This window comes from Oreochromis niloticus, linkage group LG6, assembly GCF_001858045.2.
Source record: "Oreochromis niloticus isolate F11D_XX linkage group LG6, O_niloticus_UMD_NMBU, whole genome shotgun sequence".
Lineage (NCBI taxonomy): Eukaryota > Metazoa > Chordata > Actinopteri > Cichliformes > Cichlidae > Oreochromis > Oreochromis niloticus.
The window spans coordinates 6,834,881-6,906,969 of NC_031971.2; the positions used below are offsets into that span (position 1 = coordinate 6,834,881).

Sequence of the window (72,089 nt, forward strand, 5' to 3'; positions counted from 1 at the left end):
AGCCCATTTTGAGAAACTCACGCCTCGTCCCATCGTTTCAATCCCAGCAGGCAGCCTTGTGGGGGTTTGAACAGCCGGTTCTGCTTCCTTAGTTCTCCGGTAAGTCAGGGCCAAGCCAGCTCCGATCAGCCAGAACCCTGTTATCATGGTTCCGAATAGGTAGATATCTTCAGCACTCAGGCTCACCCAGGCCCAGACTTCTCGTTGAGAAAAGGGTGTCAATTGCATTCAGAGACCAGTTGATCAAATCCATAATTCTCTTTTAGGTTTTAGAGAACAGACTGTGAGAGAGTGTTCCAGGGAAAAGTAATACAAAAAACATGAGACTAGACAAGGACACAAGAGGATAAGCAGGGAAGCTAAGGGAGAGGAGGAGGAGGAGAGGAGAAAAGTGCGACCATCTTCGTCAAGAGCAAGAGCACTGGTAAAACTGATTTCAGTGTTTTTAACTACAGTAGCTGGTCTAGAAGATCTCCAGTATAAAGCTGTCTTTATTATGTTTAGTTTGTGCATTTGTGTTCTTCTCATTTGTTGTTTACATAAGCCAACCAAACCCTGATGTATGCCTAGAAATGCAAACTAAAAGAGAAATATGTCACAAAGCCACACATGCTGTTAAGCATATTGGTTTTTCCAATAAGAAGTAAATTATTGAAGCTTCTGTAAAACACATTTGTCTGTGGTTTCTAGACGATCTGCAAATCTTTCCTTGACTGACACAGTGATGGTGGAAAGTTTGAACTGGCCTTCATGTTCCCAGAAATGAAATGTAATTTGATCCAATCATTCAGTCACAATGTGTCTGAGGATGACGGCATTCCTGTTAACAACATCCAGAACCCTTCACTCCTGTTTTTGTACACTTACACAGTTAGTTGATTCGGTCAGAAATTCAAACTACAGTTACTTCCCTGTGTTTTCTCCTCCAGATGCTCCAAAGCTTCCCTCTGTGTCAGTGAGTCCCTCTGCTGAGATAGTGGAGGGCAGTTCAGTGACTCTGACCTGTAGCAGTGATGCTAACCCAGCAGCTAGTTACACCTGGTACAAAGAGGATGAAGACTCACTTAAAACATCAGGACACAACTTCACCATCAGCAACATCAGGCCTGAGCACAGTGGGAGTTATTACTGTGTGGCCCACAACAACAGAGGGACTCATAACTCCACCTTACAGCTGACTGTTGCAGCAGGTAATCATTGACATTCAGCTCATGTGGATTTAATGATGATGGCAGTGAGGAGGATATCTCATCCAACAGCTGGAAGCTGCTCGGTCACCTCAAAGATCACACTCTCCACATTTTTACATCCTAGACTTTTGTCCTCTTCATTGTTGGTGATATTAATCTGCTGTGTTGCTTTTCTGTATATAAAACATCTGTTGCTCTGAGGAGGAGCTTTGGCTGCATTGTTGGGTTCTTCTGGCAGTGTTTGACTTTAACTTCCACTTGACTGATGGCCTTTCTTCACAAAGTATCCTCCTCACTGCATGAGCTCAGAGGTTAATAGTTAATAGTAGAAGTTAAACATGTAGACAAAGTTACAATTGAAAGCTGCTGAAACTGCAGCAGTACTGTTCTGTACTGGGAATGAGTTTTGTAGCAGTTGTTGACATATGATATATGACTCTACAGACTTAGTGTTACTTTCTGTACTCAGGAAGTGATGCTGGTTTAACTTCACATTTAATTGTAATGTTTCTGTTTTTCTCACATGAACTTCTGACACCAGCAGTGGTGTAGCAGGAGTCTGGAGGAGGATATGTCTTCCTAAAACTTTGTTCATTAAGTGCTCAAATTTTCAATGCTGGGATGGCACCAGTTAACTCATTGTGCTGAAGGACTAATCTAAGTTGTCTAACTCTGTCTATATGCCAGTACATCAGTGATCAGAGCACCGCTTTAACTGTTCTAACCTGCAGTAACTCTACTTTATGTTACAATCAGGTAACTGAGGTCATAAAATAAGGAAAGCATTACTTGAGTTTCAGTGAACTCAAGTCTTACAGTAGCTTATTTTACTGACTATTCATGCATGAACAAGTTTTTGTGCAGTTTTACAAAGAGTACAATTATCTAAAATTCCAGGCACAGTAACATTTATTCTACAATGTTGTGGCTTAACTTGATGTCGTGCCTGAATCGACTCTGTGCTCAGTTGTTGTAATGCTAACTTAACTGTCAGTGTTTTATTTGGATCTTTGTTTCCACAGGAGCAGGAACATTAGAAGCTGCTGGAGTAACTGCTGCTGTTCTCCTGCCTGTCATATTCTTCTCTGTCTTCCTGTGGATTCAGTGAGCAGATCTGTTACATTATTGTTTACAAGATAAAGTTTGATTTTAACAGTTTATGAATGTCATTATTTTGTTCATCATTAATTGTCCCAACCAGAAAAAAGAGGATGTCCAAGGAACCTGTTAAATCTGAAGACAGAGCCAACAACAGAGAACAGGTGAAAACAGTCACATCAGTGTTGTACAAATAACCAACATTGTGGTTTTAAACTTCCTGTTGGACTCACAAAACCTTCTTTGCTGTTGTTCTTTAACTCAAATACATTTGATCACATTTGTAGCTGAGATCTTTTTTCCTATACAGTGTTTACCTGATCAGAGACAGCCAGAGGAGCAGGATGATCTTCAGTACACCAGCATCCACTTCTCCAATAACCAGGCAGATCCTCTCTACTCCAACATCAGAGCAGCTCAGCCTCACAGACACATGCAAGAACAGGAAGTTACTGAGTACACTGCTGTTAGATTTAACAGAGGCAGTGCAGCCAAGAGGTGAGAGAGACTGTCCTCTCATGTCTAAGAAACAAACTCACTGCTTTTACTGCTCTTTTTCACCATTAATGGAAATTATTTCAGTTGATGCTATATCCTCCAAATCATGAAATGTTCTTCTCTGTTTTCAGAGACAGAAGTCAGGAAACAGGAGAGTCTTCATGTGCACTGTACTCCACAGTCAACAAAACCAGATGAAGGGACGGGTTGATGATGATGATGTGATATTTATGTAGACTCAGTGTAGTTAAGCTCAATTGTAGTTAAGTGGTTTTTAAAATAGGTGAAAATTTCTTATATTGTTATGTTTAGTCGAAAAATGTTACTGTGTTTTCCTCTTTTTTTGTATAGTTGTTGTTTTTAAATATCACACTTTTAATAATAGACCAAGATCTGAGTGTATACAAAATGCAGGTTTTAAATGAAGAATTGTTTTTTAAGGGACAAGCAGCTATCCAGACGTCTTGATGCATTCTCAATCATCCAGGAAAGTAAATCTCCAAAAGTTGAATCTGTTCATCTGGACGTAGCGTTTTGCTAAAACCAGCCCACTTCAGTGGGCTGGTTTTAGTCATTATGCAAATGTACTGTTTATAAGATTGCGGAAACCTGCAGTCAGCTGAGACTGAAGAAGTCACTTGGATGAGTGACGAAACGTTTCTCCCACAAAACGCTACGTCCAGATGAACAGATTCAACTTTTGGAGACAGCTATCCAGACCTACCTGGATGTAGGAATCCAATAAAGTCTTTTCACAACAGACATGTCAAAGTGGATCAGCTTCCTCACTTTGTTCAGTGATTTCACTCATCTAAATCAGACCATGGATCACACTTTGCTAACTGTACAAGTCTCAGATTTAATTATTCTGAAACTAAGTTTAAGCTTCCCAGAACTTTTTGTTGAAAGTTACATTACTGATATAATAAAGATAAAATGTTTGTATTGTTCATCCACAAGTGCAGTCTCTGGCTCAAACACAGAAGCTTGGTATGTTTGGTTGTCAGTCCAGACATTACTGCTTGAATGCCTGTCATGAATTTAGCTAATCCAAGTGCAATTGCTTGAAGAAAGTCTTTAACATTGTCCCAACTTCCATTAAGTACAGTTGCTGCAGATGTGGGCTGGATATGCTCATCTCTCCTGGTGTCCTGCAAGGAAACAACCACATTCTTTAGAATAAAAAGTTATATTTAGTCTACTTATTTCATTTATCTGCGGCCAGGTTGTGGGAGAAGCAGCCTAAGCAGAGAACTCAGACCTCCCTCTCCACAGCCACCTCCTCCAGCTTATCCAGGGGAACTCCATCAGGTCCTGGATCTGATCCAGGGCCTCCTCCTGGTTGGACACGGCCAGTACACCTCACCTAGGAGACGCCCAGGAGGAATCCTTGTCACATGCCAGAACTACTTTCACTGGATCCTTTCGATGTGGAAGAGAGAAAAATACAGAGAAACAAACAACAGTCATATGACCTCCGATGAGCACGTGCTTTGGCAACAGTGGGAAGGAAAAACTCCCTTTTAAAAGGAAGAACCCTCCAGTAGAACCAGGCTGAGGGAGCACCAGCCATCTGCCAGATCCACTGATAGTGGTCTTCTTACTATTCCACAGACCTGTTTGAAAACAAAGGGGGATTGCGCTTTTCAAACTCTAGCTCCAATATTGTGGAACAGTTTAGCTCCCTCACTACCCACCATCACCTCTGTGGCTTCTTTTAACCTCCTAAGACCCGAACTCTTTCCTGGCATGCTTTTTAATTTTTTCTTTGCTCTTATGGCTGATTAGGACCTGATGAATGTAAAAACAATTACATTATAATTACAGAATTAATTAATTACAGAATTAGCAGATTTTTTTTTTTACCTGATTTTTGTTTCTGAGAAAAATGAGATCCACATATGAGGACATTTGTTTTAATGTTGATAGAACAGTGGCAGTATAATGTCCTCGTAAGTGGATATCAGGCCCTTGTAGAGCAAAATTTTGTGTTTTAGTCTAGACAACCAAAAATGTGATGTCCACATACGTGGATGCCAGGTCCTAGGAGGTTAAAAACAGCTTAAAACACATCTGTTTAGACAGGCATTTGGGTAATGTTCATGTGTAATATGTTGTTTTATTTCATATGCGTTTATATTCTCATGCGAAGCACTTTGTAATACTCAAAAAGTGCTATATAAATAAATTTTACTTACTGATAAGTAATGATTCAATGCAGAGAGGTGTGTAAACACATAGTGAGTGAGAAAGGTGACTGAAGAAGAAATACTCAGTGCATCATGGGAATCCCCCAGCAACATATACCTATTGCAGCATAACTAAGGGAGGATTCAGGGTCACCTGGTCCAGCCCTAACTATATGCTTTAGCAAAAAGGAAAGTTTTAAGCCTAATCTTAAAAGTAGAGATAGTGTCTGTCTCCCGAATCCAAACTGGAAGCTGGTTCCACAGAGGAGGGGCCTGAAAAGATTCAATATTCAAGGTCTTTATTGTCAATACAACAATATACACAGTATACAACATATTGAAATGCCGCTTCACCCCAAGCCCCCCATAGTGGATTTATATGAATATAAAAAACATATCTCCAAGAGATATAAAACTAGAAATTACAAAATAAATAATAACTCACTGAATCTAAATAAGATTAAAAAGATAAAAAGGTTCTACTAACTACATCTATGTACAATAAACAAAGACAGGACAAGAGACAATACAAAGTGATGATGTGCAATTACAGCAAAGTGAGATGTTGTGCAGCTGGTATTGAATACCAGGTTCAAGTTATGGTCAGGATATTGTAGACAACACAAAACCAAGACATGTGCAAGATGTAAAATGTGCAAATATAGCAGAATGTAGATGTGTTCAGTAACCATGTGACTGAGGTGTGTAAATAAGCAGATTGTTCCAAGGTCCAGTTTGTAGTGCATTTGTGGAAGTTTGCGTTGTTATTGAGTCTTTTGGTGAGTATTGTAAGAGTGTTTGTAAAAGTGTTTATGTTCATCAGTCCTGTGGTGGTAGTGAGTTGAGGGCTCTGACTGATTGGGGGGAAAGCTGGGGGGGAAACTGAAAGCTCTCCCTCCCATTCTACTTTTAAATACTCTAGGAACAACAAGTAAGCCTGCAGTGCGAGAGGGAAGTGCTCTAGTGGGGTGATATTGTACTATAAGGTCATTAAGATAAGATGGGGCCTGATTATTTAAGACCTTGTATGTGAGGAGCAAGATTTTGAATTCAATTCTGGATTTAACAGGAAGCCAATGAAGGGAAGCCAAAACAGGAGAAATCTGCTCTCTCTTTCTAGTCCCTGTCAGGACTCTTGCTGCAGCATTTTGGATTAACTGAAGGCTTTTCAGCGAGTTTTTAGGACATCCTGATAATAATGAATTACAGTAGTCCAGCCTGGAAGTAACACATGCATGAACTAGTTTTCCAGCGTCACTCTGAGACAGGATATTTCTAATATACACCAAAGAACACAAGAGGGCAGGAAAAACAAACTCAGTGAAGGAACTATAATTACAAAAGGAGACAGAATCAAGACAAAACTCAAAGTGGACTAAACTAACAACAAACTAAGCAGAAAGAAACAACAGTGCAAACCTAAACCATGAGCAACTTCAGAAACAAACTGAGGATATTTAACAAAAACAGAACTTGTAAGGCCAAAAGAAAAACACAAAACACTGGACAAAAGACCCGGGACCTTTACAGCAGCCTAATTTCCTTTGGACTGTCTGAGGATACTCCAGGTACCAGATAAATGTGGAGAGAACATGTAAACTCTACACAAAAAGGCTCCAGCTGGCTGGTGGATTTAAAGCCTGGTATTGAATTCACAGGATGTTTTAAACAGTTGGACAAATTTTTAATTTGAGCTTTTTATTTTTTGTGTTTATTTTTCAGTTTGTACTTTCTGGTAATAAAGACTGAGACAGTTTCAGTGTTTTTTTTTTTAACTCCTTCACAATAACTGAACAACTGCTTTTTGTGTGACACTGAAGACTGAACAAAGTCAAAAAGTCTAATATAAATTTACTTTTAATGTTGGACACTAACTACAAAAGAGTGTAAATACCAAATTTGCAAATATTTCTCTATGCTGTCCTCCATGTGTGCGCCAGTAAGAACGACCAAAATGAGTGGCCCAAAATTTCACACTTCTAAACAAACTTAAATGTGTGATAAACAAACAGGAAGTTGACGAGCACTAAAAGTTCCTCAAACAAAGTACAAACAAGGCAGAAATAAATACACTTTTTAAAAAGGCACAAACAAGAAAACCTGTCAGAACAGATAACAGAGATACAGTTAATGCAAATTCATAAACAGGCAAAGACTGAATGTGGTGTATATACAGAGGAACTAATGAGGTGAGTGTGAACAGGTAAGCAGGAAAGAAAAGAGGATGGAGTACTCTGATTGGTGGGAAAGCAGGACAAGGTGGATGAGAGTGAAATGACCAGAGAGTCAGTGACATCATGACATAAAGCAGAAACATCCAGAAATGATAAGAAAGTATTCAAAAGAAAATAAGAAAAAAACTCACCTGATATTATACGTGTGATCAACGATACACATATTAACTTAATTTACTAACATGTGGAACCTGAACATGTGATCCTGCATGTTAACTTCATGTAACTCTGGGCTTCTTGTTGATTCAAAGTGCTGCTGTTTTAAAAAGAGGAAATTTTATTGATGATTGAATTCCTGGATATCTCAGAGCCAATTCAATTCAATTTTATTTATATAGCGCCAGATCACAACAGAAGTCGCCTCAGGGCGCTTTATATTGTACAGTAGATCGCACAATAATACATACAGAGAAAAACCCAACAATCATATGACCCCCTATGAGCAAACACTTTGGCGACAGTGGGAATGTTCACAGGATTCAAACCATCAATAATCCAGATTTCTCCACACAGAAATATATCTTACCTCGAGTGTGGCCATAAGTTTGTGTCTCATCACAATCAGAATTTTCTCAAACACATTTAAAAGAAATGAGTTTGCTGCATGAATTTCTTTGCATAGAGATACTGTATACATTTGAAACAACAGTTTTAGGTCCCACACTATTACTGTAGAGCAGGGGTGCCCAATCCTAGTCCTCGAGAGCTACTTTCCTGCAGCTTTTAGATTCATCCTTGTTCCAACACACCTGAATCAAATGAATGTCTTGTTATCAGGCCTTTGCCAAACTTGATGGCATGCTGAAGAGGTCATCAAACCATTTGATTCAGCTGTGTTGGCGTAGGGATGCATCTAAAAGCTGCAGGACAGTAGGTCTCGAGGACTAGGATTGGGCACCCCTGCTGTAGAGTATCAACAACATCAATGAGAACAATAATTTGCTGAAAAGTACAATGTGGAGGACTTACCCTCAACAGATCCTCTCTCACAAACCTCTCTCACAAACCTCTCTCACAAACCTCTCCCAGAAACGCCTCAAGTTATCCTGCACAGAAGGAAACAGGAAACCTGCAGTCACAAAGCAAAAGCAGGTCATATGTAGAGAAACAAGGAGTCGGCTACACTAACAGTGTGAGCCCAACGATCGGGTGCTGACTAATGGTTTTCCATTTTAAGTAGAAGCAGCAGGATGATGACCCATGAGTGTGCTCATCAGCTCCAGGTGCACAGGAACGAGGGGTGGGACACGCAGAGGAATCCCACACCTGTAAGCAGAGGTGTGCTGAATCACAAACACTCATGCAGACAGGAGGAGAGAGAAAACTGAGTCGTACCAGGAGGACTTGAGGACCATGCCATGCTGTTTAAGGAATAAATGGCTTGCCTGTCAAGAAGATTTGAAGAAAAATGAACAGTATTTGCTTTGGTGGGTAATGGAACTGAGGCTCCACTACCCACTGTGGGTTTCTATAAAGTCTTGTACATTTAAAATATGGCATATTGTAAAAACCCAACCAAGAAGAATGATAACTCTAAAGCCTGAGCACAGAATTCCATCATCACCAACATCAGACCTGAACTCACTGGGCGTTTTTACTGTGAGGCCCAGAACAACGGAGGACGTCACAATGCCACCTTACAGCTGACTGTCAGGGAAAGTACAGTTTTCATTTCACTTACTCATTTGTTCACCAGTAAAGGAAGTCATGACTCCACCTTACAGATGACTGTTGTGGGGCTGATCGCTGGAAGAGGAGATATTTTATCTAGCTTCTATTTTCGGCAACATCTGAAAGCTGCTTGATCAACTTAAATGTTTCTTTTATGTGTATGAAAAACATCTGTTGCTATGTGGACGAGCTCTGGCTGTGTTGGGTTTGTGCACATCCAGAAGTGGGAAATAACAAAGTATAAATACTTTGCGACTGTCCTTAGGTAAAACTTTCACACATCTGTACAGGGAGTGCAGAATTATTAGGCAAATGAGTATTTTGTCCACATCATCCTCTTCATGCATGTTGTCTTACTCCAAGCTGTATAGGCTCGAAAGCCCACTACCAATTAAGCATATTAGGTGATGTGCATCTCTGTAATGAGAAGGGGTGTGGTCTAATGACATCAACACCCTATATCAGGTGTGCATAATTATTAGGCAACTTCCTTTCCTTTGGCAAAATGGGTCAAAAGAAGGACTTGACAGGCTCAGAAAAGTCAAAAATAGTGAGATATCTTGCAGAGGGATGCAGCAGTCTTAAAATTGCAAAGCTTCTGAAGCGTGATCATCGAACAATCAAGCGGTTCATTCAAAATAGTCAACAGGGTCGCATCGCAAGAAGCGTGTGGAAAAACCAAGGCGCAAAATAACTGCCCATGAACTGAGAAAAGTCAAGCGTGCAGCTGCCAAGATGCCACTTGCCACCAGTTTGGCCATATTTCAGAGCTGCAACATCACTGGAGTGCCCAAAAGCACAAGGTGTGCAATACTCAGAGACATGGCCAAGGTAAGAAAGGCTGAAAGACGACCACCACTGAACAAGACACACAAGCTGAAACGTCAAGACTGGGCCAAGAAATATCTCAAGACTGATTTTTCTAAGGTTTTATGGACTGATGAAATGAGAGTGAGTCTTGATGGGCCAGATGGATGGGCCCGTGGCTGGATTGGTAAAGGGCAGAGAGCTCCAGTCCGACTCAGACGCCAGCAAGGTGGAGGTGGAGTACTGGTTTGGGCTGGTATCATCAAAGATGAGCTTGTGGGGCCTTTTCGGGTTGAGGATGGAGTCAAGCTCAACTCCCAGTCCTACTGCCAGTTTCTGGAAGACACCTTCTTCAAGCAGTGGTACAGGAAGAAGTCTGCATCCTTCAAGAAAACATGATTTTCATGCAGGACAATGCTCCATCACACGCGTCCAAGTACTCCACAGCGTGGCTGGCAAGAAAGGGTATAAAAGAAGAAAAACTAATGACATGGCCTCCTTGTTCACCTGATCTGAACCCCATTGAGAACCTGTGGTCCATCATCAAATGTGAGATTTACAAGGAGGGAAAACAGTACACCTCTCTGAACAGTGTCTGGGAGGCTGTGGTTGCTGCTGCACGCAATGTTGATGGTGAACAGATGAAAACACTGACAGAATCCATGGATGGCAGGCTTTTGAGTGTCCTTGCAAAGAAAGGTGGCTATATTGGTCGCTGATTTGTTTTTGTTTTGTTTTTGAATGTCAGAAATGTATATTTGTGAATGTGGAGATGTTATATTGGTTTCACCGGTAAAAATAAATAATTGAAATGGGTATATATTTGTTTTTTGTTAAGTTGCCTAATAATTATGCACAGTAATAGTCACCTGCACACACAGATATCCCCCTAAAATAGCTAAAACTAAAAACAAACTAAAAACTACTTCCAAAAACATTCAGCTTTGATATTAATGAGTTTTTTGGGTTCATTGAGAACATGGTTGTTGTTCAATAATAAAATTATTCCTCAAAAATACAACTTGCCTAATAATTCTGCACTGGTAAAATGTATTATTTCTGTTCATGCTTTCAAACAATATTTCATGCATTGATGTCTTTGCAGCACTGTGTCTATGGACCTCTAACATGCCAGTTTAATTAAACAGTTCATAAAAAGCTCAGGGTTTTAAGTGTTATATGTAACAAATCTCTTCTTTAAAACTCAGTTTATTTGTCATATTTTCTCTCTCAGGTCTGAATGTCCACAGCATGCTGAAACATGAAGCCATCGTCCTCACTTTGGAAACGCTTAAGTTTCTGGAGGATAAGCTGCTCTGGCACGATGAGCGTTACACGCCTCTCCACCCGTTTAAACTACCCTACTCTGACTTTCCTTAAACAGTGGCCTGTAACATATTAACTGAGTTAAGTGTGTCATTAATAAATAACTCAAATGATGACAAATTGAAAAGTTTTCTTAGTTACTGGTGTTTAGAGAAGCCACACTTGTTATGGTTCACAGGAGTTCAGGAGTGAGCGATGAAAGTGATGCTACATCAGAGTCTGTCTCTGGACTGGTTGTTTGAGTTCAGCAGGAGGTGGTGAACCCACAGCTGCCAGTAGCGCCGCCTGGTGGGTGGGAGGATCATACTTCAGGTTCAGTATTATAGTTACGTTCTTCCTGGTCTGAGCCTCAGGCAGGAACTGGTCAGAAGAACTGAGTCAGTTTTTTAAAGTTCTGGTACAGAAAGAGAACTAAGACAGCCACACCATCACCTGTGGCTGACCACACACCGCTAATGATTTGTCTTCTCAGTGTTGATGTAATATTTTCGGTGGCAACATAACTAGAAGCAAAAAGTTCACTTTTGAAAATTCAAGACTAAAGTTCCACATTATGAAAAGTTACTCCAAAAAGTCTACAAAGGTTTTCTTTTTGTCTACCAAAGTACATTTTTCTAACTTCACGTGTGGAAAAAGCAAATAAAGAGATTAAGGAATGATTTACTGAACGACAGTCAGAATTACCAGAGTTAGCAGAGCTACCGTAGATCGGTTTATGGACTTTAATAAGGAGAGATAAGAATAGTGAGAATTTACATGCTGTAACTTAATGATGCTTGAAAATAATCCAGGAACTGCACTGCTTCTGAGCCTGTTCAGTCAGCACACAGTCTGTGTAATATGTGAATATTAATACATTTGACTTCTCCTCCCTTTTCCAATTAAAAGTTGCCAGTAGGGTTGTTGAACTTTGGGACCATGGAGCTGTGGTTTTAAAAAAAAAATCTTACAGTGTAATTACTGTATTTGGACAAAATAACCATTAACTGTAGTGTAAAAGTATGCAGGCCAAGGTTCACGTCAGGGTCAGTGGGGTTAGGAGTAAATTGGATTTAGTCACTGTCTGTGGCAAATAAATTCAATTTACCACCAGAAAAAGCCACAAATGGCAGTAATACTTTTTAAAACGCCTGATGACCAAAATCAGGTAACTTAGCCTGCTTAACTGCTCATTAACACGTTAAGTGGGTCACTTGCCTGCGTGCAAGAAAGCAACAAGTTTTAATGGTGACCATCAGGAAAACCAACACACCCACACTGAAAATAGGGTACACAGATTTATTTTCCTCCAAGGCAGCAGCAGCAGACCAGTGGCAGAAGACAGTTCTGTCCTGCAATCCAAGGCCACGGCCAAAATCACTGGTCTCGTCAGCCTTGTGTTGTTAGGGAGTGGGTTTCTACACCAGATCCTACGACTAAAACTCTCAAGCTCTGCCTCTCCGAGTCTTGTACAATTTCCTCTCATTGGTTACCTCCTCCTCCTTTTCTGTGTTTTGGCAGTTGTCAAACAACGATGTGGGCATTACCGCCACCAACTGGCTCAGAGTGTGAACCAGAATCCACTCATACCAAATCATCAAAAAAATAAAAATACTATTGCAGTACTCCATAATAGCAACCACTGACCTGAGGCTGTTGCTGTATCTCTTGATTATCCACCACTAACTAAAACTTGTTGTTGCGTGAGCATTCATGTAGACACACAAGGGGCTGACAAAAATCATCTAACGTGTCTCTTCATGGGGGGATATGTGGAAGAGAAGATAACTGACAACTGCACAACACTGTTTCAGCAAAACATGACTTTATTTGATTCTGTTTCACTTCTGGCTGGACTCTGACTTGGATGTGGACGCCCTCATAGAATGAAGGCGGCGCCTCTTGGCGATCTGTTCCTGGCACTTCTCCTTGGCCTCCTGTCTACAAGAACAAATGCGTGTCAGTCAAACAGCTCCCACATGTCCAACTTTGTCTCCTTAACATTTCACCATCACGTGCTCCTTAAATGTTTTTCAGAGGCAACCCATAATCTGCCGAATGCCATTACAGCTGTATCATGCAAGGCAACTCAAAACTACACTGCTGAAAAACACAGTCTGGTACTTTAAATTTCAAGAGACTCACGATTAAATCATAACTTAAAGTATATTTAAGGTCAGGAAATTAATTACAATATCTTGTTAGACACAATGTAGTTGATGTAACACAGCCGCTCCAACACTAGTGGAAATATCACACCTGCCAGAAATGTCCTTGTCACATTATCTTCATTGATCTGAACCACTAGAAATAAATGTAGTGTTCAGCTACACGACAAAAGCAGACTAGTGTGATCTTTGATTCTCAGCAGCTGGTTAAGAATAAAGGCCTATGTTAACACATACCTTCATCCTCTTGGCCAGCAGCTTGGCGTACTCTGAGGCCTCCTCCTTGTTCTTCTGGGTGTGCTGTCTCTTGAGTGCTGCAGCGCACGAGGAGTCACCAGTCTCTGGATGTTGGCAGCCTTCGTTCTGGACTTCTTACCTACCAAAGCGAGAGGATTGAAAGAGTCAATACTGACAAGGTCAAGTGTGGTAATGAGGAAGAAGCTTAATGGTCTCACTTTCTATGTCTGTAACAGTAACTTTAATGCAGGATGCCGGCATGCAGACACATCAATCAAAGCCTGCTGATGATTCATTACTGAGCAGAACACAATTCACACAAACTGAACATTTTCAACTCAGCACACCTGGGAGTTACCTGCAGCCTCTGATTCTGCTGAATCAAGTTTATTATCATAAAATTCATGTTCCAGCTTGTTCCTAATCCCAGCTGCTTTAGTCCAAATATGAATAATCCTGGGAGCTCATCAACACGACCATATTTAACGGCTCTCTTTAGTGATGAGTTCAAATTGGCTTTGCTACAAACACAATCTTACAAGCACAGACATTATTACACACATTAGACAATATTAGACACAGACATTATTACGTCTTTACAAACACTGGTCAGAATTGATACAGAAACTTCCTCAACTGAGTTTTAGTTACATACAACACGTCGACCTTCTTCATCTCACCAAGGTTGTGTTTGCATAATGCAGTCCTAAAAAACGTCTACAAATGAGCAGACACTGGCAGACGAGCGTCAAAGACCTGTTTTTGTAACTGTTCCTGCTCTTACGCTTCAAAAAAAGGAAGGAATTAAAAAGGACGTCTGACTGCACCACTGTCGACTTTGTCCAGAGTTGAGATTTTGGTCCACCTGCCGTGTCTTTGTGCGATGCAGAAAAGGTGAATGGATGGTCTCTACATGCATGGTTCTCACTGCAGGGTTCATACGCCTTTTTCAGGGTGAAATTCAAGCACTTTTTGAGCATTTTCAATGTCCCTTTCCAAGCTTTTCTCCAGCTCCAGCATATCACCATTATTTCACCCAAAGGCACCGAGTTAATACTCAAAAAAGCTGCAGCAATACACACAAATATAAACAGTACTTGGTGACAACTTTGCTTTTAGCCTTTAACCCTCTGAGTCCAGACTATAATTGGCCATTTCTGACTACTTTTGATTTGGCCTCTATATTTCACCTTTAAAAACTGTTCATCTTGCCAATCTGTTATTTTCATTTTGACAAACTGTATCAGCACAATTTATCTAAATTCAGACAAAATTGAAAATACAAGTAGAAATATTTTTTAAAAATATGCACAAGTTTTGCAAACAACAAAGTTATATGGTACCATTTGCCTAAAAATGCAGCCAAGGCTCAGACGTTTTTTATATAACCATTTAAAAGTATTTACAGAACAATCAGGGGTTCCATCAAATAAGAAGGCACACAAATTATTTATACAACTCCAAAAAATAGAGAACAGCACAGGGATAAACCTGCAGGTCTGACAGCAGGTGTGTCACTCAGCGTTTACACTGCAATCTGCCTTTGGTGGCTTTAAGGCAGCAACTGTGACGTTCACTAGTAGAACTGACACACAAAACAAAACAATGACTACACCACACACTAACTACACAAGACAACACACTAACTTGAGACTCCAAACACGATAAACGTCACAAATCTCTCACGTATCAAAACTCCCTCTCTCTCTCTCTCTCTCACTCGCTCTCTCTCGCCGGTCACTGCTAAAACTTCTCCCTCTTCCCAAACAACCAAATACCACATGTTGCCATATCATTTTTTGATTGGTCGACATGGTAAATTTTTCCACCAATAGGGAAGGAGTGTTTTTCTTTTTCTTTTTTCACTCACAAGCAAAGCGTGTTTGCTAGCGCTCTCCTTAGAAAACGCCGTTTTAACCGTTTCTTCCCGGAGTAAACGCCACTGTTTTATTAAAAAACACACAAAAACAAACAAAAAAAACCAACAAACATTGGTTCTAGGTGGCCTATCAACACAATTTAAAAACTGGTATATAGTTTGAAGTCTGCACGTTCGACCCAAGTTGAAACGGAGACTCTGGGTCCGTCGACCCCAGAGGGTTAACCAGAAAGCCTTAAGTTGGCTAGTTATGTATCGGTCTAATGTTCAAAGCGTTCACTTGAGTAAATTAACTCATATGACTGCTAAGTAATGTTACCTAAGTTCACAGCATATTCCATAACAGCGCTGCCATACTGCATCACACTCAGTGCATTTCACTCATTTCTCCAGAGAGTTTGATAGCTAGCAAAATAATAATCATAATTTTAAAAAATAGCATGTGTAACGTACACGTAGGGTGGGCGATATAAACGATATAAGATAGAAACGATATAAATTTGGCCAACGATAGAGATTTTGACTATACCGCTCTGATGATGTCATCAAGCTGCGCCTGCTTTGGTCGCAGCGGCTACAACCATTACCATCTGCAAATTATGCCGGGCGACAGTCATAGCAAAGAGATGAAGCACTTTTAAGATATGGGGAAAGCCCAAAACTGCGCTTCCTCCACTTCTGTAACATTGATTCATTAGTGTTGAAATGTCTCTCAGCTGTTCTAGTCCCATGTTGTTGCAGTATATTAATAACTAACCTTGTATTGTGGATGGATAATCTCAGTTGTTCTCCTGACTGAAGTTTGGCCCGTGTATAGCATCCTGCTATGCGATTGCATTTGTCCCTAACCACCAGAATCCCTCACGTTAACTTTTATCGAGTGGAAAAAAGTTGGCGTTCATCCTCCAGCTTCACTGTGCTAAAGTTATGCTAACATAGCTGTGTCGCTAGCGATCACGTAGCACAACATTACATACCAGTAGTGGTGCAACGGATCAAAAATCTCACGGTTCGGATTGGATCACAGTTTTAAGTCACGGATCGGCTCTATTTTCGGATCAGCAAACATAGAAAAAAAAAGACAAAAATTCGACTCGCCATTTACTTATTTAAGTATTTTTTGCCTATTAAAAACATGCTCACATTCTGCAACTTCTGTGGGTGCTGTGCTACTGGAAACTGAATTTCCCGGAGGAACCCACCCGAGGGATAAATAAAGTTTTATCTAATGTAATCTATAGGGCAGTACAGGGCTTTGTATCTACCACTCCGCTGTGATATAACAAGCGGTCACGTGGCTTTCCGTTGCCCTGGAGCTCCACCCATTTGTAGTTAGAGCAACAGAAGATGCCTGGGACAGTTCAGCCATAACTTTAAACTTCTCCTGCTCATACATGCTTGGAACGATCTTGTCACTGAAGTGGACGCCCAACGAGATATCATAGCGTGGCTCAAGCACGTTCATCACAGTTTAAACCCCTTGTTTTGCACAACAGAATACGGCCTCCCATCTGCAGCTAAACACCCCATTAGCTTTTGTAATAGCTTTAGCCCGGTTGGATTGGGAAGCAAAGGGCTGCTTAAATGCCGCAAATTCCTCTGCTCCGCTACTTGGACCACTAGCATTGACCATGACTATCGCTTAACAGACTGACCATGTGCACCATACGCATACTTTTTTTCTTTTTCGAATCTTCAGATCACGTGCGTACCGAACCGTGGAGTAAGATCGGTTCGGATCAACCGTGATCCGTTGCACCACTATATACCAGGTAGTCCAACTTCAGTAACCCTGCAAACGTCACTGCTGTTTAGTTTTCTGTCTTCGTTTATGTTGGAAGTGGTAGCAGAGCTGTACGTTTTAATTAGTTTCAAAAATCTCCCAGTAAGAACATGGTATGTCATGTTTAGGTGGAAACTAGCGACTTAACTTCCTGTTAACTTCTAACTCTGTTAAATTTAATAAATTCTGTTTTCATGGATGCCTGGATGTTAAACTTAATTGTTACACCTGCTAAAGCAGCAACGCTGATCATTTTATTAAAGATGAAAGAATTTAGACCGTTTTTAACTCAGTGTTCGTTTGACTTTGGGACCTGAAGTAGACGGAGTTTTGGACCCAGATTACTCCGTGAAGCTCCTCACTACGGCAGCCGTAATGCTTTGACAAGCCATCAAGCAGTGCGGCTTACCAAAGTTGTACTAAAACATTTTTTAACAGATTTCTGCACGCCAAAAATCGGTTCGAGGTCAGCAAGCACAACCAGAATTCATACATAAAGCGCACTCTCGATTTTTGAGAAAATTAAAGGATTTTAAGTGTGTCTTATAGTGTGGAAAATACGTTATACAGAAGAAAAGAATATATCACGATATATATCGTTACCGCACGTGCTTCAAATTATATCGCGATATGGATTTTAGGCCATATCCCCCAGCCCTATGTACAGGAAAATTATGTACTAGGACTCAAAGGAGTTTGCAAAGAAAAGCGTCTGGACTTCTTTGAGTTGCTTGAAGACGTTTCACCTCTCATCCGAGAAGCTTCTTCAGTTCTAAGGTCAAATGGCCGAGAGTCCCAGATTTAAACCCAGTGGGAGTAATCCCCCCAAAGAGGGACAAAGGACCCCCTGGTGATCCTCTAATCACATGCGACAAGGTGTGAAAGCGGGTGTGGTACCTAATCAGCCAGGGTTTTGGGTGAGCTCATTGTGAAACCTGGCCCCACCCTATCATGTGATTTCCTGAGGTCAGATGGCCCAGGATGTGAGTGGGCGTTAAGGCGTCTGGGGAGGGAACTCAAAACTGGATTATAGATGGCAGACAGTTGGTGTCGTAAACCACCGCCTCTGTTCAAAGATGGTCGCTCACAGTGGACATAGATGGCCTCTTTCACTCCTCTTTCAAACCATCTGTCCTCTCTGTCCAATATGTGAACATTGGCATCCTCGAAAGAGTGACCTTTATCCTTAAGATGCAGGTGGCTCTTCTAGAAGAGGTGGCTCTTCTAGAAGAGCCACCTCCACAGGACAAGACTCAGCAGTCCATCTGCATCTTAAGGATAAAGGTCACTCTTTCGAGGATGCCAATGTTCACATATTGGACAGAGAGGACAGATGGTTTGAAAGAGGAGTGAAAGAGGCCATCTATGTCCACTGTGAGCGACCATCTTTGAACAGAGGCGGTGGTTTACGACACCAACTGTCTGCCATCTATAATCCAGTTTTGAGTTCCCTCCCCAGACGCCTTAACGCCCACTCACATCCTGGGCCATCTGACCTCAGGAAATCACATGATAGGGTGGGCCAGGTTTCACAATGAGCTCACCCGAAACCCTGGCTGATTAGGTACCACACCCGCTTTCACACCTTGTCGCATGTGATTAGAGGATCACCAGGGGTCCTTTGTCCCTCTTTGGGGGATACTCCCACTGGGTTTAAATCTGGGACTCTCGGCCATTTGACCTTAGAACTGAAGAAGCTTCTCGGATGAGAGGTGAAACGTCTTCAAGCAACTCAAAGAAGTCCAGACGCTTTTCTTTGCAAACTCCTTTGACTACGATGACCTGGATGACTGAGAACCTTCACAGACATGTACTAGGACTCACCTATCATGGACTGGAGAGCGCAAACTCAGCTCTTGTCGTTTTCCATCAAACACTCAATAAAACAGCAACCTACAGGTATGTTAGCGCACTCATCCCCGACTGTCCGAGGGAGGGGCGGGGTCACACGTTAAAACCGAGGCGCAAGACAGCCCAGACGGGGAAATTTTGCTTTTACATTTTGCGACTCATTTTATTTCTCTATCTGATAAGAAAACTACTCAATCAGATAGCTGATTTTGGTGAATGAAATACAGTTACACTTTCAAACACTTTTAAGCACCACATCTGAAATTCAAGCACTTTTCAAACCTTGAAAAGACAACATTAAAATTCAAGCATTTTCAAGGATTTCAAGCACCCGTATGAACCCTGATGATATATAAGTCACTCGGATAACTTAAAAATGTAATTGTATGGCTTTTTTTGTGTTTTATTTGTTCCGGAGTAAATCGGTTTGGCTGAGATCAAAGTTATTAGATTAAATAAACGTTATTAATCCATCGGGTGGGTTCCTCCGGGATTTTCACACAGCTGAATAAACGTCAAACAGAAAACTGATTAAACAAGTGTGAGACGGTCGAGAATTTACGCCAGTGTAGGGCTGGGCCATATCATACCGTTCACGGTAATACCGGTGTATGTTGGGCAACGATAAGAAAATGAAATATCGCGATAGAATATGGGTAAAACGCGCATGCGCAGTGCCTATGTTTACATACGCACATGGCGGCGACGCAGAATGAGAAGAGCGAAAGTGTATCGTTGAATGAAACGGATGAACCAGAATTGGTTTGTAAAAATGCTGCAACTTCAATGGTGTGGAACTGGTTTGGCTTTCGTCCGTCAGATATACAACAAAGCACTATTTGTCGTCGTTATTACCATGTTTTGGGGAAAATACGGCACACTTAAAATCAATCCTTTGATTTTTCTGAAAATCGACAGTGCCCCTTATAATCCCGTGTGCCTTATGTATGAATTCTGGTTGTGTTTACTGACCTGGAAACGATTTTATGTAGTACACGGCGCTCGAAAATCTGTCAAATGTTTCAGTATGACTTTACTAAGCTGCAAAGCCGCACCGCTCGATGGATTGTCGGAGCATTACGACTATCGTAGGCAGGCGCCTCGCGGAGTGATACATACTGTGCTTCGACATAATATTACCGTATTGTGTGTGTATAACCTCTTTTTAAGTTTTGTGGATATTCTACATGGTTATGCTGAGGATATGTCGGCCAATTTCCACTGGAAATGCCTTTTGGTTAAACTGTCAGCAAGGAATTTGCATTTGCACTGTTAAATTTTTTATATAACTTTAATGCACTTAAAACAGCTGCTTGTTTAAGTCAAAATACATTGATGGTTTGTTTTTTATTTGCACTAATAAAGTTGAGGAGTTGTAAAGTATTTTGTCTAGTGTCAATTATATCGTCATCACAAATATTTATGGTCATATCGCCCTGCTCTACGCCAGTGTCCTGTTATATTTTGCAGACGGCCGAGTTTATTAAACTCCACAGACACAGTGGTGACGCAAATCTGAAGGCTAGACCGTCCCATTTCACAGCCTCGCACTTCCGGCCTTCTCGGTCTTCGAAGGACCCGGCCCACGTAGACCGCGAAGGCCGGGTCCTCCGAAGGATGCAGCCGACGTTTTGGGACACAGCTATGGTGTGCTGCTTCAGATGGCCTGGCCTCCACAGTCACCTGACCTAAACCCAATTCAGACAATTTTGGAAGAAATGGACGCAGAGTGAAGGCAAAAGGGCCAACAAGTGCTCAGCATCTCTGGGAACTCCTTCAAGACTGCTGGAAAACCATTTCAGGTGACGACCTCATGAAGCTCATCGAGAGATGCCAAGAGTGTGCAAAGCAGTGATCAAAGCAAAAGGTGGCTATTTTGAAGACTATATAATAAACATTATTTGAGTTATTTCACACTTTCTTTGTTTACTACATAATACTATATGTGTTCATTCAAAGTTTTGATTCTTTCAGTTACAAACTACAATGTAAATCGTCATGAAGAAGAAAACCATTGAATGAGAAGGTGTGTCCAAACACACTCACTCTCTGATATATTAGATATAAGAACACACACACACACAAACTATGACTATTAGGAAATATTCTTTGGTACTGACACAAGATGAAATATGAGAGAAATATGTAAGATGTACAGGATCACCTGACAAAGCTGTTCTGCACAGTCCAGCAGCAGATTCTATCTGGACCTGCTGCCTTCCTTTCCTTCGTCCTCTTGGGCTGTCGATGTGGGGTTGGGCTGGGCCGGGTTGAGGGATGCCCCCCACTCCCCCCGCCAGGTGAGATGGTGGGGGGCAGAAATGAAAATCCATGTGAGAGATTATCTAAAGTTTGTTTGGACTGGGGTGGGGTGAGGGATTCCCCCACTCCCCCCGCCAGGTGGGATGGTGGGGGGCAGAAATGAAAATCCATGTGAGAGATTATCTAAAGTTTGTTTGGACTGGGGTGGGGTGAGGGATGGGGCTGGCTCTGTGCCCCCCCCCCCCCGGGGACAAGAGACAACACAACTGATCAGGTGAGAAGTCAGCTTACCTGATCAGTTGTGCTGTGGGTTGGGGCTGGGCTGGGGTGAGGGATGGGCTGGCTCTTTTGTGCTGGGGGGGGTTAAGAATTGCTTACAGGCGCAATGCCCTGCGCCAGCTGCTCCTGAAAAAAATACATTAAAAAAAAAAAAAAAAAAAAACATAAGTACTTCCAAGAAACATTCCTGCCCAGGTCAATGAAACTGACGGTTTAATAACTTCATACCTCATCCCACACATATCCGGATCTTCCACCGGAGAGGGCGCCGGTTGACGTCCCCAGGTGGCGGGTTTTCTTCCCAGCCCCGCTGGTACCCGGACCTGTCATCGCAGATTATACTGAAAATCTGGGTGCTACTACAGCATAGGAACTTACTTGGGTGGTTTTTTCTTTCCTGCTGTTTTCTGAACAAACAAACAAAACGGCAGGTTAAGAAATAAATACTCCAATTCGGACACCTTGGAAGGTTTTTATATATAATTGAAAAAAAAAAACCTGGAGAAATACTTACGGGCAGCAGCCCACAGGCCAATTGGTCCTGAAAAAAATACATTAAAAAAAAACACATAAGTACTTCAAACAAACATTGCTGCCCGGGGGTCCGTTCTTCGTACCTCGCTAAGTAAGTTAGCTGGATTTGATTGTTGACGATTTCGCGTGATCTTGGATCGTTCAGTTCTCCGAAGCTCATCCGGGACTTGCTGTCATAGCAACAGATCCGTAAGCGTAAACCTGCTCGGGAGCAGGCTTACTTTATGTAAACAGGATTAGATCGCGGCCACTCAGGTATGTCCGCTTCATTTATACGAAAGCAACAGCGATATTTCTCCACTGTTTTTCCATAAATAAATATTATCAATGTAACTAAAGATAATGCAGTATTTGATTCTTTTATTGATTTCATACAGATACATACAGGTCATTTCCTAAAAAAAGGGAAATGTACTATTAATCATTCTATTTCATGTATTTGATTATTTCAGATGTAATTCATATTTTAGAGTAGTAATAGTAAATTACTTGGTGTAATCAAGATGAGAGACCACTGCTATAAAAGCGATAAATAATTTAAAAAGAAGATATATATCTCCCAACTTACTGTGCATGCTTCAGTCACCCCTTGCATGGGAACAGGTAAAAGTGATGGAGTGTTATGTGAAACTACACACCAAAAAAACCCACAATGTCAATAAATGACACAGTACAAAAAGCATTTTAATTAAGGCAACAACCAAATATTTTACATTGTACAAATAGAATTATGAGCTCATTTACCAGTTATGAAGGTGCTGCTGCTACTGCACCCCGGCTGCTCGTCTAAGGAAGAGCTGCCCCCAGGGATGCCCTCAACAATGGGTCTGGTGGCAACCCTAGGGCCAGCTCCTCTGCCGGGGTGTGACGAGGGGGTGCAGGACCACCACCTGTCTTTATTTGCCCTGCCCTTTTCTTGGTTGCTGTTATAAACAAACAAACAGATTATTTCAGGGTCTCTTTTCAAGAGACTAAAAGCAATATAAGTGGTAAATATTACCATTCTGTAGAATATTCTTATATTTCACTTTTACTTGTCCCCATGTTCTAGTGGGTCCTGTTGTGGCTCTAATGTGAAAGAGGATATGATGTAATATAATATAATAAATTACTTATGAGTTTAATTTGTCAGCAACTTTCTGCCAGCCCTCTCTCCTTGCTTTTGCAGCCTTTGCAGTGTTCCCCTGCGTTTTAATTAGACTCTGAAACTCCTGATATCCCTCAATCAAGAGTTCTTGCTCTGCTGCCGTGAAATACTCAGCGCGCTCCTTCGACATCTTCGCCGACCAATCACAGGGTTGCCGATCAATGTTTCTGCTATCGATGCGTAGCCCCTTTTAAACCACCCAGTGATCTCAGATTACTTCATCCAGCTATACTAATCGTCAACAACAGGTGTGTTCGGAGAACCGGATTAGCGAGCTCAAAGTTGGCGCGATGATTTGATCTTGGATGTGTCATTTGATCTTGGATGTAGTAAGCGAGGTACGAAGAACGGACCCCAGGGCAATGAAACTGACGGTGTAATAACTTCATGCCTCATCCCACACATACCTTCAGCTGTTCCTCTTGTCTATTTTTCTGAGGGTGTCTGTCGGTGAGCTTTGGTGGCCTTTTCTTTTCTTCTGTTTTCTGAACAAACAAACAAAACAGCAGGTTAAGAAATAAATACTCCAATTCGGACACCTTGGAAGGTTTTTATATATGTATACATACACACATATACATACGTATACATACACACATATACATACGTATACATACACACATATATACATACGTATACATACACACATATATACATACACACATATATACACACACACACATATACACACATATATACATATATACACATATATACACATACACATATACATATATATATATACATACACATATACATATATACACATATACATATATACACATATACATATATACACATATACACATATACATATATACACATATACATATACATATATATATATACATATATATAATTGAAAAAAAAATTGAAAAAAAAAAACCCCTGGAGAAATACTTACGGGCAGCAGCCCATGGGCCAATTGCTCCTGAAAAACATACATTAAAAAAACACATAAGTACTTCCAACAAACATTGCTGCCCAGGACAATGAAACTGACGGTGTAATAACTTCATGCCTCATCCCACACATACCCGGACTTGCCACCGGAGGAGGCGGCGGTCCGCCTCCCCCGGTGGGGGCTGCCTGTCTCACCCCTTGCGGTAGTGGTGGTATCTGCAGACATGAGAAAAACCTGTGAGTAGGGCTGTGCGATATGACCAAAATCTCATATCCCGATATTAAGACATCTATCGTCCGATAACGATATAAATCACAAAAATGTAACATTTTCTGTAAATTCTGTGAATGTCGGGCAGCTCGACTTGCGTGAAGTGTTTCCAGCTGGGCGTCGCGTACCTGGAGTCCAGTGTTTTAACTGATGCATGAAACGATACATTTTTAGACATAGGTTGTAATGGCTGCCGTTTTCTTTGTGAGTATTTATTACACAGCGTGCTGCGGGGAAAAGCCTGTTCTAACGTTTGAGTCTGAGGTTTATTTTTTAGCACCTGGCGGCTCTTTTTTGCTTCTCATCCGTAAATACTCTGCATCTTTCACGTGATTCAGTTTATTTTGAAAAGTCTCAACAGGATCTTGAGCTTTATTGTGAAAGGTTTATGTGGAAAATAAACAAGCGGACACGAGGTGGTTTTACCGTCGTTGTTGCTAACGACAACGCATAAAAACAAGCGCTTGTCCGTCTGTAGTGTGGTTATATTAAATATAAGAGAAAGAGAGAACTTTAGGAAATTAATATAGCCACTACAGTGACCATCAAAATAATGAAAAAATATTGCCGTAAACAGTTTATTTTGCGACACCACGAAACAAACGATAGCGTAAAATGAAACGATAGACGTTTTTCTATCGTCATCCGATATATATCGTTATATCGAACAGCCCTACCTGTGAGCAAACATGTAACTATCACATCAATGTGAATCTGATGGGTGTGGTTCTATTTTTCCAGACTGCTGCTGTATTAAGGAAGTACAAACAGAATGTTACAGAACTGGTACAAACCTACCAGTGAGCAAATTCTCATACATTGAGACTAGCAGACAAATCAACAACACACCTCCTCCAATTAACCCTTTAAGACCTACCATAGAACCAAGTCCGCCAGAGCTTATATTATATTTTTACATGCTGTAGTGCCATTTTTGGGAGCATTTCAAGTTGCTATACATCAATACAACCATTATAGCCCAAATTTTAATAATATGTATGCATTAAGTGCATAGTAATTACATAAATTGCAAAAAAGTGCAATAAACTACAAAACAATTGAAAATCGTTTTTGTTTTTTTCTAGTTTTTCTAGTTAGAGAAATTTAAGAGGCTTATCCCTCAAAACTGTAAATATAAAAAAGTTGTACAAAATAGTTTCCCACCACAGGAAATTTATTTTAAGTGTCTTCTTAGTTTTATTTTTGAAATACACCAATTTTTATATACTGCAGGAAAAACGAAAATAAATATTATAATGCAAATTTGCAAAAAAACAGCATATGCATCAACATAAACTATTTCCAGCAGTGCAATATGAGTCCTAAGCATCCCAGAAACGACACAGAAAGTCATAAAGTCAAACATAACTTTTAAAAACACCAGTATAGGCTCATGAGGCCCTGATGGTAAAAAAAACTACATTTCCGCAAAATGACGCCACTTCCAGTTTCGGGCAGGTCATGGCGGACATGCGACAATTCGCGCTGATGGACGTAAGAAGTGTTACAAACAGCTGATCGGATCGGCAAAGCGTGTTTCTGGAATATTGTGTTTTTGTTGCTGCAAGTGCTTTTTATGCAGTTTTTTCAAAGCTATATGTAGAAGGAAATTGTGACCTAGGACAAGCTGATAGCATAAGATGTAAGTACAACTCCTCCGGTTTCATATGCCAAAAAAAGTTTTGCGCTAGCTTACGTGGTTGCAGTGCTACCGGGATTTAAAATAGTTACGCAAAATGGAGCGTGCCCGCTCTGACCGGCTTTAAAGGGTTAATGGCTAGTTAATATTGTGCTGAACACAGTCCAACACATTCAATAAGCCGCTCACTGTCTATCTACTGGTTACTATCATAGCCAAGTGGCTAACAAACGTAAACATAAGTTTTTCCAATCCCTACTATACATATATATTAGTGCTGTCAATAGGTTATAAAAAATTAACTAATTAATTGCACAATTTTCTGTAATTAATCGCAATTAGTTGATCAATAGCCAGCATGCAATTACATTTTTCAGCTTTATATTTGAGCTTTTAACTGACATTTATACATATAATGAAGTCCTTTTCATTTTTGATCCACTGCGTTTTGTAACTTGGCTATTCTTTGTAGATGGTATTGTGGTTTGTTGCTGGCTTACAGGACGGTCCTTTGGGCCTTTGATGACCTTGAGTATGCTTTCCCCACAAAGACAGAAAATCAGAAGAAAACAAGACATTACATCTTCAACTGTTATTAACAGAAAAAAATGTGAAGGCTAATTTCAATAAACTACTGAATTCAAATCAGTTTATTAATATACAGTAGTATAGTTATAATATACCACCAAATAATAACAACAGTCCTCTTAAGGCCCTTTATATTGTAAACTAAGACCCTACAACAGGGTAAACCCATAGAGAGAGAACAACAACAATCAGATGACCCCTTTATGAGCAAGCACTTGGTGACAGTGTTAATACTAGAGATGGCACGATACCACTTTTTTATGTCTGATACCGATATCATAAATTTGGATATCTGCCGATACCGATATGAATCCGATATAGTGTGTTTTTTAATCAATAAAAATATTTTTTTAATATCTTGCTGCTTTTTGTATAAGTTCATACTCAAGTTACAAAAACAAAAAACATAAACACTAAAGCTATTCTGTTATACCTGTATGCAAAAAGTATACCACCTACTCCATCCTCCCTATTCTAGTATTTTAAAGAGTACTTAGCAGAAATATTAAGCAACCTAACTAATGGGGTTCTAAAACTTCCAGCAAAAAAATAAAAGAAAAAAGGGAACCACCACCCACCCTCATGATGCTTAATCGACGTAATCAACTTTAATTTGATGCAGTGTGGGGAAAAAAAATGCACAGAGCACAATTATTTTTCAAGAATAATTAAATAGATTCGGCATCTTTCTTCAACAGAATTGCAGACTGCACAGATGGAAAAAGTACTACAGCTTACTAGGGTATATTAGACTTAATAGTTACTATATACAGTAATGGACTTCTATACATTTTACATCAGATTAAAACTTTGGGTGTAAGATTCAGATAATTATTTATTAAAAGCTACACATTTTAAATGAGAATAAGAAAGAAAACTATGTCTTTGTGCCCCCTTTTCCCTGTTAATGCCCTATCGGCCCCCCTGGCTAAACTTTGCTAGATCCGCCCCTGCAGAGTTACCAGCCGTCAGCTACGTAGAAAAGGATCCTGGTGTAGAAAGTAATATTAAATAATTTCTAACAACAGCTTATCAAGCTTAAATGTGCTGCTGTTGTTCAGCCGCTGGTTTCCTCTTTCTGGCGCGAAGTGGGCGATAAACAAACAAGAGGGACTCGCGACAGAAAAGCCGATCAGCTGATCATTGATCAGTTTCATGATTGAAGTAGCAGCAGGAGAGGGAGGGAGAGAGAGAGGCAGTCGCTCCATATATCGGTTGTTAAGCTTAACGTGGGAATGCTTTACAAACATTCAGAGATGGACTTACACACTTGCTTTACTTCTCTCTGGGATAACTTTGTTGGAGATGAAATGCCGGGTTGTTAGCGAGGCTCAAAATGCTCAACCAGACCACCGACAGGTCTCGCACGCCACAGCCGCTCTATCACGTGACGCATACTGCTCCGACGTGCTAAGGTTATGAGGCGAGTTACAGCGTGTCTCAAGTTTTGTGAGGTGCTTTTTTGATATTTAACGGATCGGATTACATTTTTTATTTCTCTCTGATATCCGATCCAGTAATTTAGGTCAGTATCGGACCGATACTGATATCGGATCGCTCCATCTATAGTTAATACATGTATAAATATTAAACTTTCCCTGCTAAAATTAGCAAATTTACAGCTCGATATTTTTGCCACAGTTCAAAATAACACTTTTTTGTTTGATAGTGAGCCTTGGTTCTGCTTCAAGGTTCATCTACTGTCTGACAGAATGACATTTTAGTTGACCCTCAAAGGTTTAAAAAACAGCCTTAAAATGAGAATTTAGATCAGTGAGAAGCTTCAGGCTCACACTGATTATTAACACACACCTCATTATTTAAATCAGTAGCCATGTTTAGTAGAAGTATTCATTTTGTAATAGTACATATGTTAGAAAATAAGGGAAAGCATAATGAGGCCGCGTTGTTGAACTTGAAAGCAGGATTTTTGATATCAAAACGAATTCAGAAGTTCATGTGATGTCGAAAAAGCTCCCCATCACTTTTAAAATCTCTTAACTATGAAATTACGATTAATATTTATAACCAATTAATTTATTGATTTTTAAATCATCCTTCAAGCGTTTGTAGATTGTGAGATAAAATACAACTAACTTATCAGTCTGTATCAGTAACTGAGCTACTGGATGTATGATTGAATAGAATTTACTGTAACCTTTTACACAGTACATCACCAAAATATACATCATTGTCAAAGTTAGTAAAACCACTTTCTAACACAAACGCATTTCGGTGAATTATCGTTAGCAAGATGCCAATTTTAGCAAGAGACTAGCATACTTCTTTAGCAAGCACGTGGTCTCAACTCACCAAGATAAGCTATCAGCGGGAACACAGCAAGGTGCTCCCGTTAACTTAACACATAAAAGTTTTCAAGTCAGCTTTCGGACAGTGCAAACACTTGTTTATAACCCTTTTTTCCTGCATTAAAACTCACCAAAACGACGATAATTCAGCACGGATCATCTGCAGCCTGTCTCGTTTGCTTTCAAAGCGTGAAAGACCTAGCTAATGCGTGCTGGTGGTCCAGTGCGTGGAAGGCGGGACTAATATTGCTTCTAAACAAATGAAATTATTAACACCAAATGTGATCCTCTCTCTAACTTTAGAGAGAGAATCATATTTCCTCTTTTCAAAATAAATATTTTTTTCAAAATAAAACTGTGAAAATGCATTTATACAAATAAAAAGCAGAAAGAAATTAGAAAAAAAGTTTTCTCTACTTGTTTACACTAACATCTGGGTTGATTTGCTAACTCAGCCTGACAGTATTTCAAATTAGATTTTGGCACAGCTGTTAGCAAGTGTAGCTAACTGTTTTTTTCAACTTTCATTCCTCACATACACGCAGAGTACAACTTGCAGTGAAATGCTTGCGTCTGAGCAGACAGGCTGCAGACATGACCGTGCCATCTCAGGGCTATTATGAGATATATATATATATATATATATATATATATATATATATATATATATATATATATATATATACACACACACACACACACACACACATTAGTGGTGCAACGAATCAAAAATCTCACGGTTCGGATCGGATCACGGATCAGCAAAAATAGAAAAAAAAAAGACAAAAGTTCTGCTTGCCGTTTACTTACTTAAGTATTTTTTGTCTATTAAAGAAACATTCAACTGAAGACTCATTCCACGCACTTATATAAAAACAAATTAAGGTGCATTATGGACATTATGGACCATGCTGGGCAGCCTCTGCATCCTCTGCACACGGCCATAAACAACCAGAGGAGTCTGTTCAGTGACAGGTTGCTTCTCCCAAAGTCAAAGACCAGCAGACTTAAAAAGTCCTTTGTCCCACAAACTGTTTAACTCCTCGCTGGAGGGGAAACGGGGACAGAGGAGGGGGAACAAGTAAGCTGTAGTGCCTTTTCACTGTGCAATAGTTTTTGTTAATATCCAACGGTGTAATAGACTCACAATACTTGAAATGTGCCGTTCCCTTGTATTCTTGTTTATCCCTTTTGTATTCTCTGTATTTATATATGTGTATATATGGTATATTTCTGCTCACATTCTGCAACTTCTGTGGGTGCTGTGCTACTGGAAACTGAATTTCCCGGAGGAACCCACCCGAGGGATAAATAAAGTTTCATCTAATGTAATCTATAGGGCAGTACAGGGCTTTGTATGTACCACTCCGCTGTGATATAACGAGCGGTCACGGTCACGTGGCTTTCCGTTGCCCTGGAGGTCCACCCATTTGTAGTTAGAGCAACAGAAGATGCCTGGGACAGTTCAGCCATAACTTTAAATATTTATTTTGCTGGAGATCTTTGAGGGAGACAGGAGCACAAATACAGTTTGTTAGCAAGACCATTAAGCAAAACCTTTGATGGTCAAATAAGCCTTTGATTTTTAAATGCTGAAGAGTGAGAGTCTGTCTGCAACAGTGTTGGGCAAGTTACTTTGAAAAAGTAATTAATTACAGTTACTAGTTACTTCTTCAAAAAAGCAACTGAGTTAGTAACTGAGTTACAATATTCTAGAAGTAATTAATTACTTGAAAAGTAACTATTGCGTTACTTTAAAAAAACCTTTAACCCTCTGGGGTCCAGGGTATAATTGGCCATTTTTAACTACTTTTGATTTTCCCTCCACATTTCACCTTTAAAAACTATTTACTTTGCCTTGTTTGGTATCATTCTTTTTCAGCACAACCTCACGTGTCTGAATTTACAGTTATGTTTTCATTTTGACATACTGTATTAACACAATTGATCTAAAATCAGACAAAAAACATAAAATCAGAGTAGAAAAAGTTACATTTTACTGTAACAACCACAAACATGTTTAATGAATCGTATTTCATAACTTTAAATGCAAATATAAATTGTCAATTTTAAAATCCTCTGCACAAGTTTTGCAAACAACAAAGTTATTTGCAGCCATTTACCTTTTACCCTTTTTTAAAATAACCATTTCAAACTATTTACATAACAATCAGCTGTTCTGCATTCAATAAGATGCCACACAAATTATTTGTGCCACTCCAAAAAAATAATTTCTGTCCACTATAAAGGAGAACATCACAGCCTGATACCTGCAGGTCTGACAGCAGCAGGTGTATCACTCCTGTTTCTACCTGCAGACAGCAGTCGCCTCATTGTTCTGACACACAACACTATCCACAACACTACACACTAACTACACAAGACAACACATCAACTACACACCCCAAACACGCTAAACGTCACAAATCTCTCACATCTTAAAACTCGCTCTCCCTCTTTTTCTGCTCTCTCTCTCTCTGTCAGTCCTAAAACTTCCCCTGTGTTTTGTTTAGTTTTTTTCTCATAAGCAGAGAGGTCACCCAAATGTCATGTTGCCATATCATTTTTGATCGGTGCATTTTTCCACCAACAGGAAAAGGGGGGGGGGTCATAAGCAGAGGAAACCATTGAGGAAAAAATGCTGCGTATATATTGTTTATCATGACTCTGGTTTTACGTGGTATATATCACCTTGTTGCTTTGTCTTTAAGTGGTCATGTGATTGGCTTACCACGACTACTTTATTCTTCCTCAGTCAAACAGCAGCACTCATGCGATTGTTTTGCCTCCTTAGCTCCAGGTGTTGTGCTAGACAGTGATCGTGATTACCGTCCGCGGGAGCGCGCAGCTGCTTAAAGCTGTAGCGTCCAGATTACTTACAGCTACTTCCGTGCAACTGATATAAGATGCAGTAAGCTGAACACAGCTTCCACCGTCTGTTTGTTGAAAATAGTAACGGACTGCGTTTCCTTGTTAGTAACTGTAACGCCGTTGTAACGATAGGAATAGTAATTAGTTAGATTACGCGATACTGAAAAAAGTAACGCCGTTATTCCCATCACTGGTCTGCAATAGGGCTTGGCCACTAAGAAAGCTGCTCAATTCACTTTAATTGTATTTATACTGCGCCAAATCACAACAACAGTTGGTACTTTAAACTGTAAGTTAAAGACTCTACAATAATACAGAGAAAACAGAAAAAGCTCCAACAATTAGATGTCCCCCTATGAGCAAGCGCTTTCACAACAACATAACAAGTCTTGTTAAATCTGTTCTAACAAATCTTGAGGAGTCAAAATATAGCAGTGGTGGACAAGCAGAGGAAGACGTGAAGTGAGGAAGAAGTGACAGATATGGCTATACCAAGTTATAGCAACATCACTTAAGAAGCTCAAAAAGGGTGAAGATTCAAGATTCTTAATCTGTCACATGCATAGCCATACAAGTACCATATTTTCCGCACTATAAGGCGCACTTAAAATCCTTTCATTTCCTCAAAAATCGACAGTGTCCCTTATAATCCGGTGCGTCTTATGTATGAATTCTGGTTGTGCTTACTGACTTCGAACCGATTTTATGTCGTACATGCCACTCAAAAAAATCTGTCGAAAAATGTTAGTTCAAATTTGTAAGCTACAAAGCCGCACCGTTTGATGGATAGTTGGCGCATTACTGTTACCATTGTCAGGAGCTTCGTGAAGTGAAGTTAGCGCGCTAGTTTCCACCTAAACATGATGTACCACACTCTGAGAGATTTCTGAAAAAATTAAAACGTACAGCTCTGCTATTACTTCCAAAATAAATGAAGACAAAACTGCATCAGAACAGTAATGCAATGCAAAACAGCATTATACTGAAAATCTGGGTGCTACTACTGCATAGGTATAATTAGGTACTTACTTTTTGGGGGGTTTATCTTCCTTTTCCTAAATAAACAACATAAACAAAACAGCAGGTTTTCAATTCAGACACCTTGGAAGGTTTTCTGTCTCACCGTGAATTAAAAAAAGAACAAATGAATCAATGAATCTTAAACACTGGACAAGTTTACTTTTGTAATGTTTGCATCTTTTAAATGTTGCATTACAATATGGTTAGGCAAGTAAAATAAATAGCATTAAAACATACACAAAGAAGTGTGTGTGTGTGTGTGTGTGTGAGTAATTGGGGGAAAAAAAGAAAAACTTGGAATTACTTACAGGGATTGTTCCTTGTGCCAGCTGCTCCTGACCTGGGCAGCAATGTTGCCATCAGTCAATGAAACTGACGTTGTAATAACTTCATGCCTCATCCCACACATACCCGGATGTTCCACCTGAGGCGGCGGTGGTCGGCCTCCCCGGGTGGGGGCTGCCGTTTCCACATTTTACAGTACCAATGGTACCTGCAGACATGAGAAAAACCAGTGAGCAAACATGTAACTATCACATCAATGTGAATCTGATGGGTGTGATTTTTCCAGACTGAAGGAAGCGCAAACAGAATGTTACAGAACTGTTATACAGCATGAGGGTAATCAATTCAAATTACTGTCCTTTATTTGGCATAATTACTGTCTAACTGACAGAAGTTACAGGAAGAAGTTAAATGAAGCTGACGAAAACCTTTTTGTGCTGAATACATACTTGAAAGCTCCACATTCAAGAACAATCTGAGCACACTGTCATCAGTTATCGTCAGTGGGTAACTTTAGTTATGTATGAAATAGAGCTGGGTCTCATCACTGATTTCTACAATCGATTGGATTGAATCTGTGAAATTTAGCCTCAGTCAGTCAGAAATATTATAATTCTGATCATTTATCAGTTCTGACACTTGTGAGACTTCATCAGATGTGTAAACATCACAGCCGATGTGTCAAAGTAACTGAGGATAAAAAAACATGAAGGAGATTTACCTTAAAATATTTTGCAGTAGAACAAAAACCAAAGAAAAGGGTCATTTTTGAAGAAATAAAAAAACAACGGCCTGTACACAACTGTACAGCATTATTCGCTACGCTGAAAACAGAGATTTGAGATGGGAAACTGTTCTCTGAGTCCACTGAGAGAGAGAGAGAGCTGTGCAGCAAGTGTGAGTTTATCGTGGTGGAAGTAAAACAGCAAAGGTAGGAGTGAATTAATGACCATATTTATCAAATGTGAAGAGGTCAGAGTGATGAAACCTATCAAGAGCCTCTAGAATCATATTTCCACATTATTTCCGGTGTGAGTCTCAAACAGAAGTGGCAGTCTTTTTAATTTTTGATCCTCTGCGTTTTATAACTTACTTGGCCACAAGGTCTGTCTTTGGCAGTGGGGGGGATGACAGCTGGCCGTATTACTGAAATGAAAATTCATGTGAGAGATTATCTAAAGTTTGTAGAAAGAAAATCTTTATAATGGTGTTGTGGTTTATTGCTGACTTACAGGAGGACCCACAACAGACTCCTTTAAGGCAAAGACACTTAGAGAGACTGTCACTCACAGCTCTAGGACCTGGAGCTGCTGCTCCTGCAAACACAAATGACTAACCGTCAGTAATCCCAACACTTTACTATGAGCTACTTAAAAAAGGACATGTCTGACTTATTTCCAACTCCACATTTTTATTCTTAGCAACCTTATAGAGAGTAGCAAAGTCTGTGTTAATACATGTATAAATATTAAACTTTCCCTGCTGAAATTAGCAGAAAAAGAAAATAAGGGAAAGTATAATGAGCACATGTTCTTGAACTTGCAAGCAGGATTTTTCATATCAAAACTAATTTAGAATTCAATTTACAATTAATGTGAGGTTGGAATTTAATACCTGCCTTGGAAATGGACATCAAGAAATCTAACACTTTGTTTTCATACAACATGGATTGACAACTCAGGAGTAAATTATTATTCAAATCTGACTGTTTCATGGCTAAATGCCCAAAAACATGCAGTTCATTTCTGAGCCTTTGACCAAAGAGCAAAAGTTTTTTTTAAATTCGAGTTCAGTTATAGTGAAGCTTAAAAAAATCCTCATTTGACTAATTTTACACAGTAAAATTATCTTTGTCAACACAAAAGTAAAGATTATTACTTATTTTTTAGAACAATAAACCTTAAAGCAGATGATCAGAAGACATTGCAGAATTTTTGCAATGTCCAATAGTTTTTGTTACCTTGAGATGGTTTTTTCTTCTTTTTTTCTCTGCAGTCCATTTTTCCTGTGTCATTCAAAAGGATCCAACATGGTTAGGCAAGTAAATCAAATAGCATTGTTTAACCCGGTCACAATACTGTCAATAGTATAGACATTTACAGGGAGTGCAGAATTATTAGGCAAATGAGTATTTTGTCCACATCATCCTCTTCATGCATGTTGTCTTACTCCAAGCTGTATAGGCTCGAAAGCCCACTACCAATTAACCATATTAGGTGATGTGCATCTCTGTAATGAGAAGGGGTGTGGTCTAATGACATCAACACCCTATATCAGGTGTGCATAATTATTAGGCAACTTCCTTTCCTTTGGCAAAATGGGTCAAAAGAAGGACTTGACAGGCTCAGAAAAGTCAAAAATAGTGAGATATCTTGCAGAGGGATGCAGCAGTCTTAAAATTGCAAAGCTTCTGAAGCGTGATCATCGAACAATCAAGCGTTTCATTCAAAATAGTCAACAGGGTCGCAAGAAGCGTGTGAAAAAACCAAGGCGCAAAATAACTGCCCATGAACTGAGAAAAGTCAAGCGTGCAGCTGCCAAGATGCCACTTGCCACCAGTTTGGCCATATTTCAGAGCTGCAACATCACTGGAGTGCCCAAAAGCACAAGGTGTGCAATACTCAGAGACATGGCCAAGGTAAGAAAGGCTGAAAGACGACCACCACTGAACAAGACACACAAGCTGAAACGTCAAGACTGGGCCAAGAAATATCTCAAGACTGATTTTTCTAAGGTTTTATGGACTGATGAAATGAGAGTGAGTCTTGATGGGCCAGATGGATGGGCCCGTGGCTGGATTGGTAAAGGGCAGAGAGCTCCAGTCCGACTCAGACGCCAGCAAGGTGGAGGTGGAGTACTGGTTTGGGCTGGTATCATCAAAGATGAGCTTGTGGGGCCTTTTCGGGTTGAGGGTGGAGTCAAGCTCAACTCCCAGTCCTACTGCCAGTTTCTGGAAGACACCTTCTTCAAGCAGTGGTACAGGAAGAAGTCTGCATCCTTCAAGAAAAACATGATTTTCATGCAGGACAATGCTCCATCACACGCGTCCAAGTACTCCACAGCGTGGCTGGCAAGAAAGGGTATAAAAGAAGAAAAACTAATGACATGGCCTCCTTGTTCACCTGATCTGAACCCCATTGAGAACCTGTGGTCCATCATCAAATGTGAGATTTACAAGGAAGGAAAATGGTACACCTCTCTGAACAGTGTCTGGGAGGCTGTGGTTGCTGCTGCACGCAATGTTGATGGTGAACAGATCAAAACACTGACAGAATCCATGGATGGCAGGCTTTTGAGTGTCCTTGCAAAGAAAGGTGGCTATATTGGTCGCTGATTTGTTTTTGTTTTGTTTTTGAATGTCAGAAATGTATATTTGTGAATGTGGAGATGTTATATTGGTTTCACTGGTAAAAATAAATAATTGAAATGGGTATATATTTGTTTTTTGTTAAGTTGCCTAATAATTATGCACAGTAATAGTCACCTGCACACACAGATATCCCCCTAAAATAGCTAAAACTAAAAACAAACTAAAAACTACTTCCAAAAACATTCAGCTTTGATATTAATGAGTTTTTTGGGTTCATTGAGAACATGGTTGTTGTTCAATAATAAAATTATTCCTCAAAAATACAACTTGCCTAATAATTCTGCACTCCCTGTATTTTAGGGAATTAGTTTGCTAATACTACAGGTCAGCAGTGGTTTGCAAACAGCATTAATGACATGACATCTGTTTCAAATGAAACAATCTCAAACACACACAAAGAATACTTTCTGGGAGTAGCCCCTGGGCTAATTGCTCCTAAAAAAATACATTAAAAGAACAAAAACATAAGTACTTCCAACAAACATTGCTGCCCACGTCAATGAAACTGATGGTGGAATAACTTCATACCTCATCCCACACATACCCAGATCTTCCACTGGGGCTCCCTCCTATCCGCTTCCCCTGGTGCTGGATGTTGTTCCCAAAATTATTTGTGTTCTTTGTGTCTGCAGACATGAGAAAACCCAGTGAGCAAACATGTAACTATCACCTCGATGTGAATATGATGGGTGTGATTCTTCCAGACTGCTGCTGTATTAAGGAAATACAAACAGAATGTTACAGAACTGTTATACAGCATGAGGATAATCAATAGATATTACTGTCCTGTATTTGGCATAATTACTGTCTAGTTGACACTAGCACAAGTTACAGCCAAGTACAGTAAGTAAATTAAGCTGTATATATCTCACCTATGGTGGATGTGTGGCTGGGCTGAGGGATGGGGCTGGCTCTTTTCTGCTGAGCGGGGAGACACTGTGCAGTGGCACACTTTTTAATTTTTGATCCACTGTGTTTTCTAACTTACTTGGCCACTGTTAATAGAAAGAAAAATCTTTATATTGGTATTCTGGTTTATTGCCAGTTTACAGGACGGTCCTTTGGGCCTTTGATGACCTTGAGTCTGCTTTCCCTACAAAAACAGAAGAAAAAAATATATTAAATCTTCAACAGTTATTAACAGTAGAAAATGTGAAGGCTAATGTCAATAAACTACTGAATTAAAATCCGTTCATTAATATAATATAGCTATAATATAGCACCAAATAACAACAACAGTCCCCTCAAGGCACTTTATATTGTAAAGACCCTACAACAGGCTAAACCCATAGAGAAAGAAACACAACAACAATCAGATGACCAGTTTATGAGCAAGCACTTGATGACAGTCGGAAGGAAAAAATGCCAGAAGAGGAGGAAAACAGGACAGAAGACACACTATGAAAGAGAACTCTATTAAATTTGCCAATATTAGAGACTACATTACCCACCATGCCTTTCACATTTGATTCAAAGGTGCTTAAAGACACCCTGTCACTCACACTTTGATGGTTCAGGTCTGACTCAGGTGACTCCTGCTCAGGTGATGTGGCTAAATGAAGTTGAGCCAGTCTTTCTTCCAGACAGCTCGCTGTACCTGCAAACACAAATCACTAACCATCAGCAAACCCAACACTTCACTCTCAGCTACTTTAAAAGAGACATAGTTTGCTTATTTCCAACTCCATATTTTCATTCTTGGCAGCTTTGAAGAGAGTAGCAAAGTCTGTGTTAATACATGTAGAAATATTAAACTTTCCCTGCTAAAATTAGCAAATTTCCAGCTCAATATTTTTGCTACAGTTCAAAATAATCCTTTTTTATTTGAGAGTGAGCCTTGGTTCTGCTTCTTGGTTCATCTACTGTCTGACAGAATGACATTTTAGTTGCTCTTCCTATAAGCGGCTCCAAGACAACATTCTCCTGATTGGCTGCCCCTCAAAGGGCTGAAAAAACAGCCTTAAAATGAGCATTTGGATCAGTGAGAAGCTTAAGTCTCACATCGATTACTAACACACATGCACACGTCATTATTTAAAACACTGGGCCATGTTTACTAGAAGTATTTCTTTTGTAATAGTACATATGTATGTTAGAAAATAAGGGAAAGCATAATCAGCCCACCTTTTTGAACTTGAAAGCAGGATTTTTATATCAAAACAATTCAGAAGTTTTTCAGAAGAAAAAAACCATGCAGCTCATTTCTTACTCCTACTTTTAAAATCTCCTAACCATGAAATGATGATTAATATTTATAACCAATTAAATTATTGATTTTTAAATCATCCTTTAAGTTTTTGTAGATCATGAGATGAAATACAACTAACTTATCACTCTGTATAAGTAACTGAGCTACTTGTACAGTTGCTCGCAGTATGATCGCATAGAATTTAATGCAAACTTTCCCACAGTAAACCACCAAAATATACATTTCACATCAAACAAATATTACATTTGACCACAAGGAGTGCATAAATGATAAAAGTGTTTGGTTACATCATTGTCAAAGTGTGGTGAAACCACATTCTAACACAAACGGCATTTTCATTGCTTTTAAACACATAAAAAAACACTCGTGAATTTTTGTTAGCAAAATGCTAATTTTAGCAAGAGACTAGCATACTTCTTTAGCAAGCACGTGGTCTCAACTCACCAAGATGAGCTACCAGCGCAAACAAAGCAAGGTGCTTTCGGAAAGTGTTTATACACTTTCCGAAATAAATGTTATAAGTGTTATAAACTTGTTTATAAGTGTTATAAACAAGTATACACTTGTTTATAACACTTTTTTTTGCATTGAAACTCACCAAATCAATCGATAATTCCGCACCACCATCTGCAGCCTGTCTCATTTGCTTTCAAAGTGAAAGACCTAGCCAATGACTGTAGAAAACAGTCAATGGACCTAGCTAATGCATGCTGGTGTGATCCCATGGGTGGAAGGCGGGACTAATATTGCTTCTAAACAAATGAAATTATTAACACCAAATGTGATCCTCTCTCTAACTTTAGAGAGAGGATCACATTTCACTTTCCAAAATAAAGATTTTTTTCAAAATAAAAAATTGAAAATGCATTTATACAAATAAAAAGATTTGTACAAATCATTTATACAAATAAAAAGAATAAAAAAGTTTGACGATAATGTTCAAGTCCTCACTCGAAGAAAACTTAGCAAGGGCGTTGGAAATCTGGACCAGGGTGCCTAGGGTCCTGAGGCTGTAGGTTATATACTATTAATTAAAACTTTCCAATCACCAACTTCTCGCTGTTTCTAGATGCTGACGGATTCCTACATCAAACTGTACATCACCAAAATCAAGACGTTTTTGATGGATGATGTACTCAGTGTTGAAGGGGGCTATGTGAATGGGAGGGTTACTGCCAAACCACCTGTACAAAGCTCATCCAAGGTCAACCTAAGAAATGACATGGGGCTGCCTCGCCTTGGAGTTGACTTTGGACTTCTGAAATCCAAGAAGTCCAACAAATCTTGATATTAATCTTCCAAATGCAAAATTGAATATGAAACAACCCCAGATGAAGGGACATATATCAGGCCCAAGGGTTTGTGCTCCAAAGGTGGACCTCAACATGCCCATAGTAACAATGCACAGCAGCATCTGAGATCTCCAGGTCTTAGTATTGATGATCCTTCATTGTATTTCCAAACACCCTCACGATGTCCGGAGAACCGCCTCTTCCTCGTCCCTGTCGTTGGTCCAGGGTTGTGAGGGCGGGGGGACAGCGCTCCACGCTGACACTGGCACATATGATGTGTCTTCAAGCCAGTTTTCAAACGTGGATGAATCGTGGATGAATCTCAGAAGATCGCCCAGAGTCAGGGTTCAAAATTCGGGTTTACACGAAGGATATCAATGCGCAGGATTGAGGGCTTATGTGTTATGTTGGGTGTAATAAAGCGCCGTTACACAGACATCACATTCACTCCGCCCTATTCTTCGATGTTGAATAGTGACCACTGTGAAAAGTTCTAATGTACATAAAGCTTGTCTTTTGCTCAATCTAATTGTTTTTTTCATAAAAACATGATTATTGAACAATGAACAAAATGAGATTAAATATTTTATTTGAGCAAGCAGACAGGCACCAACAGAGCCGTGTGAATAATCACCATATAACGCAAGATATGCAGCTTTAAAAAGGTTGCCTGTTGTCCTTTGTGCCACTTTTCAAGGTATCTTTATATCCACATCAAGTTTCATGTTTTGTTTTTTAAATGTTTATCTTTAGTTTCCCCAGTTTAGGTTATTGTTTAGCTTCACCTTTGCCTTTTGTTTTTTAATCTTTTACCATCCTCAATAAATGGCTCGCTTTCTGTTAACATTTACGTTTTTTTTCCATGTTCCTTGGTGTCTGCATTTTGGGTCCACTCCTCAAAATCATACAGTGTGCTGCTGCTACTGTGACAGCTCAGGGAGGGGCGGGCATCTGCCGGCACCAGTTGGGGTGAAAGAAGGAAGACAGAACAAAAGACTTGCTGTGAGAGCCAGAGATGAATAAATAGTATGATGAAGTGTACCCAGAGGTTGCCCTTTGTTCAAAATTCAAGTCTACAAATCAATGACATCACACTGGCCTATGTTTATATACAGTCTATGATTACATGTCAGTGAGATCTTGGAGCTGCCAGTATGCAAAGCTGCAGATTTAGAATTTAGGCTCTGATCCTTTTTTCCACCATTTTTTCTTTTTCTTTTTTCTTTGTGTTTCTCAGCCATATGTTTTTTTCTCCCTTCATTTCCTCTTATTGTCCCTTTAAATACTCTTTGCCTCGCTCCAGTCTACTGCCAGAATTTCACACTGAGCTTCAAGGAGAGCGAAATGAACGCCATCGCCATCACCTCTCTCTTTCTAGTCCCTGTCAGTACTCTTGCTGCAACATTTTGGATTAACTGAAGTCTTTTCAAGGAGTTTTTAGGACATCCTGATAGTAATGAATTTCAGTAGTCCAGCCTAGAAGTAACATATGCATGAACTAGTTCTTCAGCATCACTCTGAGACAGGATAAAGCAGTGCTACATACTTGTTTAATATGTGCATTGAAGGACATATCCTGGTCACAAATGACTCAGAGTTTCCTCACAGTGTTACTGGAGGCCAAGGTAATGCCATCCAGAGTAAGAATCTGTGTGAAGAGGACTCTCCATTTACATGAACAGATTGGAGACTTTTAGATAGATATGATTCAAACCACTGCAGCACAGTACCTGTAATACCTACAGCGTGTTCTAATCGCTCTAATAGGATATTATGGTCGACAGTATCGAACGCTGCACTGAGGTCTAGCAGGACAAGCACAGAGATGAGTCCACTGTCAGAGGCCATAAGAAGATCATTTGTAACCTTCACTAAAGCTGTTTCTGTGCTGTGATGAGCTCTGAAACCTGACTGAAACTCTTCAAATAAGCCATTCCTCTGCAGATGATCTGTTAGCTGTTTGACAGCTACTCTTTCAAGAATGTTTGATATGAAAGGAAGGTTGGAGATTGGCCTATAATTAGCTAAGACAGCTGGGTCTAGAGATGCTTTTTAAGTAACAGTTTAACTACAGCCAGCTTGAAGGCCTGTGGTACACAGCTGATTATTAGAGATAGGTTGTGTTTTGGAGGAAGGAAGGCTCAGGGTTTAAGTAGTCATCATCATGGGCTCATCCGATTAGAATGAGATTAAGCAGTCATCAGTCATTTGCAGGTTTTGTCCTTTTATTGGATAATGGGTAAAGGAAAGACACACATGGACTGCTATCTCTCAGCTGCCGCCCCATGTGGGAGTGAAGAAAGAGTGAGGGGTAGGTGAGTGCAGTCCTTATATAACGAGTGACAGGTGGGTGCAATTAAGGCCAAGCACCACCCCCAATCAAAGGTGAGGAAAGGAAACAAGGTGCATCTGGTGAAGTGAATGTGCTGAAAGGTGAGCCTTTACAACAGCCGCCCCCATATTTCTACTGAGAAATATGTTCAAATGATTAGAGATGCTCTTTTTCACGAAGCGGGGGCAGAGGAATCAGACATGCTACAGGTCTAATATAGGTTTGGGGGTCGACCTGAAGGTCGACAACGCAGGCCAGACAGTTCAGGGGGACGACCATGTAGCCAGCGGTGGCGGCAAAGCAGGTCCAAATGCCAACCGCAGGCCCAGACCTGCAGACCATCAGGCAGTTTTGCAGGTGCTGGGGGTAATTTACGGGACTTGACAGGGGCAGGACCAGGTGATGCAGGAGCAGGCGGTGCCCTGACCACTGGCGGAATGGCAGCCACAGGCGGTGGAACTGGTGATAGCGGCACTGCCGGTGACGACGTAGGTACTGCTGATGGTAGAGTAGGAGGTGGCTGAATGAATTCAGAGCCATCAGTGGACATGAGGATGTGCTGGAGCGGTTCTCCTGAACCTGAACTGGAAGATGTGAACAAACATTGGGCATGCGTGGAACTGCTCTGGGGTTGGAAGTCTGTGATTGGACCTTGGAGTGTCCATCCTAAGCGGGTTTTGACTGCTGCAGGAGATCCAAATGGTCCATGTCTAACTGGTGCAATAGGCGTAATAAGGTGGGTATGATCAGAGCCTATGAGCAGTAGTGGAGCTGCTTTATTAATAAAGGGTAATGGGATACCATGGAGATGCTTGTATCTTCGTTGGAGAGATGATACGGGGTAGGTGTGGTCTGAAAGTGCTAAGTGACTTGTAGCGAAGGCATTATTAACTGTGTAAGTTTTCTCTGGATGTGCGATGGGAGAAATCTGGAAACTTACAGAAGAACCTTGAATGGTTTCAACTTCTTGATGGACAGTTCTGAGTGATAATTTTTCAGCTTTCCCAGTTAGGTAGAGATGCTGAGCTGCTGATGTCAGAAGCACGGTACGTTGGGAGCCATCGTCAAGTACGGCATATGTTTCAAGAGTTCTTTTGCCATTTCGTAGGAGCACTTTCACAGCTTTTAATAGTACACTGGGACAGTCACTAGGTTTATCAAAGTACAGTGTCCTCACTACAGGATTAACTTCAGTTCTAGGTCTCTGATTCACCTCACATAGGATCTGTAGATGTCTTCTCATGCAGGTAGCACAGTCTTTTCTCAGATCACACTTTGCAGCCTGAGTTCTAGCACAACGCCAACACCGTTTGTTTCTCTTTATCCAATTTATTTTCTCATCCTTTGTCTTGTTAATGAACTCAGGGCACTTGCTAATGTGGTGTTCAGGTGAGCAGCAATATGCACATCTTGCCTTAGTCATTATGATGGGTTGTGCTGCCTGTACAGGATCGGATGGATTTGTCCCATGTAATATTGTTGTGAGTGGAGAGGTGTACTTACGGGCAGGTCGTGGCTGGTTAAAGGATGAGACAGGACTGTCCTTTCTTGGTTGACACTTGCATTCCATTTGCAACCAGGACGAGAACAAAGGTAAGTCATACATCATATCTCCTTGTTCCCTGTAAATGTGCCGTTTGAAGCGACTGGAATGCTCTGCAGGCAACTTTTCAAGTAGGCGATCGACATAGGAGCCACACTTTAGTTCTGTCCATCCTTGATCACCCATAGTGCTAAGCAAACCAACTAAAGCTTGCACACGAAGAGCAAAGTTATCCAGAGTCCGACCATCACCTGCTCTGATAGGAGGAAGCTCCAGTATATTCCGTAGCTCTTTCAATGCTAGCTGTCTTGGTTGCCCATAACGCTCATCAAGAGCTTTGATGGCTTAAGTGTATGGGTCAGGAGCATAGGAAAAGGAAATAGCTAACAGTTTAGCTTGGTCTACATTCAGATGATCGAGAAGGACATGATATTTGAAGTGCTCTGTCTCATGAGGGTCAAGCAGGTTAGTAAGGGCCATTCGTAACAGCCTATACTGGATTTCATCTTCACTGGTAAGGTCTGGGAAAGAAGGACCCTCAAGCTTATACACATGTGTTCTAGTGCTAACAGGGTGACTAGAACTAGCAGTAATGGGTACCAAAGGTTTCTCTTCATGTAAGCCATTGGATGTAGCTGGTTGCTGCTTTACAGGAGGGTGCTGCCTTGGTTCTGGAATGCAAATGAGAGGTTGAGCGGGGTCTTCATCTAGAGGAATAGCAGGTTGAACACAGGAAATCTGGTGCGGACCTTGCAGTGGTGTGGCCAGGAAATTAAAAGGAGTCTCATCTGGTGTAGGAAAAACTGGTCTAGGCAAACCACTTGAAGGAACTGCAGCATCTAATATTGTTGAATTAGGGAAAGGAGGGCGAGCAGCCGGAACTGCACCAGAGTGATGGCTAACCTGTGGGGGCTGAGAGGGTGACTGACATGTTGCTGGATCAATCACTGGGAACTGCTCATGTTGCTGATGCGTTTGGGGAATGGCTTGTAAACCGCATACAGAGGATTTGCTTTCGTCAGATGAGACAGTGTGAATTGAAGATCTGGAGGAACTGCGAGAATGGGGAGGAGATAATTGAATCATGAGTTGCCCAATCTCCCTCATCGTCACCAGGAGTTCCCTCATCACCTCATCTTGACTGGTGGGTAAAGGAGCAGGGGATGTCTCTGGTTGACTTTCTGACTCTCCGACAGGATCCTGCAGCCCATGTGTGTCTGTGTCACTATGCTGGCATTCTGTTTGACTCTCTGTATCGCATCTAGCACTTATACTTCCAAGGTACTGAACGTCATACTGCAGGTGGGCAGGAGGTTGCCTTTCACGACCAGAACTTCTCAAACCTTCAGTCAATGGCTGCTGTGAATCCATGATGATAACACTACTCTGGCTCGGAGGACCATGTTTTGGAGGAAGGAAGGCTCAGGGTTTAAGTAGTCATCATCATGGGCTCATCCGATTAGAATGAGATTAAGCAGTCATCAGTCATTTGCAGGTTTTGTCCTTTTATTGGATAATGGGTAAAGGAAAGACACACATGGACTGCTATCTCTCAGCTGCCGCCCCATGTGGGAGTGAAGAAAGAGTGAGGGGTAGGTGAGTGCAGTCCTTATATAACGAGTGACAGGTGGGTGCAATTAAGGCCAAGCACCACCCCCAATCAAAGGTGAGGAAAGGAAACAAGATGCATCTGGTGAAGTGAATGTGCTGAAAGGTGAGCCTTTACAACAGGTTGATCATATTTAAGATTGAAGAATTAATTAATGGCAGGACTTCTTTGAGCAGTTTTGTAGGAATGGGGTCTAAAAGACACGATGATGATATGATGAAAGTAATTATTGAAGTGAACTCAGAAAGATCAGTTGGAGAAAAAGACTCTAAATGAATATCAATGGTACTGAAAGTAGCTGCAGATAATGTTACATCTGTGAGATGATTATGAGTAATTTCTTCTCTAATGGTTAAAATTGTATTTGTGAAAAAGTTCATGAAGTCATTACTAGTTAACGTTAAAGGAATCGTTGGCTCAACGGTGCTCTGACTTTTTGTCAGCCTGGCTACAGTGCTGAAGAGAAACTTAGGGTTGATCTTATTTTCTTCAATCAGTGATGAATAGTAAGATGTTCTAGCTTTACGGGGCTCTTTTTAAATGTTTATCTAAATTTCCAGCTGGGATGGACAAGGCTAAACATCAGGCTTTCAAATAAATTAAACTCTGTGTTGATCTTTGTTTAATTAATAAGCTGGTGTGGAAGATTGCTGCCACACTGCCTCCTCGGCCTGTGCTTCAAAGGCTCTGATAGTTAGTATGACTCAGGGGTGTTAATTCATTTAAACTTACATAATCATCCTGCTGTAACCAGGTTTCAGTAAGGCAGAGTAAATCGATTTGTTGATCAATTATTAAGTCATGTACTAACTCTTTGGTGCTGTTGAGGATACTGCATTGTTCTTTCTTTTTGATTTTTTATGTTTAAATTGTTTATTGCTGGTTTTTAGTTTGTTTTTTGTCTGTTGGGAGCTGACACAGTCTCTATGGAGATTCGGTTTTAGGGGGATAACAGGAGGAGAGAAGCTGCAGAGGTGTGTGAGACTGCAACTCTGCTTCCTGGTCCCAACACTGGATAGTCATGTTTCAGGGGATTTCATAAATTTGCCAGATTTCTAGAAATAAGAGCTGCTTCATCCAAAGTGGGATTGTCTCCCAATCAGAAAGTTTCCCAATTATCTATAAAGCCCACATTGTTTTTTGGACACCAGTCAGGCAGCCAGCAATTTAAGGAGAACATGACACTCCTGGTCTGATTGGGGAGGGGACTACAGTCTGACACTGTGTTTGCACAGTTACACACTGATTCAATATTGATTTTAGTGACCTCTGATTGACGTAACCGGGTGTCATTATTGCTGATGTGAATTATACTTTTACTGAATTCAGGTTTACCCTCAGCCAGCAGTTTTTAAATTTCCCTCAGTGCCGCCTGCTCTGGCCCCTGGAAGACAACTGACTATGGTTGCTGCTGTCTTCACATGTCTCAGAACAAAATCACCAATTAGCAGAGTTTGATCCCCGGCGGTGTGTGTCACCGAGTGGGGAAAACAGTTAGACACAGGAACAGGTTTGTCATGTACCGGGGCTTCTGTTTAAGACTATGATTCCTCCTCACCGTCACCCAGCCATCATGTTTTCCCGTCTGCTCAGGATAACCTGCTGGGAGACAGTTAGCAGGACCTACACCACCTTCCACTGCTCCAGCTACAGGGGCCTGACCAGCTATGGGTTTTTCAATGGTGGGATGCCAAAAGTTCAGTTTAGTGATCCAGGCCTCCAGAGCTGCATAAAGGCTACATTTATTACAAGTATCATTACTGCTCATTTAAAAAAACAGAAAGCATAACTCCTTCTCCAGAGTCGGAGCAGTCTTCCACATATCAGGTTAAATAAAGAGTGCTGAGGAGCAAACATGGCTTGGGCCCATCTCAGAGCTCGCCCTCGCAGCAGGATAACCATGAATGCAATTTTGCACAGTCTGAGGAATAAAGTCTCCTTTGTTGATGAAACATTAGGAAACACTGTGTGAGGAAACCTCTGTTCTTTTCACTGGTAAAAACGTCAGGTGTAGGAAGAGGCCTCTCCAGAGGTACAACCTCCCTGAGCTGTGCTGCTGACCATGTCCATCGTTTTATGACCACAGTATACTCATCTTATAACGGATGTCAATCCAGCAGATTATTTTGGCATGTGGTGGATCAGGAGATTTGCAACATGGATGCACAGCCGACAAATTTGAAGCAACTGTGTGATGCTATCATGTCAATATGAAACTAAATCTGTGAGGAATGTTTCCAGGTCTTTGTTGAATCTGTGCCACAAAGAATTAAGGCAGATCTGAAGGTGAAACAGTACTGGCAGGTGTAACTAATGAAGTGGCCAGTGACTGTATTTAGTGTCTAGATGTTTTTTTTTCAGTATTTTATTCACTTAATAGCAGGACAGAATACCACATGACTGTGTCCTTGTGTTATACCCTCTTTGCTGCAGTGACGCTGCAGACAAACACAAACATCGTGATTAGACATTTAAGAAGAGCCTCTTAAAGATGAAGGTCTGTGTCTCTTGACCTAAACACATAATCCAGTTAAATCTAATTTATGTTCATCAATGCCCCTCACACTGTAACTTAAAGTATGTGGTTAGGAAACTTAACAAGCACTGATAAAGCTTCATCAGTAGCTCGAGCAAGACCTCAAAACCTTCGATCACCACGGGTGGTTAGCAGACTGTGGTTGTACCATGCAGCCTAATAACATGCAGTAAATTGCAGGTTAAAGCAGTCTGCTTACACTTTGTTAAACGAGGGAAGGGAACTAATGTGGCTGTCACATTACCCTTTTGTCCCATTTCATCCCAGGACTTGATTAAATTGCTGCTCACTTTCTACAGTACTTAAAACTGATCAGTAGGACCTGAAACTGCAAACATTCAAACATTCAGGCCGAGTAAGAATCAGTTGGTGAACGTATTAATCTACTACAATTAGCAAATTAATAAATAAACAGGAGAAAGTTACAACGCTAACTGAGTCATGCAAGTTTTTGACCAGGAGGTTAAACTCATACAAATTAGCTTCACCCAGGCTCATGAAAACACTGTCCTGCTAATAGATAGCAGATCATTTGTGTCAGTGTGTCAGGATGGTTTATATTTGAGCTTTTAGTTCACACAGAACAATTTTTCTTCATTTTTTTTTAACGATTACCAAAGTCTGTGAATCCCCAAATTGTTCAGTTGTTCTTTTTGCTCCCCATCAGGTCACTTTCACCATGTGACAAAAACAACACCCCACTGTACACACTCGGGCCACCGGCAACTTTCTAAATCCTCAATAAAAAGCTGACAGGTTGCAATGATGTTCCAAATAACATTAAGAAAACAACTAAATACACAGAAAATATTATGAAAATTGGTTTATTTTATATCTCCTAGTTTGAAATGAAGCAATAAAAACATGTATAAAACATCACAAACTGCAATATTTTACAAATGGTTACGTCCTGCTGATGCAATGGAGACATCTTCCAGTGACAGTCTTCATCCGTGTGTGTGTGAGGAGGCTCCTAAACCCACCGACACAGAAGTGCATGTTCACAACTCCCTCTGTGGAGGTGGGGTCAGGGCCCTCCTCACCCAGGTGAGGAGGGGTGGTGCTGTGGCCAGTCAGGTATGAAGTGCTGAGAGTGGATCCTTGGTCCTCTGTGCAGCTCTGTCCACGCTCAGCTTCCCTGCAAAGCAATAACACAAGAAAGACGTCATTTTAACACAAAACACCATTTTCACAGTATGTATGATGTTAAAAAGCAATTTTAAACCCAACGTATACACATGAAAAATATAAATAAAGCTAAACCTACAGTGCTGCTGACATAGGACGATGATTTATACCAACTATTGGAAGAATTTAGTCTTCAAGACAGTTTGTTGTCAATGTGAGGTGATAACTTACATAGTTGGAACACAGCACCACTCTCCAGTTTTTCACTTGGTCATCCATCCTTCTCATCGGGTTGGTCGGGGTAAGGCTGTCTTCTGGGTGGGGTGTTAGCTCCATCTTGGACGTTGAGTGTCTGAAGTGCTGAATTCTGGGAGAGAAAAAGTGTAAACAAGAGACTACAGTCAGTTCACTGCATCATTTTTAAACCTTTTCTACTTATTTGTGTTGACATTAAGTACAGACTTACCTTTGTCCTGCATGGTGAATTGGGGCTTGGGAAAAACATATATTATTCATTTAAAAAGTTACCTGTGATATTAAGAAAAATGGAAGTAATAACAACTAAAACCTACCTTTCAGTCACAATGTAATATTAATATTAATGTCACATATCAACAAAAAAAACAATACAATACAATAATACAAGAGTTACAAAGTTTAAAAACATGTTCTAACATAAACTAATCAGAGTCACTGTCATCAAGCGAAAGCTCAAAAGGCCTCTCCCAGAAACGTCTTACTGCAAAACTACCTGAGGATGTTGAAGGGGCATCAAACTGGTCACTTACCTTGCACCTCTTTGCACTTACCTCTTCGGTGTAGATGTCTTCTCTGCTTCTCTTTGCTGAGGAAGGAGCAGCAGAGGGAGCATCTGAGGAAGCAGATGAGAGAGAAGCTGAGGAAGAAGCAGCAGAGGAAGAAGCAGCAGAGGAAGCAGATGAGGAAGAAGCAGCAGAGGAAGCATCTGAGGAAGCAGATGAGAGAGCAGGTGAGGAAGGAGCAGCAGAGGAAGCATCTGAGGAAGCAGATGAGAGAGCAGGTGAGGAAGGAGCAGCAGAGGAAGCATCTGAGGAAGCAGATGAGAGAGGTGAGGAAGGAGCATACTCACCTTCACTGATACGCTGGGTATCAGTGTCCTGAGCTTCATCAGAAGAGGAGGAGGGTGAGAGAGTGGGAAAATACTCACCATACTCACCTTCACTGATACGCTGGGTATCAGTGTCCTGAGCTTCATCAGAAGAGGAGGAGGGTGAGAGAGTGGGAAAATACTCACCATACTCACCTTCACTGATACGCTGGGTATCAGTGTCCTGAGCTTCATCAGAAGAGGAGGAGGGTGAGAGAGTGGGAAAATACTCACCACACTCACCTTCACTGATACGCTGGGTATCAGTGTCCTGAGCTTCACCAGAAGAGGTGGGGCTCTGGAGACTGTCATCCAGGATCCTGATGACTTCGGGAAGGCCTTCTTCTGCAGGGCGTTCAACCACATAGTCAAGACGCCATGTGAGGAAACAATTTTTAAAATAACATTAGGAATGAAATAAACACTCAGTGTTAAAGCAACAGACCTACATCTGTTAGTTTGAGCAGAGGATGAGAGAAAAGCATTTTAGGCTACATTTATGTCAGACTGAATGACACTTCATGCAAGAAAAAAACAACTAAGTTAACTAAGTTCAAATCTTTAAGTGAAGATTTTTAATAGAAGACCACCAAACCTCCACCAAGTCAGCTCACTCTGTGTACTTTTAAGGTGACACTATTGTATTTTGTGTACATTCAATTTGTTTTATTTGTTCTTTGTAAGCCTTTATGCAAACACTATGTTGGAATAGGTAATGGATAATAGATATTAATTTGTAAATAGCCGGACATGAGTAACTTATTATATAAATATACTACAGTAAATTTATAACTAACCATGCAGCTCATTCTCCTGTTTTATTTACAATTCACAATGTCACACATTTTGAAAAAAGCTCAGAGGTTAAATATGTGTTTGCAAACCATAATGTAACATTTAGACCACATGTACCAATCTCATGTCCTAAATGTAAAAAAAATTATTATTTTTTTAATAAAAACACAACCTCCTTGGCAAGAGTAAAAATTGCACACACACAAAGCTCTGCAGGTATGTCTGAAAATGCTGATCAAGTGAAAAATAAACAAACAAACAGAAACTCTTAACTCAGAATCCACATTTTAGAAATGTGCACAAGGACTGTATCTGCCATAAGGACAGATGCATCTAATCTGTGGTAAACATGCTATCCCTGTGTAAATATCCCTGTGTACAATATATCTCTCTGCTATCTAATAAGATTAAAAGCATTACCGTAACATAAGATACCATTATTACTACTGTTTCATATTCTTTTGATATTGTTTATTTGGATTATTTTTTTATCTTTGTGTTTTGCAGCAGAGAAAAAAATTATAGTTTATGTCAATAAAGCCTTTGATCCGGAGAAGAAAAGGATGTTAGGAGGGGACCGGTCACCGGGATCTGTGTGTTTACACCTGCGCGTTCTGACGCCATGACACCCTGAAGATGCCGTTACCACAGGCATTTTACAAATTTTAGTCCATTAAGCTATTTTTAACCATTTCATTTTAAAGAAAAGTGTCAAATTTTAAGCCTTCAAATCAAAGTAACACCTTTTTTTTCAAATTCATACACCAGCCGTTAATAATTTCTACACCTCTCCCGGAAAATTTAAAGCATACAAACAATTTACCGGCAAAAATCTTGGAATACACATATTTGATCACGTTAAAACTTGATATTCACACTGGAACTTGTTAAATTATTACAGTCATTTAAATTTAAAGAAATTTTCAAACGTACCTGCAGCGAAGTCCAGGTGGCTGTCGATGAGTCGGGGTCCACGGCGAGCCATCTTCAAACTTGAAAAACAAAAACAAGTACAAACGATCCACAGATGAAGTACTTGTTGTCGCTTTCAAGTAAAATCCGCTTACAGTAAAATGTTTTGCAAAACTTAGCTTTCCACAGGCTGAGGTTGGAGCAGGTCGAAACAAGTCCACGAGCAAGTGTAAAGGGAGGAATGGAACCTTGTGCAGCATTTATATACCCTCGGCAGGCTATGGTTACGGTTGCCAACATGCCTGTGCACGTGCACATGATATAACTATATGAATGGAGCTCACCGCAACGTAATGTACAGTTAATTAATGGTCATTTACACTTACTGCCTCTGTCAGCCTTTATGTAGCATGTATACTAACCACGTAGGTATAGGTATATCCAGAAATAAACACAGATATTAGAAAGCAGAAAATCAAATCAATCTCAATCATAACTGACATGTTTGCTTTAGTAACAATAATAATAATGGATTGCATTTATATAGTGCTTTTCGGGACCCTCAAAGCGCTTTACAATTCCACTATTCATTCACACACTGGTGGAGGTAAGCTACAGTTGTAGCCACAGCTGCCCTGGGGCAGACTGACAGAAGCGAGGCTGCCATATCGCGCCATCGGCCCCTCTGGCCATCACCAGTAGGCGGTAGGTGAAGTGTCTTGCCCAAGGACACAACGACCGAGACTGTCCGAGCCGGGGCTCGAACCGGCAACCTTCCGGTTACAAGACGAATTGCCAACGATCGCCTAATGTTATTCGATCGCCCCGAGTGAATAACATCAGCATGTAGCTCATGCTAATATTACATTTTGACATTTTTAAGCTAACAATAACTTAGCGTTCTCGCTACTCACCATGCTGTTAAACAGGTATATGTCAGCAATGACAACATTTAATAAATGTTTTTAAAATGCTAGCCGTGCTGATTACCCTTAGGATTGCTTGAGGTTGTTTCCAGCTCTAGAGGTCATAAGCGAACTTAGGCCTGTGCCAACCTTTGGCACGAAAATCAATCTTGTAAAGCTCACTATTAAACTGACAAAAAGCCTTAGAACCTAGAAACTATGATACTTACAACTGTGCTATGTTTGTGTCATAACATATAGCAAGACCCCATAACGATAACTGACCTTTGACCTCTTCTCAAGATGAATCTTAAGGTTAAAGAGATAATGCTATATAGAGCTATTTTAACACTATGTTTCTTACTGCCATTGTTTGACAACATATAAGCATAAAGGAAATGATATATGGAGATTCTAAATATCAGGTTATTATGACTTTATTATAAACTTTATTATTTATTATACACTTCTGAAACTAAGTTTAAGCTTCCCAGAACGTTTTGTTGCAAGTTACATTACTGATATAAGAAATATGTACAAATGTTTGTATTGTTCACCCACAAGTGCAGTCTCTGGCTCAAACACAGAAGCTTGGTATGTTTGGTTGTCAGTCCAGACATTCCTAAAGAAAGTTGTCCTTCTTCAGCTCCAGACCTTTCTAGATAAAAATGGCATTAGTGAAGAATTTCAGTCTGGTTTTAAAACGCATCGCAACACTGAAACTGCTCTTGTAAAAGTTTTAATGACCTTTTAACTTTTACTGACTTGAGAGATTTTGTCATTTTAATATTATTAGACCTCAGTGCTGCATTTGATACCGTAGATCATGGGATTCTTATCTCTCGGCTTGAGCGCTGTGTCAGAATCAAAGGCTGCTTTGGAGTGGTTTAAATCTTACCTGTCCAACCAAAGTTTTTCTGTTAGATTGGGGGATACATCATTCTCAAAAGCCTCACTTTCTTGTGGGGTCCTCAAGGAGTCCAATCTTGGTCCAGTTCTCTTTTCTATTTATATGCTCCCTATGGGTTCAATTTTTAAAAAACATGGGATCTCATTCCCTTGCTATGCAGACGACTCGCAAATTTACCTGCCACTGAAACGTAAATCTGTGAGTCCTCTGAAGGGTTCGCTAGATTGTTTGGAGGATGTTAAGGATGGCATGGATGGCTTTAAACTTCCTTAACCTAAAAGAACAGAAAACAGAGGTGATTGTGTTTGGTCCCTGTGACCGCTGTGACTTTGGCCCTTTAGGAATTCATAATAATAATAATAAAAAACCTTCTGCAAGGAACCTAGGAGTGTTTTTTTGACTCTAATCTAATGTTTGATAAACAGATTAATGCTGCCTTTGCTGTAACTGCTCCTAAGCTCCCTTCACGTCAGGACTTCCCCAACGTTGGACACTTTTAAAACCTGTCTGAAAACCCACTTTTATTCCTTGGCTTTTAAATCAGAATGAGGTGTATTACTTTTATTTATCTTATTTCTCACTCAAATCTTCTAATTTTATGATTCTTTTTCTTAACTCTTATCATGTCTCCCGATGTATTTATTTCTTTTATCTTAATTGAACAGCAGCTTTGTCAATGGTTGTTGTTTTAAATCTGCTATATAAATACATTTGACTATAACTTTGACTTCACAGTACTTTAAATATTTACTGAAGTATTTTTTTATACTTCTTAAGTAGAAGTATATGTGTACTTTTTCTTAAGTAAAAAATGTCTGTGTTTTGCCACCTCTGTTGACAGACAGTGTTAATCTCTGTTTTCTGCACGCTCTTCAGTTCCTCTTTGTTTCCTGACTTGCAGACTCTCCTTGACGTCAGGACTGAGCCACGGTTTAGTATTTGTGAAACACAGTACAGTCCTGGTGGGTACAGCATTATCTGAACATACATTAATGCAGCCTGTTTTGCAATCCATCACGCCATAAATGTCCTCCCCACTTTATCACAAAGCACTTCTCACATTGTTGTGTAAAAATGGTCCTTCAGAGCCTCTTCAGTCTCCTCATAACTATGAATTCTGCATATCAATAAATAATGTTCCTCCTGATGATCTCTTCTAATTGAAGTAGAGGAAAGAACTAGTTTGTACCATCTCTTTCTAGTATGGCGCTCCCTCCCGGCACATCTCCATCTCTGTCACATCAGATCAGGCATGATTCAAATGCAGGACTCAGAACTTTGCAACTAAAGGGAGGTTTATTTACAACACCAGGTGAAATGTATACATATGTACAGTGACGAAGGGACGGGGGCTCTAGAAATTCAAAGGAAAGGGCCAGGGCAGGGGTAACTAGTTTACACTCCTCTTCACACTGACTCACACACACTAACTCTAGTCCCACGCTGAAACTCACTCCCACTCATGCTCATCCAAACAGGATCCACGGGAAACAGGCGGGGGTCCAGGAAGGTCTGTGCAGAGAGAAGAAAATGGAAAACCAAGAAACACGATGGCAGACAAACAGATTCACAAGAGAGAGCTGGGACTACATTAATGGGGGTAAATACAACAATCCAGCAAAGAACAGCACTCCACCAAGGCCTTAAGTACCGGCAGGAACAATCATAGATGATGAGCAGCAGGTGAGTGATGAGTGGGTGTGGAGAACAAGGCGGGAACTAGGAACCAGATGCCACCATGGTGGGGGGGAGTGAAGAGGGAGAGATACAAACAGAACACCAGAGACTAGGGCTGTGTCCCAATTCAGAGACCTGTATAGGAATTTCTTTTACTTGTGTATTAATCACATTATTTTATTGTATAATGCCTTGGTGCCACTGGATTTTAACATGTCTGACACCCATACTGTAAGAAGGAAGTTGGGGGAAGCAGACCACTCCAGAGGAAGAGTCTTTTGTCTCTTCGAGGACTCTGGGAGGTAGCAAGCGAGTGTGAACCTTAAGGTGTGAAACAGCTGTGTACTGCCTTTTGTTTCTGAAGAAGGTATTTAACTGAGAGCCATGCTAGGCTCAGTGAGACTCTGCTGACCCTGCCCCGCGGTCATGCAGGCTCGCCACAAGCTTGGTTTTCTGTTCTGTGTGTTTTGATTAAAGAATGTTAGCTACTGCTCACCGCTCGTCTGCAGGCTTTATTTAAATGGAAAACTTCCACAACAAAATGGCGACGAGGATGGGATGGTCCATGTGGTCGCTGAACAACGGTTCCGTGGACGGGCTGATCACCCCTGAGGAAAAAGGTACCTTTGTCCTATCAGCTGTTGAAGCGAAGGAAATGGAGGAGTCACGGAGCCGTGTGTTTCAGCCACCCCAGAGACCATCAACTTTGAGGGGACTCCTGCAGATGGGTGAGTGATAGCTAACTTGTATACAGTCATGGAGAGTTTTGTCTGGCCGAGGGGGGAACGCTGGCTGACCCCGGAGTTCGAGTCTCCGGAGGAAAAATCCTGGCGGTTTGATGCCCCAGGCTTGTGTTGGGTACGGTCCATCACAAGGACATTGGCTCGAGCACGCAGTTGGGGAGAAGCCGGCCCAGACCTGTGATCGGTCCAAGTACGCCACAGGAACGGCGGTTCGGGTACACTGTTGGGAATCATTTCTGCGTACTACAGTGCGTGAAATGACGGTATTTTAGCACTTTTCTGCCGGTAAGGGAAGAAGGCCATTGCAGAGGACGCGCTGAATGTAAAGGGAAACTGGATCCAGTAAAGCGGCAGGCCTTCCACCAGGCGGCCAGAGACAAAACTCAATGCGTGACTGTATGGTAAGAACTGAGTAAATGTGTGGTGTGTAAGATTGCAGAGAATGGTTGTGTGGGAAAAGTTAATGTGTGTGTAAAAACAGTGAAAAATGGGGTTCAAAATGTTGAAAATGGGGAACAAAAAACAAGAAAAGAAAAAAAAAGAGAGGAGTGTAGAAATGTGTGTAAAAGTTGTTTCCAACTAGCGGAAGAGGGTGGTACTGCAGGCCACCAGCTCCGCTAGGGTGGACACACACAAAATTTCTTTTTTTACCAGAATTGTTGATAAAAATAAGCAATAAAAATAGGAAGAGGGTTTGGTGATTTTCAATGTAGAACAACTACAATCTCTCTGGGTTTTTAAGAAAGGGGAGTTTCAGAACTAGAGAGGGGAGACGTGTTTTTTAAGCAATGAGAACAATGATCAAAATGTCTCAGCATGTCACTTGCAGGTGAAGAGCAGACCCGGATCAATTTTCCACGTGCAGCAGTTGGAAGAAAATTATAGGTTAACATCATTAGAAACACTCAAGCCAAGTTTTGGATGAATTGTTTTACAGCTTAATTTCCATGTGTTTGTCACCCTGAGAACACAAGCTCCAAGAATCTCTGCCTGAAGACAAGAAATGCAGTTCCAGAACAACGAGATGGATATCAAGAGCTCACAGCAGTGTCCTGAGCAGTGAAGAAAAGGTTCAGCAGCAGCAGCTGTGCAAGACAGCGACAGCAAGGAGAAAAATGGCATCATCATGACTGGATGGATGGATGTGCATTTCGAACGAGCTGCAACTTCACTGTGTGTGAATGGACCTTTGAAAAGACTGTCTGAGTTGGACATTTTCCACTTTTGGAGCAAAATGGCAAGATGAGACAGTGGAAAACACAGGACAAAGCTGAAAGACAACTGACTCTCACTGGACTGCTGCAAGGGGGAGAGATGAGATGAGACCACAGTGGAAGGAGCAGGGAGGACATGGCTGTTTTAGTGTGGGAAATGAAATTTGGGTTTAGGAAACTGGGAAGAAAAAACGACTGCCTTGCGTGGAGAATTGAAAAGTGTCTGGAGCACCGCAAAGAGGAGATGAGTGGAGACTAATAGATTATTGAGTTTCTTGTTTCTGATGTGTGGGGAGGTCTTATCATGACATACATCTGGTTACATGGGGGAAAACAGAACTCATTATCTAATAGAATATTGTTGTGTGAGGTGTGTGACTGGTGGATGAAAGTTTGGGAGATTTACTGATGCATTTTCTTTTGGTACCACTTTGAACCTGACAATTAGTTTTGTTTTGATCCATCATTCTAAGAGAGCATGCTTAGACAACTTCTAAAAAGAGGCCTTCATATTGTTTCGATTTTTAACAGTGCACTGAGATTTTTTGTTTGGCAATTTCCTCTTTTTGATGCAGGCCTGCAAGATCGGCATCGAAAGCGCTACACAACATGTTGAACAATCGCAAGTGAGTTTCTCCCCCCCAAAATTAAAATGGGCTCGGGAGAAAGCCACTTATTTGGGACAATCAGAAAACAAGTCCCTGCCAAAAAGGATTCAGCGAGGTAATCCAGTCTAAAAAAATTTTTTTCTTTTTGAAATGACGTCATTGCTGGCAGTAGAAACTTATTGCGTCACGAGAGGTTCTACTGTCAGCAAATAAAAAATGGGGACTGACAAATGCTTTACTGACTTGACACCAGTATGCAAGATTGCACCTCCGCCTTGACCTGACAAAAGGGTGGATGTATGTATGTTTTGTTTTTTGTTTTTTTACAGGAACAGAAAGGTGACAGCAACATCCTGGGTTGCATGAGCTTTTAGGCCGTGCTGATTTAACCTCTTAATTGCCACTTTCTGTGTCTTTGTGAATTTACCAGCGGTGTGTTATTCATGACCTTGTATTGTTTACAGTGCAGAGGTCACTGTGAGAAAGTGTGCATACAGATGCACTGCGCTAACATCTAATTTTTTCCACAGCAGAGGGTTAATCATATGATCTAATCACACCACTGGCTAATGTTTTCTTACGACAGGGCCTGGAGTGAAACTACTCCAGGGTAGAAGCCCTGGGAATTTTTAAGAGACGATGCACAACTTTATTGGGCATGTCTAAGTGTGATAAGCTGACAATAGGGCACAAGAGGGTTTTCCGGGGAGCTTTCATTTTTAAATTTCAGGGACCGTGACATGAGGGATATGGAAGGATTGACTGAGGTGCAGATGCAGAGAGGAGATAATGCTTCACCAGGACCAGTTAGAGCAGGGACCATCTGCAGGACAGCTGACAAACGACAGTGGGTTGCACCACTGGGCTTCCAAATGATTGTCACGAGGAGATTTTGAACAGCAAAATCTTAAAATAAAATGAAAGAGTTTCGCCGTTGACGTTGAGGAAGACAGCTAAGGTGTACGACGTGCTCTGCCTTAAATCTACAGCCGTGTTGGAACAGAAATAGAGGGATGAAGAGAGCGTGCCAACCTCCAAAAGTGACAGCACAGAGGGAGACCAGAGTTGGAATTATGACTCTGTAAATGGCACAGACACCAGGAGCCATGACTGGGACTGAGAATGACCACCTAATGCTGCTTCACTTTGCCATGCAAAGTACTTTGACACTATGGAGAAGGCCTTTCCTCTGTATCATTGTTGTTGCCATTTGCATGTGAGAGCTTAGATTGTGGGGAGGATTAAAGATGAACAAAGGGTGGTGGGAGAACAGTGAAGTGAGGATACACAGTGTGAAACTCCTTTAAGTGTAAAATAATGTTGATGTGATTACAGAATGTCAGGAAAGAAATTCTGGTATTAATGTGATTCTTGATTTAAGAATCAAAGGGTGGGATTGTATAGGAATTTCTTTTACTTGTGTATTAATCACATTATTTATTGTATAATGCCTTGGTGGCACTGGATTTTAACATGTCTGACACCCATACTGTAAGAAGGAAGTTGGGGGAAGCAGACCACTCCAGAGGAAGAGTCTTTTGTCTCTTCGAGGACTCTGGGAGGTAGCAAGCGAGTGTGAACCTTAAGGTGTGAAACAGCTGTACTGCCTTTTGTTTCTGAAGAAGGTATTTAACTGAGAGCCATGCTAGGCTCAGTGAGACTCTGCTGACCCTGCCCCGCGGTCATGCAGGCTCTCCACAAGCTTGGTTTTCTGTTCTGTGTGTTTTGATTAAAGAATGTTAGCTACCGCTCACCGCTCGTCTGCAGGCTTTATTTAAATGGAAACTTCCACAACAGACTGCACGCTTGAAGTACGCATTTTAAGTGCAATTACGTCAGCGCCACGCGACGACGGCTGTCCCAATTCAAAGTGTACTTCAAATGCATACTCCATCAACGGCGCAAACCAAGTTAATGTACTTTCAGCATTAACTTGGTTTTAAAGCCTCTACTTCTATATATATATATACCATCTATATATACCTTCTACATATATATATATATATATATATATATATATATATATATATACTGTGAAGAGTAGAAATATTTTACTGCTATTATTTGCTGCTATTTTTATAATCATCATTACCGTTTCATTATTAATAGTGATGTTGCATTCAGATGCATTCAGATGTTCAAATATATTGGTATTATATTAGTCTTTATTACAGGTCCAGTAAGAACCACTTTAAACTGTTGAGTTGAATCTATAATTTTAAAGGCTTTTGAATGTTTTTATATTTTTACACTGAAGTCTTCAGCGGGTGAGAGACGGAGCTGCAGGGACAGGAAATATACTCTGTGCCAAAATGAGACAGGAAACACTTCTGCAAGGCTTGCAGAAGTGAAACTGAAAGCCGAGTCTGAGTGCAAGTATTTTGAGCAGGTTATTTATTAGGCATTTATCTTGATTAAGCTTTGATTAAGCTTTAAGTAGTTGTATTAGATTGAAACATTTGTTTTATACATTTTACATATAAGTCAAGATCGGCACACACAGGATGGCCTTAGCCTGGTTGCTTAAGCTGAGGTCAATTAAGGTGCAGCGTGAGGATCACACATGTACAGACATACACACATACACACACATAGTTTCAGTTGTGTACGTGCTGGCCTTCTGTCTGGTGGAAAGGTTACAAGGTTTAGCTGATGAAGTGAAGGGTGAAATAAAGGACAGCATACACACACCCACACACACACAGTATTAGACTCATTTATATAGGGAAGAGTTTAATCATGGTTTGCTTGCAACTGCAAAATTGTGCCTGCATGAGTGACAGTTTGTGCAGAACGTGGGCCTGATGTTCCAGAAGATAAGCCTGGGCAGGATGGTGACAGGAAGCACCTGGGGTCGAGCCGAAGACAATGTTCTTTTAAACTGTGTTCAAAGTTAACTGAACGTTTGTGGTGTTGGATTGACGTATGCTGCACTGGATCTGCCTGGCAACAGAAACCCTATAAAGTCTTTGTTCTGACTATTGTAAGACAGTTCAACACCGAATCTGCACAGTGTTGGACTCCACATGTGTGTACATTAAAATCTTCGTCTAACTGCACCAGGCCAGATCAGTGGTTATTATTTTGGATTCCTCCTCAATATCTGAACCCTTAACAGTACCATGTGTGTATATATATGTATATCACAATAATCTGACAATACTATAATATTGGCCATATTATATTAACATTACCACAGTGAGATGATTTTAATCTCATGAACAACATTAGCTAATTGTTATTTACTAACTAATCTTAAACTGACTGTTCAGTACAGAAATGAAGCCCAACTATCATGTTTTACAGTCCCGTGGTCTCAGCCTCAGATACTCAACTAATCAAAGTTGTGTCATGACAAAAATGAATGACCAACAAAACATTTTTCTCCTTCATTTTGTCAAACAATGCTGTATGAAACGTTTCTCGCGGTTAGTATCATGGTTGCTAGGCTACCTGAGCAGCACGACGAAGGCTAGACCGTCCCATTTCACAAACCTCTCACTTCCGCACTTCTCGTACTTATAGTACGCACCGTATGGAGAAAAAATGTTTTGTTGGTCATTCATTTTGTCATGACATCACTTTGATTAGTTGAGACCACGGGACTGTAAAACATGATTGTTGGGCTTCATTTCTGTACTGAACAGTCATTTCAAGATTAGTTAGTAAATAATAATTAGCTAATGTTGTTCATGAGACTAAAGTCATCTCACTGTGGTAATGTTAATATAATATGGACAATATTATATGTATTGTAAGATTATCATATATATATACAGGGAGTGCAGAATTATTAGGCAAATGAGTATTTGTCCACATCATCCTCTTCATGCATGTTGTCTTACTCCAAGCTGTATAGGCTCGAAAGCCTGCTACCAATTAAGCATATTAGGTGATGTGCATCACTGTAATGAGAAGGGGTGTGGTCTAATGACATCAACACCCTATATCAGGTGTGCATAATTATTAGGCAACTTCCTTTCCTTTGGCAAAATGGGTCAAAAGAAGGACTTGACAGGCTCAGAAAAGTCAAAAATAGTGAGATGTCTTGCAGAGGGATGCAGCAGTCTTAAAATTGCAAAGCTTCTGAAGCGTGATCATCGAACAATCAAGCGTTTCATTCAAAATAGTCAACAGGGTCGCAAGAAGCGTGTGAAAAAACCAAGGCGCAAAATAACTGCCCATGAACTGAGAAAGTCAAGCGTGCAGCTGCCAAGATGCCACTTGCCACCAGTTTGGCCATATTTCAGAGCTGCAACATCACTGGAGTGCCCAAAAGCACAAGGTGTGCAATACTCAGAGACATGGCCAAGGTAAGAAAGGCTGAAAGACGACCACCACTGAACAAGACACACAAGCTGAAACGTCAAGACTGGGCCAAGAAATATCTCAAGACTGATTTTTCTAAGGTTTTATGGACTGATGAAATGAGAGTGAGTCTTGATGGGCCAGATGGATGGGCCCGTGGCTGGATTGGTAAAGGGCAGAGAGCTCCAGTCCGACTCGGACGCCAGCAAGGTGGAGGTGGAGTACTGGTTTGGGCTGGTATCATCAAAGATGAGCTTGTGGGGCCTTTTCGGGTTGAGGATGGAGTCAAGCTCAACTCCCAGTCCTACTGCCAGTTTCTGGAAGACACCTTCTTCAAGCAGTGGTACAGGAAGAAGTCTGCATCCTTCAAGAAAAACATGATTTTCATGCAGGACAATGCTCCATCACACGCGTCCAAGTACTCCACAGCGTGGCTGGCAAGAAAGGGTATAAAAGAAGAAAAACTAATGACATGGCCTCCTTGTTCACCTGATCTGAACCCCATTGAGAACCTGTGGTCCATCATCAAATGTGAGATTTACAAGGAGGGAAAACAGTACACCTCTCTGAACAGTGTCTGGGAGGCTGTGGTTGCTGCTGCACGCAATGTTGATGGTGAACAGATCAAAACACTGACAGAATCCATGGATGGCAGGCTTTTGAGTGTCCTTGCAAAGAAAGGTGGCTATATTGGTCGCTGATTTGTTTTTGTTTTGTTTTTGAATGTCAGAAATGTATATTTGTGAATGTGGAGATGTTATATTGGTTTCACTGGTAAAAATAAATAATTGAAATGGTATATATTTGTTTTGTGTTAAGTTGCCTAATAATTATGCACAGTAATAGTCACCTGCACACACAGATATCCCCCTAAAATAGCTAAAACTAAAAACAAACTAAAAACTACTTCCAAAAACATTCAGCTTTGATATTAATGAGTTTTTTGGGTTCATTGAGAACATGGTTGTTGTTCAATAATAAAATTATTCCTCAAAAATACAACTTGCCTAATAATTCTGCACTCCCTGTATATATATATATATATATATATATATATATATATATGAGCTTGAACTCTGGGTCAAAGATGCAAGTAGCAGTTATTTATATTCCTATCACCTTAAATCTTCACTCAAAGACAAGTATCTCTGACAGTGTATATACAGATGTATTATATATAAGAGACAAACATTGTTATTTTAATATGTTGGCATTACTAAATTTGGCTCAATGCTTACATATATGTGTAAAAAGAAAATGTACGAGCTGTGATAACTGTTTCTGATAGAATGAAGAGTAGACTGATATATGAAATATTCCTTTATTGGGTGAGAAATCAGAGCATGTCATAACTGCTTTAAGTCATACAGAATAGATATCAGAGCCTTAAACAGGCTGACTTCTGCTAAATGGGTCAAACTGGGCAGAAAGTATACAAACACATAACATCCTTATAGAATGTGATGTAACACTATAGATCAACTTAGCTCAGAATATATAAAGCATATAAACAATTACAGCAATATGATGCAACAAACACAGCAGTGCTACTGATCCAAATACTCAAAGCTTCATAGAACTGAAACAAACATTTATTTTTAGCTCCATTCTGCTGCTGATACATACTTTAGGTTTCTGAATATTAAACTTGTTGCTGCCTTTCATAGTGTGTAACTTGAAGGCCCTGAGTACTTTCTCCCACACTGAAAACACTGGAATGATCAAATTATTTGAACATTACCTAATAAGATTGATTCAGGACAGACAATTAGTTATGTTAAACTTTCCTAGCAGTCCTTCACAAACAGGGAACAGTCTGTCTATTCTCTCCATCTGTCAGCTGCTGCTGGCTCTTCCTCCTCCTCTTCCTCACACACTGCTGAGTTTGTCCTGGTGGATCATCAGGGGTGCAAAGCCTCACAGATGATGTGCAGCAGTGGGTCCCTCAGTCTGTCCTCACTCTGGACACTTGCAGTTGTCACACATGGAAATCAAATGTGTGATAAGCTGCAGGATTCAAACACAAGTGTAACTTATAAATACATGTTCATACTTTTATTCCACAATCAGAGAGAAAGAAAAAGAGAGAGAGTGCAGGACAGACAGACAGGTGACAGTCTCAGGTGTACACACTGCTACAAAACAGCACAAGAGAAGGAGGATTTAGTGTTGTGTTATTACGAGTGCTAAACAAGAAGAGTTCCCAGATGGTCCAGTGGACACATGTGTGACTCCTGTGATTAAAGCATCTTTCTTTCAGCTTAACGAGTGAACCGTCAGCTCGTTCAAACACACGTTAAAGTCCGTTTGGCTCGACACCACCGAACAGAGGCAGCAATATAACATAGCTAACATTAACAGTGCAGTGAATCCTGCTTGTGCCGTCATATTCAGGACTGCAAACCGAGCAGTATCACTGACTTTCAGCTTGTTGTGTTTGTGGATATATGACTGACTTTAATTATCCATAAAATCATCACATTCTCTGTAAGATTAAGGTCAACTATATACATATTTAGAAGTAGAGGCTTTAAACCAAGCTGACGCTGAAAGTACAAACATCACTAATGTCACATAACTTGCCGACATGTGGCAACAGTAATGTTTTAATGTTCTTAAACATTCGCACATAAATAAGTGACATAATATTCAGTACTTACTTTTGACAGTTCACTCTTCGGCCGCTCCCTTCTGCCGTATTTTGCGGCAAAATTATCCACACCCACCGCCGCGCTATGGATTGTGGGATATATGGGCCACGAAGCGTGCACCGGACCACGCTTGATATTTGAGGAAATCTACGGCGCATTTGGAGTATGCATTTGAAGTACACTTTGAATTGGGACAGCCGTCGTTGCGTGGCGGTGACGTACTCGCACTTGAAATGCGTACTTCAAGCGTGCAGACCCTGAATTGGGACACAGCCACTGACTGACTGAATATTCTACCAGTTGTGCTTTCAAACCAGCTGCGGTGAAATGCTCGCTTCTGTGTACCAAAACAGTCATCTGGATAGCTCTTCAGCTTCAGCTGTCTGGGCCCTGTGTCTTTGTCACCAATCAAACCCTGTAGTAGAATGAGTTGCTGCAGCTGCTTCATCATTTCCCTCTCTTGGCCTACTCCTCTCTCTCTAATAACTTGATCTTCCTCTGCCTCTTGATCCATTGCTGCAGCTCTTCTGTCTCTCCTTGCTCTCTATGACTTAAACTTGCCTGCTGACCTTTTTCTCCCTCAGCCTCTCCTTCTGCCTGACCCTTCAAGATACATTCAAACATACTGAATTGATAACTGATACAACATAGAGGCTAATGTCATGACTTTTGCTCACACACCACAGTAATTGTTGCTCCAAATATTTGAAGTTACACAGATTACATTTTGGGCACATGTGACTAAAATGGTTGCAATTTAAAGCCCTGAAAAATATCACTAAATGACTTGAATTGAAGTCATATTAAAATAGATCCCTCAAAAATATGTGAGTCAGGCTAATTTGACTATTTCTCTTTGCTCTCTCCACTTTCTAATCTTGACTCTCCTAAATAAGAGCTCAAGTTGTACCATGACTGAAATGTTTCATATTTCATATCCATATTGAGTTCCATTAAATTCTAATCAGACTGTCTGCATCACAAATGACTCCATCCTGTGAAATCCTTGACTCACCTCTCCAGCAGAGGTCTCTCCCCTCTCACTCTCTGTGCTCCTCTGCCCTGACTCCCACAGGTTAATAGGGATGGAGGAGTGATTATTATCATTTCCACTGATGATAACCATACCTGAATGAGCCCTCTGCTAGATTGGTGACTCGTTCAGGGTGCACCTTACCCCTCGACCTGTGCAAGCTGACTCTAGCTTTCACCCCTGCAATGCTAAATTGTACAAGTAGAAGAAAATGGATGAATGGTAAGAACGTAAATTAAAACACAGTAAGTTTAAGTGGTACTTAGTATACACAGTAGGAGTGTGGATTACATCATCACTGCTTTTAGTTTGACAAACTGAGGCAGGATGTGAAACACTTCTGTTTCTGTTGTTCCGTCCTCGGTTATTCTACGTTTATCTGTAGCCAACTGGCTTTTTTCTGTGTGACTGTTTGGAGAAATAAAACACTGACTACAATAAAAAAAAATCACATGTTTGTGGAACAGCACATACGTATCTGATGACACTACATGCATGATGCATGCTCAATATAAATCTTGCCACCAGTAAGGATCTCAGTCACAAAGAGAAATCCTCAACACATAATACTCACAATACATGAATCACATCTGTCATCATGTGCACCAAAAGAGATAATACTGTGTTTCTCAGTTCTTGCAGCACTTCCTGTCACCTAAAGTCTGTTGACATCTCCAGACCAGCCCTAAAGAAATACTCCATGATCTTGAAATTGAATACACTGTGAGTGTGTGAATAAATCAAATCACTGTCAAGCCCCTGAGATAAAATCATATATGCTCTATCTCAGTTTGTAGTTTAATTAGAAATCAGAGCTAATATTCTACTGAAAGCTAGGGGCAGCCATTGCACCCTCCCAAATAGTTAGTTATCTGTCGTGTAACAAAATCAAGCTTTTGTAAGCCCCCTTTGAAGTTTGCCAAACAGAAACTTCTGTAATAAATGTTTCTAATAGTAAATATTTCAGACATTTTTCCATCTGTCCATGTGTTGTCCCTTAATCTGAGCTGTAACCAATGAAGCAGAGTGTAATTACTTCCTTCAAGCCATCCTGTCACAGTGAGTGTAATCTACAGTATAATATACTTGCTCTTTGTGATTTACAATGTGAGCTGTTCATGGTGACCTGAAACAACTGTGTGGTTGGCAGAGTTGGTTTATTGTGGTGCTTTTCAGTGTTTCTGCTGGGTCTTGCACATGAGCACAACATTCACAAACAGAAAACAAAGACTGAGAAATTGCTTTTCAACTTTTTTGGACAGATTAAACATCTTAGGCCACAAATAGATTTCAGTGCGTGAACTCACAGTTGCCTCCAACACAAAGTCCCCATTTCCTCCATTTCTCCTAAGCTAACAGCCTTTCCAACAACGACTACAACCTCACTGCAATGGAAGAAGCAGTGAGGATGAAGATATAGAAGAGATGGGCGACCACACTCCGTTACCAAGTCCCAATCCCAAAAAACTGAGAAGCAAAAACTACCGGGAAGCAGGTGGGCAATGAGAATATATGAAGTCTTGCTAGCCTTCACAAAAAGATGTGAGGAAAGATTTGATTCACTTAACAAGACCCTTCGAATGAAGCATCGAAGCAAACACAAAAGGCAACCAAAGAAAACAAAGAGGAAATTGACAAGCTAAGGACAAAGATGGAGTCGCTGATGAAGGAAAACAAAGAACTGAAGGAGAGCTGTCTGGAGAGTGCACGGTACCACAGAAGATGGGACCTCAGGCCTGACAGAGAAAGAAATGAGAATACATGTGAAACGGTGATAGGCATTCATAGACCTTGAAGGAATAAATATATATATATATATATTTTTTTTTTTTTTTTTTTAACCTGTCCCGTTTGGTTCTTTTGCCATCAGAATTATTGTCTAAAGGCGAAGAAAGATGCTCAACGGATTTACTTTACCAAATGGACCATCCCAGCCTTGCCGTAATGGTCCATCTGATTCACCTTTATTGTTTATTTTATTTCGCTTGCTGAATACGGGACAGACTTGAAAGAAAGGGAGAAAGAAAGAGGGAAAGAAAAAAAAAAGAAAAAAAAAAACCTGAGAAGAGGGACAGGGAAAAAGGGCAAAAAACAAAAACCAACAGAATAAGCAGACAAAAAAAAATATATATATATATATCGATCACCTGGATCACCTGTTGAGAAAGAAAAAAGAAAGCAAGCAGAAGAAGACAAGAGTAATAAACAAGATCACAATGATCTATGGAATATGACAGTAAATATAATATAAACATATGTGCAGCACGTGAGATCGACAGCGCACAGGTGCTTGAGGTAGGAGCCCAAAAGGGTGTAATTTGTGTGTGTGATCACCCGTGTGTACACCTGTGAGCATGAACGCGCTTGTTTTAAAGGTCCTTCATGTAATGATCTGCTAGAGGTGTGGGGGGGCACTGCCCCGACCTCCAGGGCATGAAGCAGGTATGGAGGAGATCAAAACCCAGACGTCCAGAGGCCCCCAGAACACAAGAGACCAAGGAAGACCAACAGAGGGGCAGCCGCGCCACTATCCAGAAAGAGCCGAGGAGAGTCCCAGATGAGGGTCACTCAGCAGCCGCGGAGCAGAAGCCAGGGGGGTTGCAGTGACGTGCCCATGAGCTCCGCCGGCAGCCAGCTGTGCCTGAGTGACCGAGCCCCGGGCCGAGAGGCCGAGGCACCCCATCCCCGAAGTGCCCGAGCGAGCCCCAGGCTCCATGCCCGAAAGCAGTCGCCAAGGAGTGAGCCGGTGGGTACCCGGCGCCCACCCCGGACACAAAGAACCACCAATGCACCGAGTCTGAGGCGTCTGCCACCGGCAGGGGAAGTGGTGGGGGGAGATGGGCCTCCAAACTGGAGGGCCGAGATGTCCCCAGAGAGGTGGGGTCTGATACCCAACCTGACATATAGACACAGACAAACAGGCACACACAGATACAAACATCTATTCCCACCCTCATGCTCTCAACACTCACCCAATGTGGAGACAGACATAGAGAGACACTGTACACACAATCACACCCCCAAGCGTACTCTAAGCCCCGGGTCTAGGTACCCTGCCCCTGGAGGGGGAAACTGCGCCCAGACCCAGGTGGTGTTACCCTTTCCCTGCGGTGGGGAGAAGCAGACCGCCCGACTCCGCAGCAGCAGGGAGGCCCACATTCCAGACCCCAGTCGGACGGCCAACTCTCCTCCTACCCCCGCCCAGCAGGCCGCAGAGAACGGGGGTGTAGGAAGACTCCAAACCTCCCTCCACCCGCTCATATGTAGTGTTGATGTATGTGTGTTCTAAGGTGCATTAAAACCCAGGAGGGCATGGAGCTACCTGCCAGAGCAGCAGGTAAGCGTATAGCCCCTCCTGATAGCCCTCAATGTCTACGTGTATTTAAAATTGAGAGGTGGCAGCGACCCAGGGGTGAGGTGTACACCCTGATGGTGATTGGAATCCGTGTAGCGTGCCCACCCCCAAGATCCTATATGTATGTGTAATGAGAGTGTGAGTAATGTGAATGTCTAAGTTGTGGGATAAAATGAGGCAGAGGCAGCCAGAAGGGACAGAGGGGGGGGATGTCTCCTCTGCACCCTGGTGACACACCCCACCCAAGGCCCTGCATGTGTGGGTGAATGTGGTGGAGCGGGAACAGGGAGGCAGCTGGAGATGGGGAGGGAAGGAAGGGAGGGGCAAGTGACCCCCTCCCTGGGGTCAGCTCCCCGCTGACCCCAGTAGGCACCCCCATACTCTGCAACCCGCCAGGGAAAGGGGGGCCCAGGCCCATCCAGACCGGGGCCCAGTGGAGCAGCGCCTCCCGGCCCCACAGAGCCGGGACAGTCCACCTGACCCCACCACAGAGAAAACTGCACCCACCCCATCATCCACTCATCTTCCAGACTACACAAGACAATAGACGCCCAGGCTGAGATCTTCCTCCACCTCTCCTGTATCTCCCCTCCTGCAGAGAGAGTTCCTGAAGAGAGGAAGGCTCCTGCAGGATGTGACAACCTCCCCCACCAGTTGAAGAGCCCCCAGGTGGTTCGATGCACAGGCGGCACCCTGCGCCAGGACTGGGCCCCCACACACCACCCGCCCACAACCCCGGCAACACACCAACCAGGACCCAAGCCCCTGAGGCCGGCCAGGGCCCCAGCCCAGAGACGGAGTGCCCCCAGAACCTCACGCCCATCCCGGACCCACCCAGGGGCAGCCAGGCTACCAGGTCAGTAACCCACGTCCGTCAGCACAGACCCTCCCCTAGCCCTGCTGCACTCAGCCACGAGGAAACCGTCACCTAAGAGCCAACAGAGCCCCAATTGGCCATGACTGCTACCCCGGGTTGAGCCCCCCAAGGAAGATGCTCCCGGGAACCCCCGATGCCCTAAGCCTGTCCCTACCCCCACACCAATCACAACAGTGAAGGTGGGACCAAACTAAGACCCCCACCCCCACTAGGTGATGGAGCTGATCAAAGGAGCCCAGAGAAATTGATCTGATGTGGTGGCAGAGGCTGTATCAAGACTAATGTGATCTAATAGATAATTTCTATATTGGTTAGAATTAAGATTATTTTTATTTTTCCAGTTCATGAGGACTGTTTTCTTGGCTATGCATAGGGCAGTGAAAACCATATGGGCTATATTCTTTTCCGGAGTGACATTATCTAAGCTGCCCAACAAACACACTAAAGGCGAAGTTGGAATGTTACATTTCAGACACTTTGATAAGTCTTCACATATCTCACGCCAAAACTTCTGAACTGGTGGACAGAACCAAAGTGCGTGGATATAATTGTCCGGTGAATTGGTTTGGCAGTGTGAGCAGTTGTTGGTAGATGTAAAGCCCATCTTGAACATCCGATGACCTGTATAGTGCACTCTATGTAGTATTTTGTATTGAATTAATTGAAGACTGGGATATCTAATTAGATGAAAAGTTTTAAGCAAATCTGAGACCAGAAGTTTTGGTCAAAGTTAACTGATAAATCCGCTTCCCATTTTGCAATAGGAAGTGATATTGATTCATCTATTTTAGAAAGCATTCTGTATATTTTGGACAGTAATTTGGGGGTTTTAAGAGTAAGAAATTGAACCACACTTGGTGGTGAGGAATAAATATATTTGATACTGAACTGAAAAGACGTCAGTTCGCTGATGACACAGTAATATTTTTGAAGGATTAATCAATGCTTGATAAAGCTTTGAGTGGAATTTCAGTTTTTTCTAAAGCTTCAGACTTGTACCTGAATCTAAAGAAATGTTCACTTTATGATTGTTGGAAAAAAGCATGAGGACAATTCCCGTGAAAAGTGAAGTTAAATATTTAGGCATCTATTTAAAAAAGATATCAAAAGTCAAAAAAAGCTAAAAGATAAAACTGATGGTATGTCCAAAACACTAAATCATTGGTTAATGAGAGATATTACAATTTTTGGATGCAATTTATTATGAAAATCAGAGGGTGTCTCAAAGATGGTTTATCCAGGTTATTCATGATACATTACCCCGCAAAGTATTAAAAAGATGAACTCCAATCAATCACTTCAATCAATGGCTGGAGTATTTAAAATAAATTGGATAAAAGCCTTCCTCTCAAACCTGACTCCATATCCCCAAAAATGTTTTCAAAAAGGTGGGAGGGTTGGATTTTCTCCTGAAATGTGATTTTGATATATGGAAGTTGCCTGTCAAACTGTCAGAATATCATAAACAAGTCTCATCTTATTGGAAGATGGTTTTTGCCCATGACCTCACGCCCCATGGCTCCACCTTGTGGAATAACAGGACCATTACAATTACTAGGAAGTCATTCATTAAAGATTGGCATGAAAAAAAAACATCTTTATAACAGATTTACTTGAGGAGAAGGGGCAGTTTCTCAAAATATGTGTTTTCAATGCCAAGTTTAACATTCAGTGTTCCCTTAGAGTATATAACAAAGTTTGTAATGTGATCCTTTACTTCTGTTGAGCTTGATACAAAATCATTTATGTTACTCTAAAGAACAAATAAAGCTACCCTCTTTACGGTTAAATCAGATTCCTGAAACTAATAATGAATAATAATGAAACACTATTAATGAATGTGTTTCATTTTTTTTGTACCAGGTAAGCCTCACGTATGTTAGTGTTGCCAGAAAAGAAAATGTCATAAGAATATGGCCCATTTATATTGTAAATGTT

The 72,089-nt window shown here is 41.0% G+C and overlaps 2 protein-coding genes and 4 long non-coding RNA genes across 12 annotated transcripts in view; 2 read left to right on the forward strand and 4 right to left on the reverse strand.

Annotated features, from left to right (window-relative positions):
* Positions 1-3,333, forward strand: part of LOC100708464 (basement membrane-specific heparan sulfate proteoglycan core protein) — a 286,964-nt gene extending 283,631 nt beyond the window's left edge. The window contains exons 22-26 of the mRNA XM_025907802.1: positions 930-1,190; positions 2,213-2,294; positions 2,392-2,452; positions 2,599-2,786; positions 2,918-3,333. Of these exons, the coding sequence (XP_025763587.1) occupies positions 930-1,190; positions 2,213-2,294; positions 2,392-2,452; positions 2,599-2,786; positions 2,918-2,984 (659 nt within the window). The 3' untranslated portion in view covers positions 2,985-3,333. The remainder of the gene's footprint in view (positions 1-929; positions 1,191-2,212; positions 2,295-2,391; positions 2,453-2,598; positions 2,787-2,917) is intronic.
* A 9,464-nt stretch (positions 3,334-12,797) lies between these two features.
* Positions 12,798-21,285, reverse strand: LOC102082533 (uncharacterized). The gene is made up of 3 exons (XR_002062531.2): positions 21,075-21,285; positions 13,398-13,536; positions 12,798-12,933 (listed from the first exon to the last, which is right to left on the reverse strand). It is a non-coding gene; the product is annotated as an uncharacterized LOC102082533 (long non-coding RNA).
* Positions 21,286-21,508: 223 nt separating this feature from the next.
* LOC109202592 (uncharacterized) lies at positions 21,509-29,092 on the reverse strand. The gene is made up of 7 exons (XR_002062530.2): positions 28,974-29,092; positions 24,170-24,251; positions 24,037-24,063; positions 23,540-23,617; positions 21,966-21,992; positions 21,680-21,858; positions 21,509-21,577 (listed from the first exon to the last, which is right to left on the reverse strand). It is a non-coding gene; the product is annotated as an uncharacterized LOC109202592 (long non-coding RNA).
* Positions 29,093-30,518: 1,426 nt separating this feature from the next.
* LOC109202616 (uncharacterized) lies at positions 30,519-39,321 on the reverse strand. 4 transcript variants are annotated; one of them, XR_003220443.1, is made up of 7 exons: positions 39,196-39,321; positions 37,891-37,985; positions 37,261-37,481; positions 36,933-37,014; positions 34,979-35,023; positions 34,251-34,334; positions 34,113-34,164 (listed from the first exon to the last, which is right to left on the reverse strand). It is a non-coding gene; the product is annotated as an uncharacterized LOC109202616 (long non-coding RNA). The 4 variants fall into 4 exon arrangements; XR_002062562.2 differs by having other exon boundaries at positions 36,917-37,014; XR_003220444.1 differs by having other exon boundaries at positions 36,917-37,099.
* Positions 39,322-48,821: 9,500 nt separating this feature from the next.
* Positions 48,822-52,077, reverse strand: LOC112847100 (lisH domain-containing protein C1711.05-like). Of its 3 annotated transcripts, XM_025907947.1 has the most exons (4): positions 51,892-52,077; positions 50,233-50,541; positions 49,269-50,145; positions 48,822-49,047 (listed from the first exon to the last, which is right to left on the reverse strand). In XM_025907947.1, exons 1-3 carry the CDS (start codon positions 51,941-51,943, stop codon positions 49,718-49,720), a joined length of 789 nt encoding a protein of 262 aa, XP_025763732.1. In that variant the 5' UTR covers positions 51,944-52,077; the 3' UTR covers positions 48,822-49,047; positions 49,269-49,717. The 3 variants fall into 3 exon arrangements, with proteins under 3 accessions (XP_025763732.1, XP_025763731.1, XP_025763730.1); XM_025907946.1 differs by having other exon boundaries at positions 49,269-50,508; XM_025907945.1 differs by having other exon boundaries at positions 49,269-50,541.
* A 438-nt stretch (positions 52,078-52,515) lies between these two features.
* On the forward strand, positions 52,516-55,532 carry LOC112847104 (uncharacterized). 2 transcript variants are annotated; one of them, XR_003220446.1, is made up of 3 exons: positions 52,516-52,575; positions 54,587-54,647; positions 55,164-55,532. It is a non-coding gene; the product is annotated as an uncharacterized LOC112847104 (long non-coding RNA). The 2 variants fall into 2 exon arrangements; XR_003220445.1 differs by having other exon boundaries at positions 52,553-52,799.
* The last annotated feature ends 16,557 nt before the right edge of the window (positions 55,533-72,089 follow it).

What these genes read in the sequence shown, in the direction of transcription:
- LOC112847100 (XM_025907945.1), bottom strand. Translation starts at nt 51,943, where the DNA reads ATGGCTCGCCGTGGACCCCGACTCATCGACAGCCACCTGGACTTCGCT. An exon ending in CCACCTGGACTTCGCTGCAG is followed by an intron (nt 50,542 to 51,891) that starts GTACGTTTGAAA and finishes GTTTCCTCACAT; the next exon opens with GGCGTCTTGACTATGTGGTT.